Here is a 71,769-nt window from a genome sequence, read left to right as displayed (position 1 = left end):
TGGACTAGAACCTTTCATTACTGATTTCTGCTCGTAAATGCCTTCCTCCATCAGGACTGAATTCTATACAACTGCTTGGGGGAGGCATTTAGACTGGTTACAGATGGATATTGGAGGTGACAACAATCCTGTCTTCTCTGGGAGAAGCGGAACCCACAGTGAGGTTTTACAAAGGGTTTTTCCTTAGCAGATGCCTATCAGGAGAAGTGGGGTGCGGAATTCACCATGGATTGCGTGGAACATCAGAGTTGGGCTCTTCAGCTCTTTAGGAGTTTTCCACACTAGCCTCCTTCTCCCCAATTAGTCACTAAGGATTAGTCAGGCTCTGATGTTTAAGGGGGTGGCAGGAGCAGCTAATCAGCTAGTTTGCTGAGCACTCAAAGAGAATAAATAACATTTCTCCTGAATTGTCAGATAAGAACATCAATTATGCATCATTTTTCAAAGAACATTCAAAGGCTTTGGAAAAGCCAGCTTGACAAAATCATAGGTAGCTGTTGGTCTGTTGGAGGGGAAAACCACAATCCAGAGTGGGGTAATCACTTTAGGACCCACAGAAAAATAATATAGCATTGAACAGTAGGGTTTCAAATCCTATAGCAGCAACTGTTACCCTGCACATGCCCAATCTTGTCTGACCGCAGAAGCTAAGCAGGGACAGGCCTGGTTAGAACTTGGATGGGAGACCGCCTGGGAATACCGGATACTGTAGGCTTACACCATAGTCTTTCGAGACTGAAAGTTGCCAGCCAACCAAATCCTACAGAATTTTTCATCAGAGTAGATCAGGGGAATCCAAACTTTTTGGCCAGAGGGCTGCATCAAATGTCAAGCACAGTTTTGAGGGCCGGAAAAAAAATTTAAATATAAAATTTATATAAATAAATTAGAGTTGGAACTTAGATGTGTGAATAAATGAATGAATGGGCTCATTCATTCAACCTCTCTGGCCCTTAGAACACCCTCCAGATGCAACCAGAGCACAGTTCCAGTCATGTTCAGCAAAGTGGGCTAGGGGCTTTCAGGAGACAAGAGGCTGGCTGTGGGCTGCATCTGGCCCCCGGGCCAGGGTTTGGAAACCCCTGGAGTAGATGATAAACAAAAGGATGGGAGGGGGAGAAAAGGGGATATTTTGGAGGTGCCCCAACATTTGGCATTCTTTTACCTTTCCCCCTGCCCTTTGGCTTACCATACATCCTGATGAAGAGTTCTATAAAACTTGAAAGTGGGTGTTTTGCTTCTTTTTGTTTGGTCTTAATCAAAGCATGACCCTAGTCTAGATTGTGAATTTTCCAAAATGATCACTTTAGGGCAAGGGTGTCAAGCCTAAGGCCCGCGGGCTGGATGCAGCCACCAGAAGCAATTTATCCAGACTCTGTCATAATGGGCCTCTCCCAGCATAATTGGGCTCTATCATATCTTGAAATTATGAACAAGATTTGCACATTTTCTCTTCTGTCATTTGCAGCTAATGAGTTTTTATGTGAGAACGAAGTGCTTATTTCTGGCCATCATCTGCTTAATAATGTAAATTCCAGCTTAACTATGTCACTTTTGGTCCTCATCAGGCACCATGAATGCTATTAGGCCCACTACATGAAATGAGTTTGATACTGCTGGTCTAGACTATGTGGGCCAGTTCAGACTACCAGTGAAGACTCACATTGCTGAATGCTCCTCCTAGAAAAAGGTTCCCTGCACACAGAAAAGCAGGTATCAAGAAGGCTTTTCCTCAGATATCTAGTTTTCTACATACAGTCTTCTTGCAACCTACAAAGATAATAGTGCATAGCTATGCTGCACCAACATATCTCTAGAGATTTAGAAGTGATTCTATATCCTACCCAGCAAGCATATGCTGTAGAAGGGAATGTGCCGTTAAGACTGAAATCATATGAGTACCTACTTGAGTTCAAGGAAAATACAGAGGTGCCCCCTTCTCCATGGTGGTTCCATTCTGGAACCCGTGGATAGCTGAAACTACAGATATGGGCGAACGCCCGACACTGGCCTAGATCCTCCTACATTATCTTGCAGCCGAATCCAATAGGCTGTCCAACATTGGCAGGACCAAGCCCCACCATCATAAATTGCTTTAAAGGCAATACACACAGAGAACCTGCCAGAGAAGCAGTTGGCCCTCTGGATGGTGAGGGAGAAAAAGGGGAGATAAAAGGAGATTTAGAGATGGTAGAGAAATTAAATTAGTTCTTTGCATCTGTCTTCACGGCAGAAGACCTTGGGCAGATACCGCTGCCTGGACAGCCCCTCCTGACCAAGGAATTAAGTCAGATAGAGGTTGAAAGAGAAGATGTTTCAGACCTCATTGATAAATTAAAGATCAATAAGTCACCGGGCCCTGATGGCATCCACCCAAGAGATTAAGGAACTGAAGAATGAAGTTGCTGATCTCTTGACTAAAATATGCAACTTGTCCCTCAAAATGACCACGGTGCCAGAGGATTGGAGGATAGCAAATGTCACACCGATTTTTAAAAAGGGAAAGAGGGGGGAGCTACAGGCCGGTCAGCCTAACATCCATACCGGGTAAGATGGTGGAATGCCTCATCAAAGATAGGATCTCAAAACACATAGACGAACAGGCCTTGCTGAGAGAATCAGCATGGCTTCTGTAAGGGTAAGTCTTGCCTCACGAACCTTACAGAATTCTTTGAAAAGGTCAACAGGCATGCGGATGTGGGAGAACCCGTGGACATTATTTATCTGGACTTTCAGAAGGTGTTTGACACGGTCCCTCACCAAAGGCTACTGAAAAACTCCATAGTCAGGGAATTAGAGGGCACGTCCTCTTGTGGATAGAGAACTGGTTGAAGACCAGGAAACAGAGGGTGGGTGTCAATAGGCAATTTTCACAATGGAAAGAGATGAAAAGCGGTATGCCCCAAGGATCTGTCCTGGGACCAGTGCTCTTCAACCTCTTCATAAATGACTTGGAGACAGGGTTGAGCAGTGAGGTAGATAAGGTTGCAGATGACACCAAACCTTTCCGAGTGGTGAAGACCAGAAGTGATTGTGAGGAGCTCCAGAAGCATCTTTCCAAACTGACAGAATGGGCAGCAAAATGGCAGATGCGTTTCAATGTAAATAAGTGTAAAGTCATGCACATTGGGGCAAAAAATCAAAACTTCACATATAGGCTGATGGGTTCTGAGCTGTCTGTGACAGATCAGGAGAGAGATCTTGGGGTGGTGGTGGACAGGTCGATGAAAGTGTCGACCCAATGTGCGGCGGCAGTGAAGAAGGCCAATTCTATGCTTGGGATCATTAGAAAAGGTATTGAGAACAAAACAGCTAATATTGTAATGCCATTGTACAAATCGATGCTAAGGCCACACCTGGAGTATTGCATCCAGTTCTGGTCACCACATCTCGAAAAGGACATAGTGGAAATGGAAAAGGTGCAAAAGAGTGCGACTAAGATGTTTACTGGGCTGGGGCACCTTCCTTATGAGGAAAGGCTATGGCGTTTGGGCCTCTTCAGCCTAGAAAAGAGACGCCTGAGGGGGGACATGATTGAGACATACAAAATTATGCATGGGAAGGATAAAGTGGATAGAGAGATGCTCTTTACACTCTCACAAAACACCAGAACCAGGGGACATCCACTAAAATTGGGTGTTGGGAGCGTTACGACAGACAAAATAAAATATTTCTTTACTCAAGGTGTGGTTGGTCTGTGGAACTCCTTACCAAAGGATGTGGCGACGGTATCTGGCCTGGATGCCTTTAAAAGAGGATTGGACAAGTTTCTGGAGGAAAAATCCATTATGGTTTACAAGCCATGATCTGTATGTGCAACCTCCTGATTTTAGAAATGGGCTATGTCAGAAGTCCAGATGCAAGGGAGGGCACCAGGATGCATGTCTCTTGTTATCTGGTGTGCTCCCTGGGGCATTTGGTGGGCCGCTGTGAGATACAGGAAGCTGGACTAGATGGCCTGATCCAGCGAGGCTGTTCTTATGTTCTTACGTTCTTACATACAGCATGCCACCAGTGGCCATTTCTGAGCCACTGGCACAAAACATCAGCAACATCAAAGACTTACTGCTATGGCTAGGGGCCTGCAGCAGAGCAGGTAAGCCAAAGTAGTGGGGGGGGGGAATTCAAGGGTGAAGAGGGGGAGGGCAGGGGGAATAATAGGGTGTGTTGAAGGAGGAACTGGGGGATTGGGGAGTGAATAAGGTTGTAGCGACTTTCCCCAGATCCTATGTCCTCTTTCCCAAACTGCCCTACCCCTTTTGTCTCTTCAGACTTAGACCAGCAAAATGGCTGGCATATGTCCAAGGAGACCTATAGGTGATAAGACAACCTACCAGGGAGTTAGTAAAACTATTTTTTACTTACCGTCTGCAGGATGTCCCTCTTTTTAAAAATTAATTGTTGGCATCTGCATTGCTGTCTGACATTCCCCAAGCAATCATTTGGGCAGGTTGAGCCACTGGATGAACCAAAGAGTGCACTATCTAATGTACTATTGCCAGTAAACCAAGTTGTAGTGATAGTAATAATGCAATTATGCAGGTAATCCACTTAACAAAAGGTTAGCTAGGAGGATTAAAGCTGATGATCACAGAGTAATTAAGATAACCCTTAAAATTAGTTTGTTCCCAGAGCCTAAACAGGAGCTGTAGAAATTAAACAATAACCAAATCATAATGCCAAGATGTCCTCATGGTGACCAAGGCCTCCTCCTCCTTATCTGTAAAGTAACTCCCTAAGGCCTCCTCCACCAGCCCAACCCTACATGGAATCCTCATTTTTCCTATCTACTACCTTTCATCTTTGACACAACTCTGGATTTTTAAAGCCAATACTTCCTGCCCTGCCCTGTCATTCCCTTGCCTGGAGAAGGGCCTGGATCAGGTATTTCCATGTCCTAGAGATGGGGATGTTCCTGTTGATGATCTTGCAATACCTGGCATCTCCAACAGGGGTTGGTGCTTCCAGCTACTGTCCCCACAACATTTTCCCCTTATGGTGTTAGAAACAAGGCACTAAGGACCGGGTCACCAAAACGACTGTGGCAATCTCCGACATATACAAATACATTTCATTTTAATTCTGCCTTTCTCCAATGAGTTCAGGACAGTGTATCCGGTTCTCTGCTCACCACTCCCCATTTCATCATCACAACAACCCTGTGGAGTAGGTTCAGCTGAGTGACAGTGGTAGGCTCAAAGTCACCCTATGAGGCACAGTGGGAAGGTGATTATGGGTCTCCCTGGTCCTAGTCTGAAATTCAACTATTACAACACTTGCTTGGCAACACATTTAGTGCGCATGTCCTTTAGGAACCTTTTTTTAAAATTAGGAACTTTTAGGAACCTTTGACAGTTCCTTCTTCTTTCTGCATGTCATCCAATACTTGTAATCTTGTTCAAGCTGTTATACCTTTTTCAGGAAAATCCAAAATTTTAAACAGCTATCTTACAATCTATTTTTACAGAATGGGGATTCTCATTTCAACTGAAGAGAACAACTAACCTGAGCACTGTACTGTTATCCCAAAAGGCCAAAAATACAGCACAATCCTGTAATGTTTACTTGGAAGTAAGTGTCACTGTGTTCAGTGGCAACACAGTTCAATTATCAGTTCCAGTTGAATGTTAGTGAGAGGAGTCTTCTTGAGACAGAGTATCTGCACTGAGAAAACAAATACAAATAAAGTACCCTTCCCATATAATATATATATATATGGTACATATGTTTTGAGAGTAGCAGATTGCTTGTGCAAAGGGCACCCTTTGGATGCAAAATGCCTTTTCTTTGTTGTGTCCATCATCAAAGTTCACCTTTGTGTGCTCTAAGTGTGCAATACATGAGACTAGAGATGCACAGGTCCATGCTATCTATGTACCCTATCATCTGAGTTATGGTCTTACAGGAGGGGGCTTATGTATTGCAGTGAGATTGCTGTGATTGGCTGCGGAGTTTAGTCAATATCCTATCCTGTACCAGTGTTCGAGAGTGTACATCATTTTTTTTTCCATACAAAGTTTATTTATTTGTTACAGATACAGGTAAGGAAATGGGTTAGACATAGGGCTGGGACTGCACAGGTTACACATATATTGCAACATGCATATTCCAAAAAAAAAAAGAAATCATCAATGACTAAAAAGAAATATACTCATCAATACAAAAGTTATCATATTTCTCATTATTATAATTCTAAACAGTCAGTATTATTTAGCTAAAGTTATCTATCCAGTCATAAAAGGCTTCCAATATCGTCTTACTCTACCTAAATTTTCTTTTTAAAACATCTGTAGATTTCCACTTTTGCGCATACAATATTCTTACCGCTATACTGATATGTGCAATAAGGTATTTCTTATATTGATCTTTAATCTCTGAAAAAAGAGTGTACATCATATTCTGTGCTACCCATAGTGATTTTTTAAAAAGCATAGGATTGTCCAAAACACAGTAATTGCTAACTATTATCACTTTTTAGGTAGGCTAAGCAATGGGAACATTTAATCAGAAGCAGGAACACAAAGTCAATTTTTGGAGCCTCAAGCTCCAAACCCATACAAACCCAATCCAATCCATACAAACCCAATCCAGAATTCCACTGCCCACCCTCCCACCACTCCTCCCCCTGCAAGCACACTCACTGCCACTACTTCCACCACCAATGTGCACCAGCATAAACATACACCAATGTGCACCTCACTATCTTTGCCCTCCTGTGCCAAGCCTGCTGCCATTTTTAAAAACTGGTTTGGCAGACAGTAGGATCTTTTCAGTTCCAGGATTCTCTCTGCTTGCCACTTTACAACATACAGCAGCAGAGCTGGAGAAGGAAGAGGCAAAGCCTTGCATTATCTACTTGCATGCTCCAAGTGCGTGGACAGCTGGGTGGAGCTGCTGAAAAGATACTTTCAGTTCCTCCCCAGACAGCAGTCTGAAGTGAGGGGTTCAGCCAGCCTCATTATGGGGCTGCCCCGGTGCCAAATGTTAGCAAATATACTGATCTATGGGGTCAAGCATAAGTAGTGGCATAGCTAGAGGGGATGCAAAGCACTAAATTTTGCAGGGAGCCTCACTGCAGTGTGCAGGCGGTCACTCCATTTCAGAGCTATTCCAGGCAGTAGGAGCAAAATGTAGGCATACTGTGTATGTTCATGCTGGTTCATGTTGGTGGTGGAAGTGGTGGCAGTGAGAAGTGGAGGGTGGGCAGTGGAATTTGGGGTTGGGTTTGTATGGTGGATCAGGTTGGGTCATCAATGCATGAAACTCCAAAAATTGGCTTCATGTTTCTGCTTCTAACTAAACACCTCCATTTTGCTCCCACCACCCCAAAGGCTCTGAAGGGGAGGAGTCGCTTGCATGCTGTGGTGAAGCTCCTTGCAAAACTTACTGCTTTGCTACACTAAGTGCTCTAGCTACACCACTGAGCATAAGGAATTTCCATTTCTCTCTCCCCTCCCCAGCTCTTTATGGGAGATTCCATTTACTTATATTCCATTTTCATGTAATTTCACAGTTACCTAACCCACCATGCTTCCTCTGCTCATAGCCACTAGTCCTGATTGAACCCTTCAGACTGATTGAACAGCAAGCACGGTGAAACCACGGAGACACCCTGCACCGTGAAACCACCCACCATCTCCTGTTCAGCTGCTTCACTCAGATTCCCATGTGCTTGCAGAAAGCAAGTGAGGAGGATGGGGAGGCTCTCCTCCGCCTCCTCCAGCACTGCTGCCATGCTGCCTTTTCTTGTAAAGTGGCCCGTGGTGACTCATAACACTGTAAGAAAAGTACCACTGGATCAGGCCAAAGGTCCATCTAGTCTAGCTTCCTTTATCTCAAAGCGGCCCCACCAGATGCCTCAGGGAGCAGACACAAGAGACCTGGATCTTGGTGCCCTCCCTTGCATTTGGCATTCTGAGGTAGCCTACTTCTAAAATCAGAAGATTGCACGTACCCATCATGGCCTGTAACCTGTGATGGACTTTTCCTCCAGAAATCTGTCCAAACCCCTTCTAAAGGCATCCAGGCCAGATGCCATCACCACATCCTGTAGCAGGGAGTTCCACAGACTACTTCTAAAACCAGGAGATTGAAAACAGGAGGCTGTGCATCCCCATCACGGCCTGTAACCTGCGATGGACTTTTCCTCCAGAAATTTGCCCAACCCCCTTTTAAAGGCATCCAGGCCACATCCCTGTGGCAGGGAGTTCCACAGATTAATTACAATCTCAGGATTCTCCCAACCCAAGCCATTTTAGAAAAAGCAGCCATGGAGGAGGAGAAACTGTATGAACTGGTGCTGGAGGGTGGTGGTGTGGGCTAGCAAGAGTAGGGGAGAGGCAGAATACGAGGGTGGGTTTGGTTCCTAGCTGCACCAGCACTACGGCCACCTCTGCTCACACACACACCCGCCTTCCCCTCCCATAAGAACTTCCCACTGGATCAAGTAACATGAGCCTTCTGGGCAGAGATGCACGCCTTCCTCCCGTTGCTTAGCAACCGTCTCCTCTTTCTCTGGTGAGGACCCGCAGCGCCGCACCGCTCTCGCGCTGCAGTCGGCAGCGCCCTTCCGATTGGCCGCTGGGAGCTGACGTCATGAGCTCATTTGCCTACCTGTACCTCAACAGCGGTCCATTGGACGTCCTTCCTCTGGCCACGCGGCGTCATTTTCTCACACCATTCCCCCCACCTTTTCGCTTCCCCTCGCTGATTGGTCGGAAAGGGGAGAGGGGGTAGGCTTCAGCGCGAGGGCCTCTGATTGGGCGGCGAGACATGCCATTCACAGGTTTCAAGCAGCTGCCCAGGCGGCGGGGCTGGTTTAAAGGCACATCATCACTGGCTGCTGCGTTCTATCCAGAGTGGGAGATCAGAGGGAGCTTGTACTTTGCACCGGACCAGCCATCGCTGCACACAGGTGGGTGGGGAGCAGAGGAGGGGCCCTTGTGTTTCCTTCACTGCATGCTGCTCCCCTCTTTGCAATAAGAGGGGTGCAATGCCTTTAATGAGTTAATTTGAGTTTGCACTGGTGAGCCCCATCCTATGCATGTCTACTCAGAAGTAAGCCCCATTATAGTCAATGGGGCTAACTCCCAGGTAAGTGTGGACAAGACTGCAGCCTCGCTTTCCATATCAGGGGAAATTCTAGAAATGTGTCAATTTAAGGCTTACAACATCCATACTTTCCTGGGAGTAAGCCCCATTAACTATAATGGGACTTAACTTCTGAGTAGACATGCATGGATGGGGTGGGGAGAATTTATTTTTTTTAAGGTAGTATAAAGCTATATTAATATGTGAAAATTAGGAGGGGCTGAAGCAAGCCCCAATTGATCTCTGCCTCAACTGAGGGTCTGTCACAGACACAACCTTTCTAAGACTGACCCAAATGAATCCAGAATGATAGCATGCCCTAGACATCTTGCAGAGAAAGGCAAAACTTTCTGAAGGGCAATTTGGTGTGTGAGAATCCATTTTTAGCGTTTACACTACAGGAAAGGTAACTGGGCATAGGCTTAGCTTGTCCTCTGCCCCACCTTTCCCTAGTCACTAGTGTCTGCAGGAGGATGCCTTTCTGTGCATTTGATGAGTGCTGAAATAAGGAGGTGTCCATTCAAAACCAGACATTCTTAATACCTCGGCTCACCTGTAACTTTTAAGTGCTTTGCTCTAATATTCATCCTCACCTCTCCTTGCAATATTTGGAGCTGGAAGCCTTCAATGGATTCTGCCCATACTTCCAGAATGATTTTTAGTTTCCTTGTTTTCACTCCAGAGTACAAACCAGCTGCAGTTTTCTTCTTTTGCCTTTTGACAAGATCTTGATAGGAATCCTGCTTCTGAAAAGTCTTATTAAAAGACATGACTTTTCTCTTAAGAGATACCTGCTAACTCTATAACCTGATCAATGTGCCAATTAAGCCAGAGTACCTTAAACGCATCTTATCAATAAGATATAACATTTTATCATAGCAATATCTTAACATTAAAATAAAAATATGTTAGCTGGCTTGTGAATTACAGCTGAGAGTGACTGCTTATCAGGCAGGTTGATCTCACTGGAATTCTCTCCTAGGGTGAGTAGGTAAAGACTTGGATTTGATTTCTTATTTAATAATGTGGTTTTCCTTTAAGGCACTACTGTTTGTTTGGACTAGTTCCTTATCCCTAGATGACTAGTGCTAAAGCTCTAGGGTGGCCATCTTCCTTGGCAACCTTGAGGGGAGGTGAAAATGTAGTCTATGATTAGGCACAGACCTTTCCACAGGGAACTCCCTGATCTCTGAAGGAGGGATGCAATTCAATGCAGCTTGATTGGCTGAACTGAGTAGTTTTGTAAGAAACTGAATATATGTGATGCTTCCTTTTGTCTGCAATGTGTGGGGCCAGATTTTAATAGGATTGCCCTGCCAGGCAGTAGCAAGGTATGTATCATGAGATTCTATCTTTCAGGATTTCTGTTTCACTACTATATTAGGGTAAAAAATATTCTAGCAGGCAGAATATTTGGAAGGAATACCTGGCAAGTTTAAGGAAAGGGGGTGGTGTGTGAATGCTGAGAGAGGGATTTGCTTAATTGTGCTTTGACAGTGGGATGGGAGGCTGTTGGGCCAAATTTTGGTAGTTTTCTGAGTCTATGAAGCTGCCTTACATGGAGTTGGACCACTGGTCTGTCCAGTTCTATCTATGCTGACTGCTGGTGGGTCTCCAAGTATTTCTTAGATATGAGACTAAGAATTCTAACCTGTGCTGTGCCAATTCTAACCTGTGCTGGAACAGGCGCTGTATACAGCACAGGTTAGGAGGTGGAAGGAGCACAACTTGGAGTAAGTCCCCTTATCCCGAATAATGCCCCAATCACTGAATAATACCCCAATCACCGCAATGAAGCTATTTGGATCTGCACCAGCTAAATAGCTGGCGAAGATCCAAACAGCCCAGTGTAAAGTTTGACTGTTTGGGAGGCGATTTAGGATCCAGTCTAAGTGCCAGAGGCTGGTCCCACCGCCTCATAGGGGTCCCACCCCACACAACCTTACCTGAGTCAGGCACTGCAGAAGCTGGATTTGGCCTCTGTGGGCCAACACACATCCTTGCGCTGGCCTGTCCGACTTGAAAGAAGGTGCAAACATGCATTATGGCACACTTGTGACACTCCTAGGCAAGAGCAAGAGACTTGTGCCTACCGAAGATCAAGATTGGATGGCACTCTTAGTCTTTAACTTCGGCTGGATTATACAGCCTTTGGGTGCTGGGCCTTGCTGGGCAGCCAAGAGTTAAATGAATGATGTGGGTGGTGCCCTTGCCTCTTTCTCCCACATTCACCTGGTTCTACCTCCAGTACCTTTTGTACTTGCCAAAAGCTCCAATTCTCAGTACCCAGTTACTCATCTCCATGCTGCAGTGTATAGTTTGTTCTTTCAGCTGTTTGTATAACTTGTGATGGTATTTCATCACCCACATTTGTTATTGAGGCTTCCAAAGAGTAAATGACATGTTGTACCTGCCTCCCTATTTCGAACTGCATGTTGACAATAGTACCATAGTATGTCTTGAGAAATTCTCCAAAGAGGTGGCCATGTTAGTCTGTTGCAGATAAACAAACTCTAGAGCCCTGTGGCACCTTAAGACTAACAAAAGATTGTGGCACAGGCTTTCACAGTATAGAGCCCACTTTGTGAGATGCTGAAGACTTGATAGCTTTGACAGAAATACTTCTTTCTTGCTGTATAATCTCTTATTCAACTAAATGCTGTGTCTTCTATAATTAGTAACCTGGGAATAGAAAGTCTTTTTAATGTTAATGCATCCTCATTCTCCTTTCCCTGAAAGTACTATGAAGAAATTGGGACTGAACAGCATCCAGAATTTTCTCGCTTGATGGAAAACTACAGTATTTTGCTGCTGCCGCCTAAAAATGTGATCTACAAATACCCAGAAAAGTGTACTCATTTTGGTAGCGCTGAGGTTAAAAAAACTTAATTCTCTTAAAGTAGGATTTCCCAATGTGGGCTTTTGACACCTGCCACTGGGAATATGACAATCTGTAGGATGAGGGACTACAGTCATTAGGATTTAAGATGAAGAAAACTTTATCTATTTCTCCCGCAGCAATGGTAAACCAAGCTGAAAGCATGAGGAAAGCAGTTAATGACAACATAGAAGTGGAATACAGAAACCATTCAGGTTGTGGGTGGTGGCTGCTGCAGGCTGGGGTGCAGTACTTTAGGTCCAAAGAATGGGAGAGAAAATGGCATGAAGTTTGATCCTCCGAAGCTTGGGAGAAAGGCTGAGCAAATTTAGATAGGAGGAGGCTTAGTGAATGTAGATGGAGGTGTTGAAAGAACCTGATATTGGGAGAGAGTGACCTCTTGTGGCTTTTCCTAGTGCTTAATTTGAGCAGAGAAGTCTTTGAATTGCAAATACTGACATGGCAAGTGGAGCAACAGCAAGTTAATGAATGACCACTTGTGATAATTCACAGCTATAATACTGTAATGATATTGCCAACTATAATGGTATTGCCAACAAGAGTGAATGAATGAGCTTGCTGCCTGAAGACAAAGCAGGTTGTTGGTTTCCAATCTGTTCAGGTTATCAACAGCTTATTTGAAATTCAAATGACTGTCTGGACAGTTTCAACATACTCAGCAGTGTGCCAATTTGTGGTAAGCCAGTTGTGTGTTGCTGCCATGCTCAAAACTTGCTTTGCATCAGTGTGTCAAAAGCTGACTTGGTAGTTTGTTTTTTTTACCCCCTTCATCTTGCTGTTATGTTCTTGGCATCTGAAATGGCATGCAATGTGCTTTAGCACTTGCGGGCCATGAAAAAGCTGAATCCTATGTGTGACATAGAAGAGGAACACAGCCAGCATGCTGGGAGCAGAATATGTCCAGGCTTTTCTATGCACAGAAGAGAGCTTGGATGAGGAGACTTTTTAAACCTGTTAGGGGATTTCTCCTGAAGGGGTTGTAAATTGGGGGAACACATGCCTTGAGTTCCACTACATGGTGAAAGAGGGAGAGCCAAACTGGAAGTTATGTGTGTAGCTGAGAATGTAAGGATGAATCTGTAGTCTGGGGTGAGACCACAATTTAAGGACTCACCCTGCCCAAATACTCTTATTCATCAATATTTCCTTATAGAGTCTGGAGAAGTATGTGGGGATGTTGTCTGAGGTCCCACAGGACCAAAACTGACATAATATGGGCAACAGTTTTAATTTTAGAACAGTCGTGTGGAACTAGCTATTTTATTAGAGCAATAGCACTTGGGGAACTGGGTGTTGAACCCTTCCCCTCTGTCCCGATATTATTGTCCTGATCTGACTTTTCTTTATTTCCCCTACTCTAGCAGCTATTAACTCCTGGGGGCAAGGGAAAACAGGTAAACAGGAGCTGTTGCTCTAGGTGGAAGCAAACTACCCCCCCTCCATGGCTAGTTTAAAGTAGGAGGGCTGGACAGTTGAACTGGAAGGTGTGATCACATTTTCTGCATCACATTTGCTAAGTGGATAAGGACTGGAACATCACTTCTCTCTGGAAACACTGAGTTTTACTGTTTAGGAACAAAAGGGGTGTTTAAAAAGCACTAGAACTAGGCTGGTGTCCTGTTTCCCAGCAACAAGAAACCAACAGAATACTTTCACAAGCTCAAAAAAAAACCTGTCTCTTGAGTTGCATGTAAATGACTGACTTGCACATTTTTTTGCCCTAAAATTTATAAAGAAATTACTGTGGCTTGTAAATAAAATTAGTAGCTAGTGTATTAAATGGGACATTATGAAGACTATGTTCTTTTACATGTATATAACACCATACACATTTAGACTGGACTGCCAGTATTTGCCAGTGTGCAAGAGGTTCATAGCACAGTAGCAAAAAAAAGTTATATTCATGCTCATTTCAAAAGCATCTTTAGCTTCTAGACAGAAACTTGGCCACTTAGATGTCTTCAATATGAATGACTTTGTTCAACAGCTTCCTCCCACTTCAAAAATCAAGAGATGTTGCCAAACTGAATGAGTTTAAGGCCTGGTTCAGACCCTTGCCCATACAATGGGAATCTTCACATTGTGGAGGAACTAGCATGTCCCATTTTCCACACAGATAATGTGTGGTATAGGTCCTCCATGCAGATGTTTGCTTGTTCTCCCTCAAAAAAAAGGGGGGGGGAAATGTCAGTTGCAACTGGTGATTGATATCCATATGACATTTGTATTGTGACTTGTGTAATGGAGCGGGGGGGGGGGTTTACAGCTTTTCTTTCAACACATGAAGGCTTGGAAAACCTTGGTAGGTGTCTGAAAAGGTTTCCAGGAAAGAACAGTATTTCTCTTAAGTGGGGATTTATTTTTTTTTAAATAGAGCAACCCTTAAATATTAATCTTGCCAGGGAACCAAGGAGTTAAGTGAATTGTGTGGATTGTGTTACTGCTTTTCTGGACCTTGTTATTCTAATTTACCACTTTGGAAACAGGAGCTGGCAAGAATGAAACCATTGCCCAACAAAATGCGCTTGAGGGATCACAGTTGTCAAGCCCTCTCTGACATTATGAGCTGACCTGGCATCTCCTCATTCTACCAAACTGGCTTCCATGGTGGGCTTGCCTAGCTTCACTTCTTGAATACAGTACCTTATTTAAAAAAGTGTTCAGTAGAACACCTTTATAATTAGCCACCCACAGTAACTTGGGTGAGCTATTAGAATATGGGTAGAACACTCTTTCCCATAGAAGGGCTATTTCCATGGGTGTAGCTGGCTCAGTGAACAACATAGCTTAACTGCCTGTTGGAGAGTGGCTTATGTGATTGCAAAGCAGATAAGAGTGGGGTGCAAGATGGTGACAGGGAGCAACAGAAGTGTTTTCTGCAACACTCACTCACTTGACTGATAACATTAAGCTTCTGCCATGAAGCTCTGTCCTCAAAGTGTGCAAAAGGAAAAAGCTAACTTGCAAAGGGGCTCTTAAGCAGGTAATCAACACACTATGGCTTTTAAAAGAAACTTTGTATTGAACTGACCCTTTCTTGCTGGGAATTCAACTACAATTAACTTTTTAAGCAGATAGTAAGCTTTCTGAAGAATGTAGCCAAACTGCATTCAGAGGAACACTTTAGGGGGGAGTGATGCAATATGTATTTTACTATGTCTTACAGTATGTATTTTACTGGAACAAGTGAGCATTCAGACAATTGTTGCACTACTAGAAGACCCATAGTTGCTCTCCAAATTCACCTGCAATCAAATGCTAACTCCCTTGCTTTTATCAGCAAACACTTGCCTCTTAATTCTCTAGTGTTGTTCATTTAGAGACAAACATTCAAAGTCAAACAAAATTGTCCCAATGTCCTATGGAATGAAAATTTCAAGTTCCTTTAATTTTAAAACAAAACCATCCTATCATTATCTCTGTCATTCCTTACCATTTTCAACAACGACACATGTAAGAGGTGCCGACTGACCAGCAGATAAAGTTATACCCATAATGAATTTCCTGGAAGCAAAACATGTTGTCCAAACATCTCTTTTGATCGTTGTTCATATTCTTTGCATGAGTTCATTGTCATGCAATTTTTAGAATTGCATTTACTGTACCTACTCCACAAATTGGCTCTCTCAAGTACTGTACAGCAGTGTTTCTCAACCTGTGGTATGGGTACCACCATTGGCACTTGAGGCGGTGTCTGGTGGTACTCATGGGACCCCTGGACACTTGCCACCTAGCAGCAAGACCAGGAACGAGATACAACAAATAGCAGTAGGAGGCTCCAAAGCATGCTTTTCTGCACTCAAAAAAGCCCTCCCATCCACCCTATCTCTTAGGGTGCAATCCTAACCCCTTATGTCAGTGCTTTCCAGCACTGACATAAGGGCAATGCAGTACCGAGGTAAGGGAACAAACACTCCCTTACTTTGAGGAGGCCTCCATGAGTGACACCCAACTGCAGGATACAGCACATGTCCCATTGGCACCACTATGCCAGTGCTGGAAAGCACTGACATAAGGGGTTAGGATTGCACCCTTACTGGTGTTTGTCACTTTGCATCTGGCCTCCCAACTCAGAAGTAACCGGCAATTATGTCATCACCAGTTACTTCTGGTGGTACTTCAAAGAGGTGGACCGTGTGAAGTGGTGCAGCAGAGGACAAACACTGGGAGGCATGCACTTGGGAGGAAGCCGGGAGAGGGTGGCTGTACCGCATAACGTGTGAACAAGCTACTAAGGCAGGCAAAGGGTGCAAAGCCAGAAGCCCCCTGCAGTCCTGCTTGCACAACAGCGCAGAGCCACTCGCTGCCGCAGAAGCACCGCTCCGGGCCACAGATGTTCCATCTCCTTGTCCCAGCCCCGCCCAGCCCGCAGCGAGTAGGGCGGGACTGCGCCTGCGGGGGGAGGCGGCGGCGATTGGAGAGCTGCGAAACGTTTGTGCGCGCGTCAGAGGGGGCGGGGAGGGATGGTGCGCATGCGCACTCGCCGCTTCTCAAGGTGACAGCGGCGTCTCGGTGCGGGGAAGATGTGAGGCTGCGCACGCACAGTGGAGAGCCCGGTGCCTGCCGGGGCGGCCGGACCCAGGAATGGGATTCAACTCTGTGTGAGGCGGCGGGGCGGCGGGGCTTCTTCAGGCTGGGGGGGGGGCGTTGGGCCGGGGGCGGGTCGCCTGGAGGGAAGCCGAGACAGGCTGAAGAGCGCGCCCTGCCAGCGGTGAAGGGCCTCAGAGCCCTACCTATGCCTGTCTGCTCAGGAGTCAGTCCCACTGTGGTTAATGGGGCTTACTCCCAGGGGAGTGTGGATAGGATTGTGGCTCGAGCGTCAAGGACAACATAAGTTGCCATCCCCTTTTACCACCCCAGGGCAGTCCAGGCGTGTCGACTCTGAAATCAAGCACAGTAATGCATATGAATGGGTGTGTGTGTGTATAGCCAGGGGACATCCACTAAAATTGAATGTTGGGAGAATTAGGACAGACTAAAGAAAATATTTATTTACCCAGCATGTCATTAGCCTGTGGAATTCCCTGCCACAGGATGTGGTGACGGCATCTGGCCTGGATGCCTTCCAAAGGGGATTGCACAGATTTCTGGAGGAAACGCCATCACGGGTTACAAGCCATGATGGGTGTGTGCAACCTCCTGATTTTAGAAATGGGCTATATCAGAATGCCAATGCAAGGGAAGGCACCAAGATGCAGGTCTCTTGTTATCAGGTGTGCTCCCTGGGGCATTTGGTGGGCTGCTGTGAGATACAGGAAGCTAGACTAGATGGGCCTTTGGACTGATCCAGCAGGGCTCTTCTTATGTTTTTATATTTTTAACTAGACTAAATCATTAAACAATAGAAGGAACAGCTAAAGGATACAACCAAATCAGCTAAGATATATAAGTGTTTCTCAGATATCTTAGCACTGGGACCCACTTTTTAAAACAGCACTTGTATTGGGACCCACTGAGGCTTATCAGACTTTTTTTTTTTTAAGAAAAGGAAGCTCTAGAAAGAAATAATATTTATTTATTTATAATAACCAGAAGAAAGACCCTCAAAGATCTATCTTTCTGTATTTACACATGCTTGCAAACTGCAGGAGCTGAGCAAGTTTGCAGTGTAATTAGTAGCTACAGTATCTGATTTTTCAAGTAGCCTCAGGGCTTGAGACAATTGATTATCTTTCCATCACCCTTTGGTATCCTGCTCTGAGTGATACCATAGTCTTTCGAGACTGAAGGTTGCCAACTAACTAACTAACCCTTTGGTAACCCGCTAAAAATGAAAACCCAACCCACAGTTTGGGAACCACTGAAATATATACACATATGCGTACAAATGTCATGTAAGTACAGTATGGAGACTATAAATTCCATACCATCTACTCCATATATCAAGAAATATAATATACATCTCCGTCTGCACTTCTTATAGATTTCTTCTTCACTTCTCTGTTGTTTAAACTCTTCTCAGTAGTTAATTTTATTTCTAGGTAATTCTCAAATCCAGAAATCATATCTTTATTCTCCTCTAGTAGTATGCAGAAAGTCAGTGAGTGGTTTCCAATTGTGAATGTAATTACTGACTTTTCCAGTCAGACTTCCTTCTGTGCTAGCCTGTGTGTAACAAAAGCCTTGACAACTGCTTGAGTCTTTCTCTACTTTCCATGTGGCCGTCAGCCTTCCACAAAGACCCTTGATCTCTGAGCTGGGAGGATTTGTGTGACTCTTACATGAGCTGTCTAAGAGTTTCTGGTGAAGGTTTCCAAGGGTGGGAGGGGGGACTTCATCTGTGGAATGTCTGTCAGGCAGCTGTCTGAAAGGGTGCAGAAATCCTTCCAGAAACATATATGCTGAGGTGATGGCATCTCTTGCATTGCAAGTTATTGACATGGTTTTGCACTTTCTCGAAAAATTGTGGGATTCCTGAAAATGGCTGAGTCAGTGTGAACCTTGTTGTTTGGGCAGGTTTGCTCAGGCAAGGTTAGGAGGTGGATCTTTAATCTAGTTGGCAATGATGTTCTATGTTTGAGTGGTTTCAATATCTGCTTTTGTTTTCATGAAATAAAGTTTCATGCTGTGACCTGTAAAGATAGCATGGTCTATGCATGTAAACATTTTGGTTCAGTCTGAATCCTGATGTGTGGGATTTTTTTTTCCCCTCCACCATAGCTCTTGTATTTCTCCCAAAAGTAGTAGTAGTAACTTTATTGTCATTGTGCTACAGCACAACGAAATTTATGCACCTTTGAGATACAAGCATAAATATATACTACAGTTCCAACAATCACACTCTAGACACTCACCGACACATTCTATACAACATGCATCATAATATAAAAACAGTATAACAGACCATTCAGGAATCGTGTGGTGCGTGCTCTAATAGTTATGTATCGTCTATCCGAAGGCAACAGTTCAAAGAACTTATGAGCTGGATGGAAGGGGTCTCTCAGAATACTATGTGACTTCTGCAGACAGCAAGATGTATAGATGTCCTCCAAAGCTGGTAGATGAAGGTTGATGATGTGCTGCGCGATCTTAATAAGGGCAAAGAGGTTCTTATCAAAAAAAGGGCAAAGAGCCCTTGCTGTAGGTGTTTCTTGTGGTTGTACATGTATTTGTTGGCGAATGTGCTACTCTTCTTTTATCTGCAATAGAACTACTATCATACTTCCAATCAAAGCTCAGTTGTTTAAATGGGGCTTTGATAGTGAGGAAGATGCTGTGTTAAGTTCTGCATTGTGATTATCTTGATAGCTGCCACTTCCAACTCTTATCTTTGAGTCCTGAGTCTTTCAAACTTATGTTGTTTTTGAGTACTTCTTTAGTCAATAAACAACTGCTTGAGTTTTCCAAGTATAAATAGGGTTAAGGCCCATTTCTGCAATCTTTGACCTTGTCTGTGATTTCGAGCAAAGCAGCTTGAAAGGAATGGGGGGGACGGACTGGCCAGATAGAAACAAGGAAAAAAAAACTGTTGAAATTTAAGTAGGTTGGCATTCAGCCTCCTGTTCCAATGGAGTATCTCTGTGTGAGAGGTCTGGGTGCGGCATGTGCCTCCTTAGGACGTCTTGTCTCATGCTCTAAGAGGCATTGCAATAGGCTTTTCTGAGTATCCTCAGACTGGTGTTCAATTGAAAGCTGTAGCTAAAGGACAGTACTGGACAGCTTTGTTTACTGCCAGTCTCAGGTAAGCGACTGAATGGATGGTTGACATTGTTCTGGTGTGTTTTTGCTCTCCAGTATGTCAGTTGTAACTAAATTACATGTTAGTAAAAGAATGTGTGTGTGTCTATGAGAAAATGCTTGTGTGATGAGGATTCAGCCACCTTGTTAAATGGAGAAAGAAACTAGTTTTCTGTTCTGGTTTTTTTTTTCCTTTGGGTCATCTGCAGATGTAATATATCAAATATCAAGTTGTGGCAACTAGCTGAGGAACTGATTGTCTAATTTAAAAAAAAGTCTACTTAACTCACAAGTATATGTCTTTAATTGAGTTGTGGTCTGGCAAGCTGCTGGCCTAGAATAAAGTAATACGCTGAGCACAAAGACAAACCCCTATGCTGTTCGTTCAGGTGCTCAGTTCCATGACCTGCTTGTTATTTCTGTGTTTGACCATGGGTTTTCATGTCTGTTGTAACTTTGGTTCAAACTACTTCACATGAATTGTGACTGCATGGAATCTTGTTAAAGCTTAACGACTAATTTTTCCACAGTTGGGCCATGAAAGCCCTTTCCTGCTTTGACTGGCACTCCAAACTAGCAACTGTTCTTGTTTGTATACTTATTTTTATATCCCCTCCTTCTCTATATGATCCCGGGGCAGTCTCAACATCATAAGAACAATAAAAACAATCATAACAATTGATTGAATAAAATAATAATCTTATTAAGGATATTTATCTACAGTTCTGTGTCACTTAGGGATAGGGACGGAAATCTTTGTCATTATTTGGTTCCGTTGTTAAGCGCATGCAGGCATGCGATGGGCTCATTAAGCTCCTCAAGGATGTAATCCCCACCAGCTTTCCTGGGAGTAAGCCCCACTCATTGTAATAGGGCTTAATTCTTAGTAGGTTTTGCCAAGGCATTGCCTTTGTGTTTGTGAGCACACTCATGCCAGCAGCCCAATTGTCTCTGGAACTCATTAGGCTTTTAAATGGAGGTGCAGAAGCATGCGTTGGCAACAGGAGCCTCGATCTGAGCATCTGGAGGCTGCAATTCCCTGCCTACTTTTCTGGGAGAAAGCCCTACTCATTGTAATGGGGTTTACTTCTGAGTAGGCTTTACCTCTGTTTTTGCAAGGTGCATGGGGTGGTTTGGCACTAAAGTCTATTAGGCTTTGCTTTGTATTTGTATTGTTTTTCAACAGGAGTAGCTCACAAAGCAGTTTACTTAGTAAAATAAATCAATAATAGTTCCCTGTCTCCAAAGGGTCACAATTCTAAAAAAGAAAAATACAGAAGATGCACCAGCAACATAGGAAAAGATGCCATGCTGGGGTTAAGAGAACAGTTGCTCTCCCCCTGCTAAATATAAGAAGACACCACTTTGAAATGTGCCTCTTTGCCTAGTTAGCAGGAGTTCATTATTTATCAACATGATATAATGCAGCCTAATTAGTACATAGAGTAAGAAAGAGCAGCAGCCATCAAATTATGAACATAGTCCCTAAACCTAGCAGAACAAATGTGTTTTTAATACCTTCTAAAATGTGAAGTGGGAGCTTCCTGTACCTCTTGTGGTAGCACAGTCCAAGTTAAGGGCCTTGTGTGTCAGTTATAACTCTAAGCTGTGGCACACAGAGCAGATTTTTTCAGAATATCTTAATGGGTGGGTAGTCTTATATGACAGAAGATGGCATCTGAGGTAGTGAAGGCCCGTCCCGTGTAGGGCAGTGGTTCCCAAACCTTTTTCATTCTTTAAAATGATGCTCTATTTGGACCAACCTAGCTTTACAATAATTTTAAGAAGTTTCACTTTATCAGCTTCTAAAAACTATGTTTTTATCCTTTTTACTCTGGTGTGGGGGACTGCCTTCTGGAGCATTTGTTGAGCTCCATGTTCATCAGATTGGGGCTGTTCTGGTGTATTCCCTTTTGCCTAGCCTTCTGTAAGAGCCAAGGTAAGGCTGCCTACTTGTGAATAACTGCACATGTGCTGCTCTATTTCAGTTTCCATAGGGCTTAATATATTTTCCTTGCCAGTTTTGTGACCCACTGAAAATCAGGTCAAGACCCACAGTTTGAGAACCATTGGTGTAGAGCTTTAAAGGTGAGAACCATCACCTTGAATTGGACCTGGAAATCAATTGTAGTAATAAAGCTCCTGCAAGATAGGTGCTTCATGCTCCCCCTACAACCTCCAATAGCAAACTGGCCACAGCATTTTGCACCAGTTGCAGTTTCTGAATACTCTTCAAGGGACATCCCCACACAGAGTTCATTGCAGTAGTCTAAACAAGAAATGACCAAGGCAAGGATCACTAGCCAGAGCTGTATCACTGCTGGAACACCAGATGAAGATGGATAAAAGCACTCCTCAGTACTGCTGTTCCCTGTTCTCCCAGGAGTAGGGCAGATTCCAGAAACACCCCAAGCTATTCACCTGCTCTTTCAGAGGGAGTGTTACCCTATGAAGAACGGTTTGAATGTTCTTTTAAAACTAAGCCTTTGATCCTGGCCAGAACTTACATCAGTATTTTGTTTGAACCACTTCCTTTTGTCTGTCCAAAAACTTGTGGCAACAGCATGTGATTGTTCGATTAGATCACAAATGAGTTGCTATTATAATAATGTTATTAGTAGAGACAGTACTAGATTAGTTTTTGGGTATCCTGTCTCATGTTCTTTGTTTGTCAGGGTGTCTACTTCCCTAAATTAGACATTTACTGAACTGTACCCGAAATAAAGTTATTTCTGACACTATTGTTTGAGAAAGCCCCATTTTGAAGAACACATTCTATGTCCTATCCACATGGCAGTTCTTTCAAATATTATTTCCTACAGCGTACTCCACACTGGTAGACAAAAAGTATGCCCGGATTTGTCACTCAGATAGTCAAGCAGGCTTATTGGTACACATCTGTTCCACTTTTGAGAATCTTTTACTTTCTAGTGGAAATGGTTTTGCATGCTGAAGGCTTGATTTCTTGCCATCTCCACTTTCAGGTAGTGGGACTGAGAGAGATTCCAGAGACATTTTGGAAGTTATTCCAGTTAAAGCTGTACTAGGCTAGATGGGTACTCTGCCACTAAACTACAACTCCCCTCCCCATCTACTGCTTCTCCATAGCAGAGAGAGGCAGGAATGAAAGAGTTCTTTCTGTAGTGCAACAGGAAGAAGTTTGGTCAGGCCCCAGAAGTCAGAACAGTTTTTCATGACCAGACAGGCACAGCCTCTTGCTACAGAGTGGAAAGTCTATGTTATGAGGAAATCCTGTATCTTACCAGATGACTAACTTCTTATTGAAAATAGTTTGAGTGACTGACTTGGAAGACTTTCAAAACAGAATAGCTGTATTTTTGCTTGCCTGTGAAATGTCCTCTCAAGACAGATGTGAACAGACTTGTGATGTGAGTTGGGTTTTTTCCCCCAGTCTCTGAATAAATTTTTATTTCTTGCCATCATAAGAATAGCCCCCCTGGATCAGGCCATAGGCCTATAGTCCAGCTTCCAGTAGCCTACCAAATGCCCCAGGGAGCACACAAGACAACAAGAGACCTGCATCCTGGCGCCCTTGCCTGCCTGTAAAACCAGTCAAAGGCATAGGAAGGGTAGTGTCGTAGTTAGACTGCACTACAAGGCTGCACTACAAAGTCCCAACTCCAGCTCCATCCACACCTCAGCCTGCACTTTCTGCCCGGGCACCTTCAGTAGCTGTCTTGGTTTTGTCATGCCTGTGGCCCAATTGCATCAATCAGTGGTGTAGACAAAATGAGAGCCTCAGCTGTCATGGTGCAGTGTGTAGCTGTCAGATTTTGTGCTCCCCCCTCCCGCATTTATACTTTTAACAGTCAGACAAAGAGGCCTGTTGACAAGTAGGTGGTTGGGTTGTGTTTGTGTATTTTTGGATTTGTCATATCAACTGCTGAGTTGTCAACAGAGAGAAAATTTTGCCCAAAAAGGTTAGGGTAATACTTATGTGCATCTATTCTATTTTATTGGTTTTATATTATTGGCCTCCAAGGAACTTAGGGCAGCATACAGACTTCTATCACCACCCTGTTATCTGCACAACAACCCTGTGAAGTTGGTCAGACCAACTGTCTACCTTTTGACTGTCACAATGACTTCCAGTTAATTTCATAATTCAGTGGAGATTTTAACTTCGTTCTTCCCTCGTAATTCACATTATGCTGGCTAAGATACGGAAGTATGCCCATTGAATTTGGTAAGAATTGGTTCTGAATAAACTTGCATAGGATAGTGCGGCATACATTTTTCAACACTGCTCAGATAATTGGTGACCATTTTCCCCCCCTCTTTCAGCTATACCACCATGCCTGGATCTCTTCCTGTGAATGCTGAAGCCTGCTGGCCAAAAGATGTGGGAATAGTTGCTTTGGAGATCTATTTTCCTTCCCAGTATGTTGATCAGACAGAGTTGGAGAAATTTGATGGTGTGGATGCAGGAAAATATACCATTGGCTTGGGCCAGTCCAGGATGGGCTTCTGCTCAGACAGGGAGGATATCAATTCACTCTGTCTCACTGTGGTGCAGAAGCTTATGGAAAGGCACAGTCTCTCCTACAACTGCATTGGGAGACTTGAAGTTGGAACAGAGACAATCATCGACAAATCCAAATCTGTAAAGACTGTTCTGATGCAGCTGTTTGAAGAATCTGGCAACACCGATGTGGAAGGCATTGACACTACCAATGCATGCTATGGGGGCACTGCTGCACTCTTCAATGCTATCAACTGGGTGGAGTCCAGTTCCTGGGATGGTAAGTTTGAACAGGCACCAATCAATTTATGTTTCTGAGACTGCAAAATCCAACAGCAAGACTATATTGGAAATAGGCAACTGGTGGTCTAGCAGATCAGTCTGGCTCTGAAATGCAGCAATGTTTTGAACACTTTAGCACTATAGCACTGAACTCCCGACTGTAATTGGTACCTTTATCCTTCTAAGGCCTTCCCCTGTGCTTCTTTTAAACTAGTGCTACAAGTCCAGGGAATGTTACTGTCTAGAACAGGGGTGCTCACACTTTTTTGGCTCAAGAGCTACTTTGAAACCCAGCAAGGCCTGGAGATCTACCAGAATTTTTTTTTTACAATGTTCGCAAGATCATAACATATAACATTTATGTGTACAATGTATGTTGGTGTACCTTGAGCCCCACTGAGTATAACAGGACTTACTCCTGAGTAGACATGCCTAGGATTAGGCTGTGAGGCTGCAATCCTAGCCACACTTACCTGAGAGTAAGCCCCATTGAGTACAATGGGCCTTACTCCCGGCGTTTCCTCCCAGAGGCACCTGAAGGGGGGGTCGGCACTCCATGATCTACTCATTTTGCCTCGTGATCTACCAGTAGATCGCGATCCACCTATTGAGCACCCCTGGTCTAGAAACACCCTCAGTTTTGCTCCTCAATTATATTATTTGTCACACAGGAATTTTTATAAATGCAAACAAAATAATGTTGGAAATACGTTGTAAGCCTTAAGTGGGTGTGTGTGTTAATGTCTGTAGTTAATTGATCTGCATTCATCTTTACCAGTCAACATGCAATTTGTCTTATTCATATTTACTCCAAAATAAGTGTTGCAGAATTCAATGGTCCTGGCTTCCTAGCAAATGTGTGAGCATTGCAGTCCAAAATAGGAGGTAGTTGTCACAACTGAAACATTATCAGAGTGCTTAACGAAACCTTTTCACAACCTTTGTGCAAACTTTTTCTCTGCTTGTGGTCTGCAGGACGTTATGCTCTTGTTGTTGCTGGTGACATAGCTGTGTATGCTACGGGAAATGCCAGGCCGACTGGAGGAGCTGGTGCTGTTGCGATGCTTGTGGGTCCTAATGCACCTCTGATTTTTGAGAGAGGTTAGTTTTCAAATGTAAGCTGAATGCAGAACAAATGCTAAGTGACCAATTTCAGCACGATTGCAGCTGGCTTGCTCACTTGCTTGCCAAGATCATTTTGCATGAGCACTATATTTATATGAATGCTTTATAATGTAATAAATTAGTGCTACACTTGCTCCTTCCTTCTATCCAGAGGAAACTCCTAAGCTCACAGAAGAAGTGCCATGAACTCAAAGTGAGTTTACTGTTCTACTGCTCATGCAAATCGATTGCTAGTGATTTGTGCTAGCAAGTTCCCTGGAATAGTGTCCGAACTGGTTCGTAGATAGTACTGAAAATAGTTCTTTGTACTACTAGGTTGCAGTATTGTATCTCTTTTCTGCACTTGTAAAAAGTTGAGAAGTAAAGCATTTTCCCCTTCTTTGCCCCCCCCCATGCCCCTTCGGATGACTTTGTTCTGTGGGGAGCATGTCAAAACGAGAGCAACTTATTAATGGGTGTCAATCCAGTGTCTCCTTTAAGTCTGGCTTCTCTCTCTAGGATTGCGTGGAACCCACATGCAGCATGCCTATGACTTCTATAAACCTGATATGGTGTCTGAATATCCTGTGGTTGATGGAAAGCTGTCCATACAATGCTACCTCAGCGCATTAGATCACTGCTACAGTGTCTATCGCAAGAAAATCTGTGCTCAGTGGCAGAAAGGTATGTCTCAGAACATAGAAGTGTGCCTTTGTAATCTAATTTTAACAAACAAAAGCAGTGGGGCAAAGTGTTTATGCTCTGCAATGAACTAAGCATGAGTCAGAACACAAAAATATAGCTTCTGTGCAGAGATATCTCAGTATACCTGTTCTCTCTCTCTCTCTCTCTCTCTCACACACACAAACACACACACACACACACCATGTGAGATTCCCACCCAGATAGTCGAATTATTTATGTGCTACTACACGAAGCTACTGCCAGGTGTGGTATGAAAGTTATGGGTATTTACATTAGATGGACAAGAGATAAATGTTTTTCTCCTTCTTCAAGGGTGGATTTTTAAGGCATTTATAATGTGAATGAGGTAGAATGATAGCCATGTAGTGGTAAAACAGTAGGAGAGGCAGGGGTTAGAATGATTTTGAAAGAACTATAAGTAGTAGGTTTCAAGGAAAATATTTCATACTGAACATAGTTTTTGAGCTTTGTTTTAATATCAAGCTATTTCAAATAAATTGAAGGCTAACTAGGTGGTGCTGTAGGAGCACCTTGTCTTACAGAAAGGGAGAACAGCATGGTTGTAAGTAAAATAGAGCTGTCCCACATGCAAGGCTGCCATGGTGCCAGAATGGCTACTGTGGCAACCAACGTGCAATGGGCAGCCCGCGGCAGCTCCTGTAAGGGAAGTAGCCCTACAATGGGGCTGCTCAATTCTGTGGTGGCTTTTGAGCCAGCACAGAATCAAGGAGTCCTGTGTAGCTCTATGCGGCTGGACATGGGGCTCAGAATCCAGTGCATCTGAGCTCCGCTGGTCCCGCTCCCTCTTCCCCACCCTCCCCCACAGTCCCACTCACCTCTCCGCTGTCTGATGGTTTATGTACCAGGCTCTGGATTGGGCCCTTTGGCTGCAATCTTACAAATGCACGTGAACACACACACACCCTACCTCAAAATAAGCTTCATTGAATATACTGGGACTTATTTCTGAGTAAACACATATAGGTTTGCACGGTAATAGTTTGTGTACCTGATAGAATGATACTCAAATGATACTCTATGGGAGTTACAAGAATTGCCTTCATGTCATTAGCTTCAAAGTCTGCTTTCTTTTTCTAAAGAGGTCTAGTTTTCATTGATCATCTAGGATTCAAACCCAAACCTATGTATCTTTACTTGGAAGTAACCTCTACTGGGTGTAATAGATTTTATTCCCAATAAGTGTACTTTGATTACGGCCAAGATAGGATTACGGCCTTGTGCCTTGCCTCACTAACATCTTTTCTTTTTCTTTTCCAGAGGGAATTGACAAAGACTTTACTCTGAATGATTTTGGCTTCATAATCTTTCACTCGCCCTACTGCAAACTCGTACAGAAATCTGTAGCTCGTCTGTTGCTGAATGACTTTCTTAATGATCAGACACCCACAAAAGAAAATGGCATTTACAGCGGCCTGGAAGCTTTTTGGTATAAAAACAAAACAAAAACCTTTGTTGTAAGCAGAACTAGAAAGAAGGGAAGAAGCCAGTCTCTGGAAGTAACAGTAGCAAACTAGCATTAGTTTGCTTGGCTATATGAAGGCTGCTTAACAATGGCTGGCAAACAGAGGAAATAGAATGACTAGTATGTGAAACTTGTCTGAAAACACACTTGCACAAAAGCTTGACCCTTCAGAGACTTTCTGGTGGTCTGTTCTAGGTTAAGAGATAGGCAAATTCAGAACAGAAAACAAAGTTATGGCCTGGGAAAGGCAGGATATGAATCCTTCAAATAAATAAATCTGGTACAGTGAAAAAAAAAAACTGTTATGTGGCCCCAGTCAATATGTTGTGAACATTTAATTTGGGGAGTAAATGGTAATGAGTTAATGCATTTTTGTAGTTATGTGGCTTTTCAAATTAAAGCTGCCCAGGCTTTTTAAAAACTGTAATTAGCCATATTAAATTGAATGGACCTTATGTAAAGGAAAGGTGATCTGGACTACACAAGCAGGTAGTTGGCATATCTTCAAAAGTACCTGGGACATTTTTAGATATCTCATAGTGCAGATGCTAGATCAGGGGTGTCAAGCATAAGGCCCAGGGGCTGGGTTTGGCCCACAGAAGCTTTCTATCTGGCCCCCGGGCTCTTAGCACCACCACCAGCTGCTCTGAGATGCTCACCTGTGTTGAGGAGTCACTGCTGAAAGGGCAGCCTATGTGATAATTGGAAAAACTGCTTATTTCTGGTCATCACCTGCTTAAGGATGTAACTTCTGGCTTAATGACTTAACCACTGGCCCTCAGCAGGCTTAATGAAATGCCTATTTGGCCTGCTGTATACAATGAGTTTGACACCCCTGTGCTAGGTGGTCTAGAACTCTCTTGCAGTGTCTTTGTGTGTAGTATTTCTCATAAATTTTCCCTTGTGCTTCAGTGATGTAAAGCTAGAAGACACCTACTTTGACCGAGATGTGGAGAAAGCATTTATGAAGGCTAGTGCTGAGCTTTTCAACCAAAAAACCAAAGCCTCCTTGCTTGTATCCAATCAGAATGGAAATATGTACACCCCTTCTGTCTATGGCTGCCTTGCTTCTCTCCTATCTCAGTAAGTATGAAGTAACTCAGTAAGTATAACTCAGAATAACTCAGTAAGTTACAGCATTTTAAAATGATTGGGATGACTTCTTAATTTGAGACATAGCATCATAACTTACGTTTGAAGTAGTAATAAACTGAGTGCCTTCCCCTCTCCTTGGAATTTGCACACCAGATAGAGGGAATGAATCCCAAGCTCATTTGAAACCTTGGTGGTACTCAGAGTAGAACAAAACACTTTCTAAAAATGACAAATGATGGGGAACTATTGCCAGTGACAAATGTGTGTTTTGCTTGTATTCATGTTAATAACAAAATGACAGCATGAAGATAAGTAACTGTAGATTAAAACTTCACCAGGTATTTACACTGGATAGACAAGCCCTCCTCAGACACATGGGTTCACTGAGTAGGATCATGCCTTCTCGCCTTGTCTCCCCAATGCTGACATGCCCGCTGGCCAAACCTCTAGGCAACCATGCACTCAGCCATTATCTGGAAGGGACTAGAGTTCCAAATCATATGGACTGTTGTATGGGTACAGCTAACCCTTTTTAAAACTCTGAATGTACAGCCTGCATTGGGGCATGGTCAGCAGGTACATAGGGGAGCATAGTGAGCAGTTGCAATCCTGTCCCCTCCCACACATGTGTGGATTGGGGGGGTCTGAAGAGAACTATAGTGGTAGTACCTTATCTGTTTCTGTACCTGTGACTATTGTCTTACATTATCTATAAGCTTGTGACTACAGCAGTGCATGCTATATGAGCATGCTGTTCATAAAGCATACTGTTGCAGCAGCTTTGGAAGCCTCAGATAGACCAAGGATTGCACACCTATTCTATTAGGGGATGTTTTTTATGTGTATGTAAGCACACCTTGAAGCAAGGTACCTCTGTACCATCCATTTATTTTTTTACTACTTAAATAGAATTTGTCTCGAGACATTATTTCAAACTGTAGATGTATTTCATCTGTGCAAATGTAGGCTTTGAACTGTAGAGAGAATTTAATAACTTTTAAGATGGAACAAAACAAACTGTCTCCAGGTAAAGTCTTGCATGGTTGAACATGATTTCATTGCTCCTGCTAATCTTTATTGTGTAATAGGAAGAGGAGAAAGGACCTGCAGGCAATATAGGGTAGAAACAGCTCATTATCAAGAACTGTTAATACCAAGAATGGAAAAACAAAGCAAAAAGGGGCACCATGTGTTAATCCAATGTGAGCACTAGCCTAGAGGAGCCAATTAAGCCTTACAGACAAATGACCTACAAATAAAAACTTGTATTGGAGAAGACCAAACATGCTTTTTGCTAACATCTTGTCATTTGATGCACAGGTACTCTCCTCAGCAGCTAGCAGGACAGAGAATTGGGGTCTTTTCTTATGGTTCTGGGTTTGCTGCTACTCTCTACTCTATCAAGCTCAGCCAGGACGCAACCCCTGGTGAGTTAAACACTAAGCTGCATAGGCACAGCCATTTCTAACAATTACGTTGCCATCTCTGGAAGCATAAAGCCAGTGTTAATTCCTGCGTGGAAACATACAGGTTAAAGGACTGAAGGAACCCCTTAGCAGCAGTTGTGACCAGGACTTAGTGAGTCTGTGCAAGCACAGTGAGTGCAAAATTTAGCACTCAGAATCTTGGATTTTATTTTTTCTAACCCTCATTGCTGCAAAGATAGGGTTAAAAGTATGTGTACATTCACTGTTTGGTAAATTCCCCAAAACAAAGAGTTGGCTGAACAAGATTTTTATTGATCATAAGGCAGAATTCAGGAGCTTTTCTCCTTCCTCACAATGAGGAAACAGAGTAAGGGGGCAATCCTAACCAACTTTCCAGCACTGACCTAGCTGCAATGCAGCCCCAAGGTAAGGTAACAAACATGCCCTTACCTTGAGGAGGCCCCCTTGACTGCCTCCCCGCTGCAGGATGCTGTGCACGCTGCTTTGGCACTGCTATGTCAGTGCTGGAAAGTTGGTTAGGATTGCGCCCCAAGTTGTATAACAATTTTCTTAATTTATGCAGGTTGCAGAGCTTGGATTCCCTTGTTACTGGGGGGATAGGGGGACTAGCATTTATAATCTGTTACAGCAAAAATACGAACAGCTTTCTTTCTGGAAGTTGTTACCTTGGTGCAAGCTTTGATTTTTTTTCCTTACATACTACTTTCGACTACTGCAACACACTGAAGAGGGTTTCTTTGGTGAAAGGTGTTCATAGAAACACTGATGTAATTTCATAGTGTTGGTATTAACTTTTACCTGTGCAGGCAAAGATAATCAAGATAGGGAAATGCCACCATTATCCATTGGTTGTGTGCATGGTGCCAAGTGAATGGTCAGGTCCCATTTCTTTACCCTTGAGTGCATAACTAACCTCAGGGTTTCTAGATCATGCAAAGTTTTAAGAATCAAGGAAGTCCCCAGACAACAATGGCCCAAACCTATCCAGGCCTTAAGGGGGCAATCCCACCTCTGTAGGCCCAGAATGACTGTCCAAAAGTTGTTCTGTGGGCCTGGCCCACCAAGCACAAACAGCCTGAGGCCACATGTGGGCACCAGCTTTCTCAGTTTTCCACTGGACTGGTAAGTTGGCAGTGGGGGCAATTTGAGGCAGGATCTTGGGCAGTTTGGGGCAGAGATCGGGCTGGGCCAGGGCAGGAAGGAGAGGATCTTGGTGATAGTTGTACATGATGAGATCTTATCCCTCCCTTCCCAGCCTAAATCTGCCCCCAGGAGTCTTCTCAGACTTAAAAATTTACTCTGCCAATGGTGCTGTGGACTGGCAGGGAAAAGGACTGAGCCGTAACTTGCTGTGAGGCATATCACTGATGAAGAATTTACATGTAAATCTGAAATGTGTGTATAGGTTCCCTGGGATGCTGGTGTCGTGTTTCATTGCAACAGTAGCAGAACAGTGGGAACTATCATTTTTTGTGAGCTTAATAGATGCTTAGGGTTTGTTATCTCCTAGCAGCAATTTTTGAACTTTTGTCAGTGCAGCTAATGTCTTGGTTAGGGGCATCGCAGTGAGGTCATGATGGAAGAAGACACCTCCCATGCCTCCACCCACTTTCACAGTAGTAATAGAAAAACAGGATATTGCTTTTTAGTTTCCTAACCTCTTCCTCTATGTTTAATTGTATAATTATTCTTTGTGCAAGATAATAGGAGTGCTTTCTAGAAAACATAACTGCTGTCCTCTTGTTTTGCAGGCTCATCCCTGGATAAAGTGACTGCAAGTCTGTCTGATCTGAAAGCAAGGCTTGATTCAAGGAAGCGAATTTCACCAGAAGTGTTTGCAGAAAACATGATGCTTAGACAGGAAACTCATCACCTATGTGAGTGGGAGGGGTGTGATTTATGTTGTATTACTGGTATTAAGTTCAGCAGCCATCTGAACTTATAGACATGACATTTATTAAGCAAAAGAAGGTGACAAAGCAAACAGTGAAGCTTATTACTCTTACAAACAAAATTGGCTTATATTTGAACCTCCTGTTAAGCAGGAAAGATGATTTAGCAATCTAGTTCATTATAGCTTTGCATATTCTTGTCCACATTCTAGAAGCAAGTTCTTCTCAATTGGTGCCAATGAAAGACTTGTATATAAAAGATTTTGGTTTTACTGTCCCTTTAACTTTTTGGATCTTCAGTTGAACAGTGTCATGGTACTTTAGGATCTTTGTGGGTTGTGCAAACACTGAATTGGAAAGCACAAATGTGGTGGTGTCACACTTCCTGTTGGACACTCCCCCACTGGGAGAATTGCAAATTCATGGAACTCCCCATGGGTGACACAATAAGACTTTATATATCCCACTTTGTTCTACCCTGAAAGTGAGGGAATAGAAAGTATAACTTATTTCTGCGCTTGCATGTAACATGTGAAACCAACCCCTGCCTAGGCAGTTCATTTTAATTGTGGATGTTAAAAAGCAGTGTCACCGCCTTAAATGGTTCTATACATAAATTTTGGAGTATGGGGCAGCACACCAGTGATTAACTGTCTATGTGTTTTGGATTTTATCTGTTTGTAGCCAACTATATTCCAAAGAGTTCCGTGGATGATCTCTATGAAGGAACATGGTACTTGGTACGAGTGGATGAAAAACACAGAAGAACATATGCTCGTCGCCCTATAATGAGCGATGGGCCTCTAGAAGCAGGCGTTGATGTTCATCTGGGTCTTGCTCATGGAGTAAGTGTTGAGCCTTCCAATTCTTCTCTTTCACATCTAAGGGCAGATATGTGCATAACAGGGCTGATCTCTTAAACTGTAGGGTGGACGGTAAGATCACATGATCCCTTCCCCTCTCCCAAATACATCAGCATTGAAATTAACCATGGTCAAGAGTCGCTGAACCAGGAGACATCCACTAAAATTGAGAGCTGGGAGAGTTAGGATAGACAAAAGAAAATATTTATTTACCCAGCGTGTCATTAGTCTGTGGAGCTGCTTGCCACAGGATGTAGTGATTGCATCTGGCCTAGATGCCTTTAAAAGGGGATTGAAAAAATTTCTGGAGGAAAAGTCCATCACAGGTTACAAACCATGATGGGTATGTGTAACCTCTTGATTTTAGAAGTAGGCTACCTCAGAATGCCAGGTGCAAGGGAGGGTACCAGGATGCAGGTCTCATGTTGTCTTGTGTCCTCTATGAGGCATCTGGTGGGCCACTGTGAGATACAGGAAGCTGGACTTGATGGGCCTTTGGCATGACCCAGTGGGGCTCTTCTTATGTTCTTAAGATTTCATCAGGATTTTTAAGCGAGGTTTCAACTTTAAGTAGGGAAACTGCTAAACTTTTATGATGGTTAAAAGTTCATAAACCATCAGTATTGACGTATTCATTAACTGTGACTAAGGCACATGGAGGTGGAAGATTCGAGATTCGAAATCAGGCTTGGTGGGCGGATGTTCAAAGTTTTGTCTACCTAATCTTTTAACAATGGTTTGCAGTCTCATTAGGTGTGCACCAACTCCAAGGAAGCATGTTCTCTGCTACATTACCAAAAAACAGAAACAAAAAAACATGCAGAATTTTAAAGCATGTGTAGCAGAGAAGCATTATGTGTTTGTTCAAGTATGTTACAGTCTTCAAACAATAGTATGTAAAATCCTATTAAATTGTGACTTTCTTATGTAATATGGGTCTCTTTCCCACTTGCCAGTCTTTACCCCAGATCTTTCTCCACTCTTACACTATGTCTCAGTGCTAGTGCCTGGCATTCATAATTTTTCTGCAACAGACAAATTCATAAGTCCTTTTTTTTTTACATTACTATATTTTATCTGTACCAGCAAGATACAGATCCTTTTAAATCTAAAATTTCATACATAACCTTGATTATCCTGTCTGAATATCTAGAATAGCAGTGTTCAAAGTGCAATCCGCTGTGCTCTGGGAATGCGTTCCCTGGCATGGCCAGCACTTTGAGTTCTGGAGTGCCACGTCGCTCCATGTGATCAGGATGACACAATGCTGTGGGCAGTTGCGTCTGCCTGGAAATCCAGGAACAGTGTCCGCTGGGACACCATAGATGGACCGGCCAGAGCATTGCATTGTCCCAAATGGGGGTCATGGAGAGATGTGGCACTCTAGAATGAGGAGCGCTGGTCACAGAAGGGACTGGTTACACCAGATCCATCACCAGATCCATCCCTTGGGCTGGGGTTTGCCCAGTCCTGATGTAGAAGCTTCATGCAAACTGCACCATAGATTCAAAATATTGGCTTTAACAAAGGTACACTTCCACTGGTAAACAAAATTGTCCTATAAATCCTGTTCATTTTCTGTGGCCTTCTATAATCTTACACTGGTCAGACATCTAAATTTATATATAAACTTCCTGCATTTGCCATTCTTAATATTCATCTTCGTTCTACTCATTATAGAACCAGAGCTGGCTCATAAACCTCCTTATGCTAGATGCCGCCCTCCCCTATGTGCCAGCCTCTGCTCCTCCTGTGCCAGCACAGAGAGTGCCAGCACTCTCTTCCTCTCTGTCCCCCTCTTCCTTCTCAGTCCATTGAGTGGAAGGACAAGCTTGGAGACACTTCTGAAGTGTCTCCTGATGTGCTGGAAAGGACTGCAAAAGCACCCCATTTATTACTATAAGAAGACTCACATATTAATCTCTGTTCCCCCATCAGTATAAGAAGACCTGTGATGGGGTCCTACTAACCTACTCAGGCCAACTCAAAGGCAAACCTGGCATCAAGTTTTGCATTATCTGTTAGACTTGATGCTCTGGCTGGAGGATGCAGAGTTTGGAGATCTGTCCAAGGGATGATGGGGCTTAAACATGGGCCACTGAGATCTAAACTTGGATTGACCCTTGTGACGAGATTGACCCTTGTGACGAAAGGATAGCTTGTGACCATGAAAGGACTGATGTTATTTATATTTGGAATAGTTCTTTCGAAGCAAAGAACTCTCTCTGACCCCAGTTCTCAATGAGAATTGGATATTGTGCTCCCCAAAAGGCTTTATTCCCTTCAAAGGGGAGGACAACCAATCTGGCCTGGGAACCTGCGTCAACATCCCAGGGTCAGAGCTAGCCATCATTTCTTCTAGTCACCAAGGCAGAGACCATGGATCTTGCAGCAAACTGACAAGCATCAAGAGGGGCATCTGTAGAAAAGGCTACTTACAGAGCAGTTTTCCTCAGCACCTTCTTGACGTTCCTAGATAGGTTGTGGTCTTAAATGGCCAACTGCCCCCAAAAAGGTAGTTTTAGACATTACGAGGTTAGTGGCAGCTGCCTTGAAAGAATAAGAAGAGGTTCTAAGTCTCTCTTGAGAGCCACCTCTGTATCATAAGGGTCCCTCGGTTCCCCTTTGCCCTCTGACAGAATCACCACATGTGAAGACAAGGTAGCAATGGGAGCATTGACTTGGAGTTTGCAGAGTAATCTGAGGCAGAGAATAAAGCTTACCAAGCAATTTGGAAGTATGCTTCTTCTGAGATGGTGTCGCCCACTCTGCTTCCATGGTGGACTTAAATGCCTCTGGAAGGGAACCTCAGATGACTTGGTGGGACCCTGAGGAAAAATAGACACTTGGCCTCTGGCCTGGTTAGACTGGCAGAGGCAGAAGGTGACCCAGCCTCTGAGCCAAGATTGAGAGACCCAGTTGCCTTAGGTGACAGTTTAGGAAATAGGACACTGGTAAAGTCCTGTTCAGGTTATTCTGTGTTAGCGGCTTCTTCCCCCAAGAGTTGTCCTTCCTCCCTAGAGGATATGGAGTCTGTTGTGCTCATTTCAAAAACCAGTTACCTTTAGTAATTGGAGCCCTCTTATGTTGACTGCCCCTGTAGGAGCTTTGGGGTGGCAGGGAAGATGAAGATTGAGACTTGCACACCTTAGTGGAGTCCCCTCAGAGTTACAGAAAATAGAACCCAATGAAGATTGGGGGGGGGTGAACACTGGTGCTTGAAGCTATAGGACTTAAGGTCTCACCCCCTGCTGAGTCCTCATGAGCTGCCCCAGTTTGGCAGCCCGTCTGAGTCACAAGCCTTTCAACCCAGCTTTGCACTAAATTTTGTGCCTCCTGGGACACTGGCAGGCATCCTGTGCCTGGGGAATCCTGTCTTGGGGGAGAAACAGCTGCCCCAGGGTGCCCAAAATCCCCTCTCAGGCCTCTCCAGTCAAACCAGCACTTTCCCCAGTGCTCTGGAGAGAGGGAACTTGACCCTGCATACACCAAAGCCGAGGCTTCAGGCATCTTGTCGCGTCCCTGGAAGCCATGAGGGAACCATGACTCACAAAATGGAGTCCTTAAGGCACTCTGCAGCAAGCGCTGTGGAGAAAAGGCGAAGCTTGGAGTGTGGGACAGGCTGGGTGCTAGTTTGCTTTTAAGCCTGCCTGACCCTCAGTGCGCCAAGCACAGAGCATGGTCGTAAGGAGGTCTGCCAGCTCCTGAACCCTCCGCCTCGCTGCTTGAGACTCGAAGGGATATACAGTCCCAGCAGGATCCGGTGCCTCAGTCAGGGACGACAGTTGGCAGCCTCGTGATTTCTTAGGCGTGCAGCCTCCTCCATCATGGAGCAGGCTGAAAACCCCTCAGCTGAGATGCTGAAGAGAGGGATGTGCCAGGCATGAGCTAAACACTCCTCTACTGCAGCAGTGGCTACTGAGGTAAAAATTCTGAGGTAAAAATCCCCCCCGACACTGGGGGGGGGGGGAGGAGAAAGCTCAGGCTAGCTCAGGCTTAGAAGGGGTTGAAACCGCATTGGGCCTGCGATCTCTGAAGGGTCGCCACAGCTGTGGCCGAGCTGGAGGAAACAGCCTGAATCATGGCAGTCGGCAGAGACTGGACTCAAGACCTCTCTAGAGGGGCTTCCTCTTCCACAATCACCCCCTTATTGAATCAAAAAACGCCTCACCTGGCTTCTGAAGGGCTGTGCGCCACTGCTGTGCCCTCACAGGGACTTGGCAGCACCTTACCTGCTGAGTGGTGCTTTGCAGGAAACAGGCTTGCCTTGTCAGCACCGCTGTTTGAGCAGGAATCAGGAGAGTGGATCTGCCTTCTCCACACAGCTTCTGGGCAGCAGCCCGCTGCTGTGGCGCAGTTTTGGCAGGCAAAGGCTTGAGCTGTCATCCACCGCCAGGAATCGCCCTGCAGCCAGGCTCTGATGCTATCCCAAAACCAGAGGGGAGCATGAGCCCTACAGTTGTCCGGCTACTTGAGGGGCGAGAAGCAACCCCATTTTCTGCCCCAACAAGGACGGCAGTCAGGGGAGCTCAGGCAGGACGGCTGCAGTCCTTTTCCTCACAACTTGTGTAAAAGTAAAGAAGGGGCCAAAGCCCCAGAAAAAAACAGTCTTGAAGGTCAGGTAAGCTGACCAAGAAAAAACCCAACCTACGTGCCTAGAGGCAAGGTCAGTCCGGGGAATCGAGGAAGCCCTTCCCCTCAGGAAGACTTTGTAACTTGACCTGCCTGCCTGAGAGGGACGAGCTTCCCTGTTGTCAAGGACTGACCCTGCCATGGAGATTCCAGCAGAGAAAGCACACGTGTCACATTTCTCCAAATGCAGTCACATACCATGGTAGCATCAAGTCAAATATATTAAAAATAAAATATTGAAATGAATGGGGACCCCACCTGAAATTGGTTCCTGACCTACAGTTTGAGAAACGCAGCTTAGAGTAAATATTTGGTACTAAATTACTCTTTCACTAATTGTTGGGAGAGATATTGGGAAAACCTAAAGTAATTGGCAGCTGTGCTTTTCATTAATGGTTCTGATCTGTGGCTTTTCTTTCTTTTTTCCTTCCCCCTTTAGCACATCCCCAGCCCTGCCAAGAAAGTGCCAAGAATTCCTATGAAAACAGACTCTGAAGCAGTGGCTGTTTCTGTATCCAATGGGGAACATTAAGATACCTCTGTGAGGTGGGAGTTGAAAAGATCAAGGAGGGGTGGGGATGGATATGGGATGAACTATTACCCACATTCTGTTGTACAGTACTGCTTAGTTGGAGCATGAAAACTGTTAACTGTTAACCTTGAGGCTCTGTCTTTTTGATGCGGTTTGCTGACATGTGTCCTTTCACAACACTAAATATTCACAAACTTCTTGGAACAGAAATTACTAAGGGCTCTTTCTGAGAGTGACTTTTTAAAACCATAAGATTAAGGAATAGGCAAATTAGTTTAGATTTGGGAAAATATCAGCTGTGTGTTTCCTGCCCTACTCATTCTCTCCCTGCCCCCCCATAAGAGAGACAGTGGCAACTGATTTTTAAATTAGCTTTAACAAAGGAGGCAAGACTTTTTTAAAAACCATTTTTGAAAGAAGCTGATGCAACCTAAAACCACTTGTAAGTCATTTTTGTCTTAAACGTTAGGGTTCTATGTGCCTTAACAGTATAAGCACCCAGTCTCTTAAATGTAAGCCTTGCTCCACCCCTTAAAAACACCACATGGATTTGAAAGGGGTGTGGTTGACTTATTTTTCAAGGTGCTTTTAATTGAAGAAAACTTTTCCGATTACTGTATGCACCCTTTCCAGTAAGCTGGAGGTCTGTGATTCTTGATAATTCGGCTTTCAATTTTATGTTTGTATCATTTAAGAATGCCCCTTACTCCTGCACCCCCTCCACATTTTTCAGTACCAGCAGAGCTGAGAGGTACATAGCTTTGGGAGTGAACAGTAGCTTTAAGTGCTTATGGTAGAACAATGGAAAGGTGGCTGCTCCCTAGAAATATCTGGAAAACTAATCTCTTTGAACCTCTATCATGTAATCTTTTATAAAGGTTACTTGAGAGCAGGTGTTGCTTACTAAGCTTCTAAACAATGCAAAGAGCTTCTTGAAACTCTCAACCCAAGAAGCTGGATGGAGATCCTGAACATTTTGCTCCTTGATAATTTTTATATGTATGTGTGGGTTATTCTACACTAGCTGCAGCTCTGCACTCATGTATGTAGTATCCTCATTCAAGCTCCTTATTTAAAACTCCCATTTAGACTTCTGTAGAAAGGCTCAAAAGCTGCAGTCCTCAAAGCATGTGCTCTCCCGCAGATTTGCACAACTTGTGACCTACCAAGCTGCACACAGATCATAATCTGCAAGGGAACTGGGTGAAATGTCCTGTGTAGGCTTCCTGCCTAGGAGGATAAAACTAAGTTTGTTTATGTTAAGCGCCTGGCAGGACACAATGCATGATAAGCACCCCACAAATTGTGTACCTGCTCTAGAATGATACTATTTGACTGCCACAGCCCTACTTCAGATCAAGTGCATTGTGCAATTTTGAACTTCAAACATGGAATAAGTGTATCTACTGGATCTCCCAAGAGAGGCTGTTGACCAGGTTGGGTGAGACTGAATGAACTGGAACTAAAGGGAAAGAGAGCCCCTGGCTTGTAAAATACATTGCATTTTGCTAAACTTACACAGTTTGTCTTGTGTTTATTTTTCTGTGAAATGTGACAGAAAGCTTTGTCTAGTATGACTTGCAGTTAGAACCTGTTGTTACAAGTTGTTGGGCTTTGGTGCTTGTTTAACCAAAAAAAAGCACACTGGCAGTGACTAAAACTTGCTGGTCTGTACCATGTGTTGGATGAGTTGATGAAAACTAATGCTGTAGGTGCTGTGGCTAAGTGACAAAGGGTCAGGCACGATCTTGGTACTTGTTCACACTCTGTCAAAAGTATATCAAGTCCATTGCAGGCAATGGACAGGTTGGAAACCATGGCACAAAAATTAACCTTTATAAAACTCACAGACCATGAGGCCGATGCCTTGTAAAATAAACTTTGACTATTTGAACTACCCGTGTATGGTGTAGTTATGCTTTGTATTCTACATGCACATGAAACTTTGAAGAATTACCTTCAGGCATTCTGGATGGTGGAGCCCATTAAACAGATGAATCATTTCACCCAAATTGCAGCTTGATTTATGCATTTAAGCCCCACATTCCAGGAATTGGGGTAGGAGGCAGGAAGATGGTGCTCCTGTGCCAGATGAATCCCAACAGCTTCCTCCTTTAAACTTTGCCAGTAAAAATGTATTTTTACTTTTGATGAAGCTAAATCTGAGCCAAAGGCATTAGCTATCACTGCTCTCCTCATCTCTGTGTTTATGCCACTATACCCTATTAAGCTAGAGGGGACCATTTTCTTCACTCACTACCCCCTGGTTTTCATGTGTCATTTTAAGTCTGTATATCTTTCCTGTCTTCCAGTGGGAGGATACCCATACCATGTCTGTTACAAAGCTGAACAAGTCTTGCTGCAAGTACATCTCAGTACTATGTAAGCATCTTGCTGCATGGCAGCTGCTTTGCCTCTCCTACTGCAACCAGATTAGGTTGCAATGTAAAATGCAACCAATTGATGCTAACTCTTATGTCTGCCTGCTCCCTCCCCCAATTCATTTATCCATTTGCTACCTAACTTTGGCTCTCTAGTAGGTTAACACATTATTTTGGTGAGGCTTCACTGCCACAAGTGCAATACAATAGAACAGCAGTTCCCAGTATTCTTAGCGCTACAAACCATCTCAACATCCATGGTGGGTCATGACATGGGAATGACTTACTGGGAGGGTGGGGAGGCTGTTCCGGGTCACACTGGGCTGGCAACCCAGTCTTCTGTCCTCTGTGAGCCTCACAATGGCCCACAGAGTTTTTGGAAGCAAACCCAGAAGTGGCTTTCCAAGGCTGCTGAAGGCCATTCTGAGGCCTGCAGAGGCCAGTAGAGTGGGTTGCCAGCGTAGGATGACCCAGGAAAGGCATTCCTACCCTTCCCTGTGAGCAATTTGGCTTTCAGAATGGCTCTGATTTGGAGCCAAACTAGAACAAAGATAGGTGGGAGAACCCAGGTCATGACACAGTTTGGAAAACCCTGCATTATAATATTAAGGCCCACTTTATAAGCTTGACAGTGCCCATGTACTAGTTTGTGGGGCTGTCTTAGTTTTATGATACAGCTGCTCTTGCATGAAAATGCTGGGTGTAAGTAGCAAGGCCTCTACAAGAGGGCTATTACTAGAAGGGCTTGTTTCTGGTGAGCAAGATAGGTTTACAGCCCAAATCTTACTAAACACTATGGGCTTGCTTTGGACTAAAGTAAACAACACCATTTTCAAACACCTCTAGCTATTACACGTATAACCACCTGATTGAAAAAAAGGGGCTGCAGGCAGCCATGCCAGTTGCCACAATTTGCACATGGCTGCCATGATACATGTAAGTAGAGGATTCATACAACCGCTAATGCTGTGCAACTGTGCCTGGTTTACAAACCTATCAGTAGCTCTCTGGGCAGTTAGTCAACTTGCCAAATACTTGAACTGGGCCTCCCAAGTCAAAAGGGTGTGGACTGAAAGAGTGCTTCCGAAACCAAGTACTTCCAGCTGCCCTTTTGCAAGAATAAATAGACTGACAGAACTTCATCTTGTTCTTAGTATGTCTTCTCACCTGACAGGTTTAGTGCTTTCTAAAGGTGTGTGTTTTCCCTTCAAAGCAATAGAAAGCATTTTCCTTTTAAGCCATTTCTGCCCTGCATTGCAAATATGCAACAGGGACAAAATGTGTACACCTGTGGATCAGGCAAAAATGGGTTTAATGCTACTGTAGCACTGGCCCCAACATGGCTGTGGTAGATAATTATACACATATCATGAAGAGAGGAGATTTACATTCACTTCAAACATACGGACACATTTCCTGTTAAAATACAGGCACATGTTCCATTAAAATACATGTCCAACTATAACGCTATTGATAAAACAGCAAATGGAAAACAGCTAGAATGGTGAAACTGGTTAGACCAACTGTGAAGCAGTTTTTTGCCTAATCAACTTCAGTCCTCAGAAAAAACTTCCAAAAATATTTAAGAGCAGCTGTGTGTGTGTTTTGCTTTTTTTTTAGTGATACATTTGTATATAGCCTTCCATATACTCACTCTGAGAATTGCACCAGGCATAAGGGTGGGTAGTTTGCTACACCTTATGGGGCACTACTGAATAGGTGCCTGTGTCTGTCACCTGAAGTGCACAGATGCCTCTGTAAGCTCACCTCCCCTTTTCTCCAGGTTCTGCTTCAGACTACAGCAGGGGTGCCCAAACCCTGGCCCTGGGCCACTTGCAGCCCTCGCGGCCTCTCAGAGAGCCCCCAGGCTCCAATGCGCCTCTGCCTCTCTGGAGATTTGTTGTAGCCCGCACTGACCCGATGCAACTGCTGTCAGCGTAAGGGCAACTGTTTGACCTCTCGCGTGAGCTGTGGGATGAGGGCTTCCTCCACTGCTTGCTGTTTCACATCTGTGATGCAATAGTGGCAGCAAAGGAAAGGCTGGCCTTGCTTTGTGCAAGGCCCTTTATAGGCCTTGAGCTATTGTAAGACCTTCATCCATTCATATAAGTTCATCTTTAATATATTCATTTATGTAAATTTATTCAAGTTTAAAATGTAAATTAATTCTTTTTTTCCCCAGCCCCTGACACAGTGTCAGAGAGATGATGTGGCCCTCTTGCCAAAACTTTGGACACCCCTGGCCTACAGAAATCTTCATCAGTAGTTAAGACCAAAGGCTGTGCTAGGTCAATAAAAATGAATATACAAACCACATTCAGTGGCAGAGCTATACCACTTCACATCAGACTGACAAATGAATTTGTAATGTAGCCAAGAGTACAATCCTAAGATGTCTACTCAGAAGTAAGTCCCATGGTGTTCAGTGGGCCTTGCTCCCAGGAATGTTGTATAGGACTGCAACCTAAGAGGCCTCTGGATGATTTTCACTATCCTTGCTTCACTTGGGAGTGGGAATGGAGCAAAGCTCTATATGTTAAGCAACATAAAAGTTTTCCCCCATAAGTACATATAATCATTCCCAAATGAATAGTAGCCTAGCACTTCAAAGCATCTTCAGAAGTAAATCCCATGGGGTGCATTGATGCTTACACCCTAGGAACTGTGTTTAGGACTGCAGTCTTATATCATTTCTGATCACCCTGATTTCATGCCTGAGTTCTTGGCAGCAAGATATCGGCCTTCCAGAGTTCAAGAGATCTATAACTGGGAATCATGCATGAGAAGTCTTAAGGCATCACTTTTATTTCAAAATTACAAAAATGCTAAGAGCAGGAGTTGACATGTACCAACCAAAAGCCCCCAAAAAGTTTAAGTAATAAACATTTAAAGTTTATAAAATCAAACAGAGCTTAGAAGAGTGCTTGAGACCACGATACGTAGATGGCTCTTTCTTGGACTCTTGCTCTCCAGGCTGGCTGATAATAGGAACAGACTCCATGGCCCTTTTCTTTTGCACTCTGTGCAAAATAATTCTGTAGATCCCAGTTATTGAGCTGCGAGAATTGTTACTGTGGTTATTTTGAATGTGGTCCTCTGTGATCCCCAAACTGTACAAGATTTTTTTCACCTCTGCTTCTTCCTCTTTGAGCACTCCACTCTCTGTCAAATACTTAGGATTCAGTTTAAATGGTTCCAAGGGCTTTGGATGCTGTACTCCCTTCATCCATTCATTGTTCATAATGTGCTCGATAGAAGAGCGCTCCGTTGGTACTGGCTGAAGAACTCCTTGAATGAGCTTCTGGCAAGCTTCTGACAGGAATGGAGGCAACAGGTAAGTGCCCTCGAGAATACACTTCTTCAGTTTGGCCACTGTGTCTGCTCGAAATGGCATCATGCCTGTTGTCATAAAATACAGAAGAATCCCTAGAGCCCAGATGTCCACGTAAATCCCCACGTAGCTTTCATCCCTGAATAGCTCTGGGGCAGCATAAGGAGGAGAGCCACAGAAAGTGTTCAGCATTTCTTCTTTTTTACTTACTGTGCTGAATCCAAAATCACCCACTTTGACACAGGTGTTACTGGTGTAAAATACATTTTCAGCTTTCAGGTCCCGGTGAATGATGTTGCACGCATGCTACAGAGCCCAAAAAAGGCAAAATAGATTATTCACATTGGAATAGACTGCTTGTCTTACTGATATGCTTTTCTAGGGCACAATCTTATTTTACCAAGCCTCTCCCTTCCAGCTTATTACCCATCAGCCCCCACCTCTTTCTTGTGCTATTGTACTGTTCCCTAAACATAGCAGTTCCCAAACTTATCAGCATCACAGCTCCTTTATTCCATAGTTTCTTTTTCCCAAGTGCCATAATCTTGGATCACATGAGATCTCGTGAGTATTATGCGATCCAAGATGGTGGCACCCGAGAAGAGGATGCCGGGGACACCACAATGCCCCGTGAGTTCCCCATGGCTCCCTTTGGACCAATGCCTCACAGTTTGGGAACTACTGCATTTGCAATCAGCCCTTCTCTCTCCAGTTACAAGTTTGCCACCTCCTCTCAAGTCCCTGCTCAAAAGAGAGGCCTTACTCTTCCTCATAAAACTACATTTTCCAGTTTTCTTTGGGCAGGGGGCATGGCTGTTACACCAATTTAACATATGTCCTCAGGACTTTTGTACATAAGCGGCTGTTGGGTGCTAACACCCAAGCAATGCTGAGCCCTTGGGAAGTTTGCTGCTTTCATGCTTTCAACATGAAGGGGAAAAAATGCCAAACTCTTGAGGGCAAGAAGCTCAGCAACAAACCATAAGAAGCTGCCTTCTACTGTTAAGATAAGTGGTTCAACATCTCAAGATAAGTGGTTCAAGAGCTCAAGATCGTCTGCAGTAACTGGCTGCAAGATTTCAAGGCTTTCAGGCAGGACTCTTTCCCAACTACACTACCTAGACATGCTAGGGATCAAACCTGAAGCCTCCTGTACATGCTCTAATAGAGCTACCATCTCTTCTACAAGTCGGTTCTGACAGCCCAACTCTGATTCATGGCTCAACCAATCAGACAAGATTCTTTCCAGGGCAGAGAAGCTCACCACACCTTTTCCTTTGCTTGACACGTGTGTCCAAATTGCACATATTTCTCAGGCAGATTTTCTGGACATATGATGAGCAGGAGTGACACACCCTTTAACTTAGCTAGCCTTTAACTGCAGCCAACTTAAGAATGTGCATTCAAAACAGAATCGTGGAAACTGCACGGTTCTGCAATGTTGCAAAACAATTCATGTTTTATATCTTTGCTGAGTCTTAACTCAAAATTCCTCACATTTCTAATTTAGGGCGGCAGTGCTTAACTGATTAAGCAGGTTCACAGCCCAATCCTATCCACACTTTCCTGGGAGTAAGCCCCATTAACTCTAATGGAACTTACTTCTGAGTAGGCATGCATAGGATTGGGCAATAACTCATTTAAAAAGTGTATTTGACTAAAAAGGTGCTCCTGATTAATAATGGATTAGACTCAGAGAAACACAGACACTTGCACAAGGGGAATTTCTTCACTCTGTCCTCCTCACTGCTGCCTCCTCTGCCCCCTGGAAAAACATCTCTTATACATAGGAAAAAACACCTGTGATGGCTGTTACAGCCAGACATGCATCATCTAAAAATAAAGTATGACTTGTACTTCAAAAATATTGTTTTTACATATACAGGTGGTTGTCCTCGGTATCCACTGATTTGGTATCCACTGATTTGACTCACCACTAATAGCAAGGTCCACATTTAAATGCCTTGTAACAAGGGAAAAAAGCACAAAAATCTCATTTCCTACCTTAGAGCTGTTATAATTTCATTTTGTTAGATTCCATTATTCACCCCATCTAATAGCTGAATGTGATACAGTGTCTATACCAATGCATTCTGGGGTGACATAAAGCTTTTTTTCCACTAATTTGGTATCCACTGAATTTTCTATCCACTGGGGGTTCCTGAACAGAACCCTAGCAGATAACGAGGCAAGATCTGTACAGAAATGTAAATCAACTGGTTTTAATCGGGTAGTAAGTAACACTATGAATTATATTGCTTTTAGGGATAATGGGCACATGTTTATGAACTTTTACATACAAATCCCACTCTTGGGTAGCTCACCTCTTCATATGCAACATTAGGAGCTCTCTTCCTTGTGATGACATCCCATGTCCTGCAGTATAAACAGACCCTGAAAAAAATTATCTGAATGAACTTACCATGTGTTGAACAGCAGACACAATCTGGGAGAAGATGTATTTGCTCTCCACTTCTGATAACTTTCCCTCTGTAGTGATTTTAGCAAAGAGCTCCCCACCATTGGCATATTCCATCACCAGGTGTAGTTTGGACAGTGTCTCCATGACCTCATAAAGCCTGATGACATTTGGGTGATGCAGCTTTTCCATGCTGGAAACCTCGCGGGAAAGTAAACGTTGTGTCTTCTGGTCTAGTTTGGTCTTGTCCAGAATCTTGATAGCTACTTTTTCTGGAAATACAATTGTTATTTTCCTATTGTTGATGTACAACAGGTTTCAGTTGTTTCAAAAAGCAATCGAGACATATGAAGCACCTTATTATGCTAAGTTAGACCATTGCTCTACATAGCCCAGTACTGTCTTCTCCAACTGGTGGTGGAGGCTTTTCTCAGCACCCATTACACAGGATCCTTTAACTGCAGATGCCAAAAATCAAGCCTCCCTCTTTCTGCTTTAAAGCACATATTCTGCCCTTCAGCTATGTCCTTTCCATTCCACCTAAGGGTCCCTTCACTCTTAAAATAATAAATCAAAGACTACACAGCTGGCCTACCAGAGCCCACGAGTAAGTAACAGGCAAGTAACAGAAAGGCAAATAAAATCTTTTTCTCATCACAGATGTATATGCTTTCCCTTTGTTCAGCCATAACCAGGACACGACCTTCCAACTTACAGGGCAATTGAGTTACCTAGAACTGACCTCATAATTTGTTCTATGTGCCAAGAGTCTCATGTACTCCGCAATTTGACGATTCTACAGCATAAACATGGTTATTTTGTACGGGGAGCAGTATTCATTACGCTCAGAAACTCAACTTCGATTTTTATAAAAGAAAAAGAAAAGAAACAAGTCTCTAGTCCCCAAGGCAGCTAAAAAACAGACTTGAAGTAGTGTGTGGGCAATGTCTTGTGAAAGGTCGGGAAAATAAGAAGTCCAGCTGAAATCCTGGAGTGCCAGCACAGACAACACCAAGCAAAATGAACCAGTGGTCCATTCTCACACAGCTGTCCCCTAAGAGCCTATAAACATCAGCCCCACCATGGAGGGCTAAGCCCTCCATTGCTCCCCACCAAGGACAAAGGAGTTTCTCTATCTGCACCACAACACAAATAAAGCAAGAAGCAGCAAAAAAGGTCCAGCTGAACTTTTTTCTCTCTCTTCCCTGAACAGTATCCCAAATAAAGGAAACTCTGCCTCCAAGCAGGGAGCTCAGGTCTGGTGCACTCAGATCTCTCCATCAGCTCACATGAGCGCTCTTCTCTCTCGGCCAGCCCCAAAATAACTCCTTTGTATTTGTTCATCAGGCTCCATCCTCGTATGACTTTCTATATGCAGAAAGCACAAGAATGGAAGTTCTCTGATTTTCCATGTGCAAGGGGGAACCTATAGGACACAAGAGGAAGAGCTGGAGCAAGTTTGCTTTGGGTTGGAGCAAGTCGTTTGATGTTTTTTTGACTTCTGGCCTGTCACAACACACCGTTCAGTACATTATCCTAAGAACTGATGTGGCACTTCCCTTCAGGAACAGCCTGCCTCTGTGATTCTAGGAGGCTGGCCCAGCAGGTTTTGCCAAGGTCCAGTTAATGAGCAGCTCATCATTCATACAAGAGATTTACTCACAGATTATTATTATTATTTTGTTGTTGTTGTTAAATTAGAGTCTTGCCTGATGCCACAAGAATCATTCCTCCAGCAGGTAAAAGACTTAGCAGATGCCAAAACCTACATGAAACTTGACACGCACGAAAGTGAAAAAGGCTAAATAGCTTAAGTGAGCAGCACTAGATGTGGCTTCCAGGTTAGTTTTTTAAAGGGGGATCTGATTGGGGCAATCACACTTGGAGAGGGCTTTTTTCTTTTTAAACTCTTTTCCTCTATACCAGGGGTCTCCAAATCCCGGCCCGGGGGCCAGATGCAGCCCGCAGCAAGCCTCTTTCCAGCCCGCAGCCAACTTCTTGTCCCCTGAAAGCCTCTGGCCCACTCAACTGAACATGACCAGAACTGTTCTCTGATTGTGTCTGGAGGGTGTTCTGAGGGCCAGAGAGGTGGAATGAATAAGCTCATTCATTCATTTATTCACTCATCTAAGTTCTATCTCTTATTTATTTAAATTTTATATATAAATTTTTTTTCCAGCCCTCAACACCATGCCAGATATTTGATGCGGCCCTCTAGCCAAAACGTTTGGAGACCCCTGCTCTATACTATTTCCCAATGAAAATCCTGCATCCCCAATGGTGTTATTAGTACTCAGGGAAAGCATATAGGTGCCAGATAGCACCCATACTCTATCAAGCCACTTCCCCAGTTATGAAAAAATTGCTTTTTTCATAGACGTAGAAAATAGCAACTCTTGTAGCTACATAATACTAATTTAGAGCCCAATTCTGAGCTTGGCATGCCGGCTCACCGCCAGCACGCACTGTTGTAAACATGCCGTAAGGCAGGTTTGCGGGCCCTGGCACTGGTGCTCTGCCAGTGGTAGCCCAGTGCTGGCCAGTGCTGGGCTAGCACCAGGTGAGTGCCTGAGCTCCGCCGCTTGGCAATCATGCAGACTGCCGAGCAGTGGTGAGATAGGTGGAAGCATGGGGGGAGGCGGGGAGGACGTGTTCTGGGGCAGAGGGAGGGTGGGGAGGAGGCATGCCAGGGGGAGGGATTTGTCTCAATGCGAATGGGGTGGGGAGCCAAACGTCACAAACACCTTTGACTCCTTTGCCCTGTGCTGTCGTCTCAATCCATTTCCAGGCAGCCCAAAACACTGCAAAAAGGCTCTGACTTGACCAGGTAGGGAAATGGCCCTGGAGCCCTGGAAGAGGTTCCCCTTGCAAAGGAACAGTAACACTCCTGGAGCCCCTGAGCCAGCAGATAGGCTGAAGAGGGGAAGGGGGGCCAAAAATCTCTGTAGCCAGAACACATGCAGCAAGGTGGAGCTCTCTCACTCACTCACACAGGGGCAGGTGTGGTAGCAACAGAGGGGATTGCTTTAAAAAACCCAGGGAGTGTTTGCCAAATTCCCCCCCCCCAATGAGATGGTGCAGGCTGTCATGGACACAAGCAAGCCTTCCCACCAAGCAAAGCATGAGATATAGCCTTAAATCCTCTCCACACTTTCCTGGAAGTAAGCCCCATTGATTACAATGGGGCTTACTTCTGAGTAGAAACACATAGGGCTGGACTCTTAAAAGATCAGCATTCCAAATGTGAAAGTAGCTGGGCAGCTGGCAACAGAGAGGGCTGAGTATGGAGCGAAGGGGAGGGGATTGATAACAGCCGCCTTAGAGTCCTTCTATCCGGAAGTGTCAGGCTGCAGTGTATTTGCGTAACTCTATAGAATTTAGCACAACACGTTTTTTGTTAATCACTCCGAGTCACGGAACGGAACTAACGTGGATAAATAGGCTCCACCTGTAACTGATAAAAACAGTAATGAATTAAAAGTGGTCAATTAGTTGGATACTAAAATTATTATAATAAATAGCATCCGTATTCCGAATGTGGGATTACAAAATTTTTCATGAAGTAACAGCCAAAGACAGAGATTTAGAAAAAACTATGATTTTTGGAGGCAATTATAATTCTTACTTGGCCCTGTTATATTCAGATCTTGATTTTTCTCCCAAAAACACTACTGTCATAATCCAAAGGAACTTGGAAAAATGGGTAAAACAATGGAATCTTGCAAAATTTAAGGGGCTCTTAAAATTCAGTTAGAGATATTTAGGGCCCAGTCATGAACAGTGCACGCTGGTTTTCTGTCGGCAACACACAGTCACAAACATGCCGTAAGGCACATTTGCGGGCCCTACTACCGGGTGAGTGCTAGTGGTAACCCAGCATTGGCCAGTGCTGGGTTACTGCCAGGCAGCCACTGGAGCTGCACTACTTGGTGGTCAAGTGGAGGTAAATGGGGTGGCAGTGAAGTGGGGGCATGGTGGGAGGCGGGGAGGATGCGTTCCGGGGAGAGGGAGCGGGAGGAGAAGAAGGTGGGACCAGTGGAGCAAGGCTCCACCAGATCCAGACCCTCCATGTTGGGCTCACCTTTTGGTTGCTGACCTTTTGGTTGGCAGTCAATTGAGTAGCCTCATTGTGGGGCTACTTGCTTTACCCGTGGGAAGGGGATGAAAGTTCCCTTCTCCCAAGAAGCTACCGTGGCTACCCGTGCAGGATGTGGCAGGCAGCTATTTTCAGTGCCACTGAAGCCCCATGCCCTGGGCAGCTCTGGGTTGGGCTGTTAGGCTGCAATCCTGTTCACACACTCCTGTGAGTAGGAAAGCAGTTCACATGTGTAGAGGCCTAAGGCCAGGTCTAAAGCTCTCTTTACATGTGTATGCTTCAATAGTGTGCCTACAACTTCTGAGCTGCACAACTGGAATAGGGTTGTGCTGTAAGTTAGCAGTCTGTAACACTCTCTTTCTCAAGTGCTGTAACATTTATGCACCAGTAGGTATCATTAAGTATTATCTGGCCAAAAGAGGGCAAAATGTGAATGGGATTTCAAGGCTAGATCAAACCAGAGCAGTAACACGTCCTGTACAGACCTATGGCGCCAGTCATAGCTGACGCCTTACCTCTCCTCCCCCCATTTTGTTTTTCAAGTCCTGCCTTTTGCATTACTATTTCAAGAAGTTCAGGAGGAAAGAACAACTCATTCCTGAACTTCTTGAAATAATAATGCAGAAGGCAGGACCTGAAAAACAAAATGGGGGGAGGAGAAGTAAGGTGTCTCCTCAGCCAATCAGACTTTCAGAAGGAAAGATTGCACTAATCTTGCCTGTGGTGCCAAACAAACAGTCTAATCTCTGCTGCTGATGTAACTGCCTAAAACAAAACTTAGAATTGGCATGACAGGTAGCATCTCTCAGAAGACGAGCCAAATGCCGGGATACATCCTGCTGCAGTTTGCTTCAGTAATATATACTGTTCATGCATACACTTGTAAGGGGAGCTTTAGACCTGGCCTTGGGCTTCTACACCAGGAAGCTGCCATGTCCTGGGTCAGACCCAAAGGCCATCCAGCCATCTGCACTGACTGGCAGTAGCTCTCCAGGGTTTCAGGTAGGGGACTTTCCCAGCCCTACCTAGATATGCCAGGGATTGAATCAGGGATCTTTTTCATACATTAAAAAGCTACAACCCCTGAGCTACAACCCCTTCTGCAAAAAGAATTCAAGATTTTATTTTTTTTAACTTTTTCACAAAGTAAAACACTGAAAGGTAGCTAAAAACTCTGTTTGGTTAATATAGCACAACAACAGGCACTGTTGTAAGTGACCTTATAAAGCGAATAGTGTCTCCCTCCCTCCCTCCTGTCCCCCACCCCATGCTTGCTGAATCACTTATGAACATCACACTTGTTTGTTCACTTCCCAGCAGATGGAAGCAAGGAAACGTACAACATAATGACGTCAGAGTGTACATTCTGACGCATGACAGGGCACAACCCATGGGGAAGTCATTTTCAGTACTGTGTCCGTCCGTCCCCCCATGCAGGGTGTAACATTTGCTTCTGCTCTAGGTGAAGCCCATACCTTGGAGTGGAGGAAGGAGGGAGCAGGGTTGACTGTAGTAGCCAGGAACGTGCTTCCCAGGAACAGACAGGAGAACAGGATTCCCGCTAGCAGGCAGGTACATATTTGAAATTGGCATGTGTGTGTACATCTTCACACACTGGCAAAATGCAAGATGCATTTACCATTTCTAGCAACAGAAATAGCCGCCTGGAAGAGCTTTCCTACGATTCAAGATAAAAGCATTTATGCTTCTGTCATGGGTGCTTTAGTTATAGAATATTCCATACAAAGCCTTACAGAATCCCATCCCTGAGTCCCTGACACATTTTCGCCACATTTGCAGAATAGTTCTGCAATTCAGGATTTAAAGAAAGTGAATGCAATATTCAGTCACACACAATGGATGATGGGAAAGAAAGGATCCTGCTGCTGTTGTACCTCAGTTTAGAGAAGCCTAGATAATGAGTGCTCTAGTAGCACATGAGTGAGGGAAACAGTCTCCAAAGAGGAGGTCATGCACAAGAGCTTAAACTGATTTGTCTAATAAAAACAAAGTATGGAGATGTCTCCTTATCAGAGGTAATCTATATGGAATTGATGCTATGTTTGTTTTTCCAAAGAGCTTTGGACAAAGCCCTTCCTCAAACTCAAATAAAGCAGCCCTTTCTTTCCTCCACCTGTTCCAAAGAAGCAATAATATTTAATAATTACCAATTCTCCATACTGTTTGAAATTTTATAATAGAGCATCATATTCATGTGCTTTTCAATTGGAGCAAAAAGGCTAGAAAACTGAGTAGAAAATGAATCATGTTTTCCAAAAGAAACTCAAGTTCTCAATTTAAATTTACTCTGGAAATTCTAAATTTGAAAATATTGGCATTTCACATATACCTTGGGAAGCTGCCCATTTCTGGGTGTTTCAGGTTTTTGTAAACAAAAATATAAAAAGCACCTCTGAAAGATTTCAGGAAAATATAAATATTGTACCTTGAAATCTCTTGTTCTTTTTAAAAAAAAAACAACACAAGAGAGATCACAAGGAATTGCAGGGCAAAGAGAATGAGGCAGAGGACTCCTTATTCCTAAACACCTTTCTTTTCCCCTGCCAATTAATGAACTGTTAGAGAATTAACAGTTTATTAATATGTATTAACAGTATGTGAATATGGTGTTAGAAAGAAGCTCACATTTAGAAAATGCCCTCACATTTACTCCGATTGGTGTGGGAACATCCACAGAGGTAGTAGACCCATGGGTAAAACACACATTAAAGAGGCTTCAGTGTGGTTCGGTCAGTGGGTGAGAGTTGCAACCTACAGAGCCAAAAAGCTCTTTTTAGCTTGGGGTAAAAGAAAGTTGACTAGAAGGAGCATAAAAAAAATACTTTTAAGCACATGACCATCCAGTACAGTGACAATCAGATAAAGCTGTTTTATACCATCAGACCACTGGTTCATCTAGGTCAGTACAGTCTATGCTGATTGGTAGGGGCTGCCTAGGGTTTTAGAGAGAAAAGGGTCCTTCTCACTCCTACCTGGAGATGCCAGGGATTGAATCTGAGAACTTCTACAAGCAAAGCAGTCTTTCCCCAGTGAGGATTAGGGAAGGCATCTATCCCCAATCAAGTTTATCATGTGATATCATTATCATCAGCATAACCTCTCCACATTCTACAGTGCTTATGGTTTGGCATTCTATGGTGCTGTTGGGGTGTGCTATCCAGCAGCAATACTGTCCTTGCAGCCTTACTGTCCTTTCTAGGCATAGGGAAACACCTTGCATCTCCCTTCATATTACCTAACTCAGGAATTTTCAACCACTGTGCCATGGCACATTGGTGTGCCACAAATGGTCCCCAGGTGTGCCACAGGAGTCTGAGGGGGGGTCATTTATTAGTTAGGCTAGTGGGAGATGCGAGCCTCCAATCAGCACTGTGGTGTGCCTTGTCAATTGTCAACACACTGATGGTGTGTCTTGACAATTTTAGTGCCTTTTCAGTATGCCATGAGCAAAAAAAGTTTGAAAATCCCTGACCTAACCAAACGTTTATTTTCCCCCTGATTTATATTAAAAGAACTACACTACCTTCATGACAAAAATCATGATTTTTTCCATGATTTTATTCTTCTAAAACAGGGGTGTCCAAACCCCAGCCCGGGGGCCACTTGCGGCCGTCGGGGGCTCCCAATCCGGCCCACGGGGAGCACCCCGTCTCCAATGAACCTCTGACCCTCCAGAGACTTGCTGGAGCCCTTGCTGGCCTGACGCAACCTCTCTCAATGTGAGGACGACTATTCAACCTCTCACCTGACTATGGGATGAGGGCTCCCTCTACTACTTGCTGTTTCATGTCTGTGATGCAGCAGTGGCAGTGAAGGAAAGGCTGGCCTTGCTTTGTGCAAGGCCTTTTATAGGCCTTAAGCTACTGCAATACCTTCATTCATTCATATGTTCCATCTCAAAAATATTCACTAATGTAAATTTATTCAAATTTTAAATGTAAATTTATTCTTTTTTTTCCCTGGCCCCCGACACAGTGTCAGAGAGATGATGTGGCCCTCCTGCCAAAATGTTTGGACACCCCTGTTCTAAAAGAAAAGTTTTGAAGAAATACAGTACCACACACTCCCACCACAGTGAAAAAGCATACATGTTCAATCTTTTAGTTCCACTATTATATAGCAGTGCAAACAACAAGCACAGCACAAAAAAAGCTGCAATCTAAATAAAAAGTTTTTTGCCCTTGAAGGAAAAAGGACTGACAAACAGAGGTAGTGCAGAAAAGATAATGGTATAGATGGACTTGGTCCCACATGGCAACCAAGCCAGAGGTTAGCATTGGATTTACATCAATACAGCACTGCTGTATCAGTGCAATCATTCCAGGAACAAATTTGGCACACATTCCCAGATTTTTCCTCTTCCTCAGCTCCAGCTTTTGCATAATGTTGTCAGTCTCTCAATTGTCCTTTACCCTCCCATGAATACTATCTTGGCATTGCTGTTCTGGTTGCATTGCTAAAAATTCAGGGAGCAAATCTGCATACACCACCACATCTGAATGGAACTTTCTCAGGTTCATGCTCTGGTAACACAGCTTGGGCTCTGTGGTCACACTGACCAAACTAGCTGCAGTGGAGGAAAAGGAATCTGACCCCACAATGATTATAAGCAATTAGGACAGTGTTTCCCAAACTGAGGGTCAAGACCCACTAGGTGGGTCATGAGCCAATTTCAGGTGGGTCCCCATTCATTTCAATATTTTATTTTTAATATATTAGACTTGATGCTACCATGGTATGTGAATGCATTTGGGGAAATGTTACAGACCTATACTTTTAACAAGCAACTATGTATATTCTTTTAACAATGATAGTAAATGGAACTTAGTCCTGGGTAAGTGTGGATAGTACTGCAGCTAGGATGGTTAAAAATTTTCCTGCTTGATGATGTCAGTTTTGGTCATGACATCACATCATGATGATGTGGTGACAGATTCTCATTCTAAAAAGTGAGTCCCGGTGCTAAATGTGCGAGAAGCACTGAGCTAGGAAGTTGCTTAAAGACTACGTAAGAGTAGATGACTTGGGATGCACTGAGTGGAGAAAACACCAGACCAAGTCAGGAAATGCAAGACCTGTGAGACTGGAGCCCCAAGGAATACCAATACACTATCAAGCATAAGAAGTTGGTCAGGATTAAGGACCACAGGAAAAGAACTTGGGGCCAAACTGCGACGGAAGTCTAAAGATCCATACAGAGTGAGTAGCAGAGAATAGTTTTGCCCTGCACTGTAATGATCTTAAACTATAATAAAGCCTTGATCCAAATAGACAGGAAAGCAACATGCATCCACAAAAACCACAAGTGACCCAGAGAAATTCTTTCTACCGAAGTGCCATTCCCCAGAGTTGCAAACAGGTTCAGGCATCAGAGTCTCGGGCCCAAGCCCTGGCTTTGCAGAAGACACTGATTTGGAAGAGGACCCAGTATCTTCCAGAACTAGTCAGAACTATTGCATTCTTGGAGGGAGGGGGGCAAAACAATAAGTTTTTCCAGGCATCTGAATGCCAGTGTTAAGTGGTCCCTCCCCCTTGCCTGCAGAGCCATTTGGAGCAGCGAGAGTGAAGTGGGGGCATCTCCTCCCCTTTGCTCTCCCTATTCCAAACAGTTCTGAAGGAAAATGGCTGCTTTACACTGGCATTCAGATGCCTGTTATATTAAGATCCCCCCCCACCTTTTCAGGAATGCCAGTGGCTATTTGTTCCAGCAAATGAGGATTCTGCTGCATGTGATATGGGAAACGCTGTGCAGAGTTTCAGAGCAACTCAGAATCAGGACCCTGAATCAGGGTCACCTGAATCAGGACCCTGAAACTTTTGGTTCAAATGGAACTGGACAGCCACAAAAAGAATGCCGCACTCTCTGCTAGTTGGTAATTATCAAGTTTATCTTTTTTGGGGGTGGGGGAGATGAAATGGACTCTATTTTTCAACAGCCCTTGATGTCGGCAGGAAAAGATGGAGGAGGCCGTGATGGAGGGAGGGGAGGTTGCTACAGAAAAGGAACTTATGGGGCAGAGGAGAGGCCAAGAGTGACAGCCTAGGAGCAGGCCTGTGGAGGGCTGGTGAATGGCCAGTGAAGCATGGAGTAGACGGCCCTTGGTTGAAGAGAAGGAGCAAAGGTAGCCCTGAGTCTGTTGCTGCACAGGCTGTACTAGGGAAGCCCTGAAGAACAAGGTCTTGCTATGATACTGCACCTATGCTGCTAAACTGGCAGCCACAGAGGTCCGGCTGAAGACTTTGTCTACCACACTTTTCAGCTCCTGCTGTTATATACCACTCCAGGAGACTGCAAGGGTCCCTGATCTACCTTCCCTGTTAAACCCTCTGTTATTACAAGCTAGGTTTCAGTGAGGTTGCGGAAACCCACCAGTTAGGACAGAGGCTACTAATCCTGAAGGGCAATCAGCACTTGCCTCCAGTCCTAACAGCAGAGAACATGACTAATTATCCCTCATGCTTCAGCAGGAACAAACTTGTTACATGTTCCCAGCCTCCCTGAACATTAAGTTCCAGGGGCAGCACTTCCTGGATTTGGCCTCCCTTGAGGGAGAGAGATCACTGAAGTGTTATGGTGTCCCAGGAATACTTGCTTTATTTACAAATATCCAAGTAGACCATAAGAAAGAGTAAGCATAAAGTCTCCTACTAGATAGGAGAACTGCTACCTTGTGTCAGACCCCAGAGAAAAGCCCTTCTCAGATATGCCTTCAGCTCTGTCTCCCAAAATGCTAACTGCATTTACATAAGCCTCTCGACTTAGTTTGGAGTGGGGTCCACTCCTCCTCTGGTGTCTTTTCCCATTCCCGAGTGATGTCTTTACCCAGAGACTCCCACAAAGAAACATCCAATGACCATTACGGAGCCTTAAAGTTCTTCCCCTGGGCCTTGATCATAGTTTGGGCAGAGCTGATGGATAGGTATGTCCTCAGGAAACAGATGGTGCCACTGGAATGCTCACCATAACTCTTGACCAGGAAGTGGTGGTCTCTTTTCATTCTGCCACTTTGCCTAGGGGCATATGCTCTTTTCATTCTGCCACTGGAAAATTTGCCTAGGGGCATATGCTAATATCTAGTTCATGATCTTTCCCATGGAGAAACAGTATTTAGCTCATGTTACACTAAAGCTAAAATTCTATACAAATTTAACTGACAGTGAGTCCTAAGTACATATGCATACATTGGAGACTAGCATTGCAATATATCTATTAAATTTTACTGGAATTTTTTTCCAATTTTTACACATTAGTTTTAAAACAATGGTTCCCAAACTTTTTAGCACTTTTTAAAATGACACACTACTGGGATCCACCTAGTTTTGTAAGACTTAAAAAAAAGTTTCACCTTATCAGCTCAAGCCTCTGTTTTTAACATTTTTACTATGGGGCTCCTTCTGGAACATTTGTTGAGTTCCACCAAGCCCAACACTGAATACTTACAAAGCACCGAATACCTGCAAAGAGCTGGAACAGAAGGTGAATGAAGAAGACGGAAGGTGGGAGGGACAGATCAGCAAATGAGGCAGGGGGTATACTGGAGGCACTTCTGGTGTGCTCATGGAGCCCCCTGAAGAGTCTTACAGTCCAATCCTACCCTGGCACCACTACCGGCTGCAGTGGTACCAAAATGGCTACAGCTCAATCTAGTGGCACTGACAGGGCTGCTGCAGGCTTCCTTGCGGGAAGAGGACTTTCATTCCCTTCCCTTGAGGAAAGCCCAAAGCCCCACAATGGGGCTTCTCAAGCCTGCGCTAGCTATTTTGCCAGCACAAACTTCAGAGCCTCGGTTTCAAGCTTTGTAGCCCAACATGAGGGGGGGAGGGAGGATAGGATATGACTCCACCGATCCCTCCCCCCCAACCGCAGTTCCTCTCCTGCTCCTAAAGCTCTCCCACAAGCACCAGCAACTCCTACATGGGATACTCCTCGGCGGGAGGGGGGTCGGGGGCTTCTTGTAGTGGGGGATTCGATTATTAGAAACATAGAGAGGGGGGTTTGCGACGGATGTGAGGACCGCATGGTGACTTGCCTGCCTGGTGCGAAGGTTGCGGACATCACTTCTCGTGTAGACAGGCTAGTAGACAGTGCTGGGGGAGAGGTAGCGGCTGTGGTGCATGTCGGCACCAACGACGTGGGCAAGTGTAGCTGGGAGGTCCTGGAGGCCAAATTTAGGCTTTTAGGCAGGAAGCTGAAAGCCAGGACCTCAAAGGTAGCGTTCTCTGAAGTGCTACCTGTTCCACGCGCAGGGCCAGCTAGGCAGGCGGAGATCAGGGGTCTCAATGCGTGGATGAGACGGTGGTGTAGGGAGGAGGGGTTTAGATTCGTTAGGCACTGGGGAACGTTTTGGGACAAGCGGGGCCTATACAAGAGGGACGGGCTCCATTTGAACCAGAATGGAACCAGACTGCTGGCGCATAACATTAAAAAGGTGGCAGAGCAGCTTTTAAACTGATCCCTGGGGGAAGGCCGACAGGAGCCGAGGGGCATCCGGTTTGGGACTCCTCATCCCTATGGGATGAGGATGGGGAGGTTAGAGAACAACAAGACAAAGGCAGGGTAGGAGAAGAAATTGGGAAAGGTAGGGTGATGGGATGTGATAGATGGTTTGGCACAATGAGAGGATGCGGGGACAAAGGAGCAAATAAGCAGCCCATCCTGGGGCATTCCGTGTATAAATGCTTTTATGCGAATGCCCGAAGTCTACGAGCAAAGGTGGGAGAACTGGAATGTCTGGTGACAAGGGAAAATATTGACATAGTGGGCATAACGGAAACCTGGTGGAATGTGGAGAATCAGTGGGATACCGCAATCCCAGGCTATAAACTCTGCAGGAGGGACAGGCAGGGGCGTGTTGGAGGTGGGGTGGCCCTTTATGTTAAGGAAGGGATAGAATCCAGCAAAGTAGAGATTGAAGGTGGGTCCGACTCCACCGTAGAATCTCTGTGGGTTAAATTACCAGGCCTGAGGAGCGATGTAATACTGGGGGCGTGCTATCATCCTCCAGACCAGAAATCTGATGGGGACCTTGAAATGAGGAAACAGATCAGGGAGGTGACAAGGAGGGACAGGGTTGTGATCATGGGGGACTTCAATTATCCTCATATTGACTGGGTCAATTTGTGTTCTGGTCACAGTAAGGAAACCGGATTTCTTGACGTGCTAAATGACTGTGGCTTAGATCAGCTAGTCACGGAGCCCACCAGAGGACAGGTGACTCTGGATTTAATATTGTGCAGTACGCAGGACCTGGTTAGAGATGTAAACGTTACTGAGCCATTGGGGAACAGTGATCATGCTGTGATCCGTTTTGACGTGCACGTTGGGGGAAGAATACCAGGCAAATCTCTAACAAAAACCCTTGACTTCTGACGGGCGGACTTCCCTCAAATGAGGAGGCTGGTTAGAAGGAGGTTGAAAGGGAGGGTAAAAAGAGTCCAATCTCTCCAGAGTGCATGGAGGCTGCTTAAAACAACAGTAATAGAGGCCCAGCAGAGGTGTATACTGCAAAGAAAGAAGGGTTCCACTAAATCCAGGAGGGTGCCCGCATGGCTAACCAGCCAAGTTAGAGAGGCTGTGAAGGGCAAGGAAGCTTTCTTCCGTAAATGGAAGTCTTGCCCTAATGAGGAGAATAAAAAGGAACATATACTGTGGCAAAAGAAATGTAAGAAGGTGATATGGGAGGCCAAGAGAGACTATGAGGAATGCATGGCCAGCAACATTAAGGGGAATAATAAAAGCTTCTTCAAATATGTTAGAAGCAGGAAACCCGCCAGAGAAGCGGTTGGCCCTCTGGATGGTGAGGGAGGGAAAGGGGAGATAAAAGGAGACTTAGAGATGGCAGAGAAATGAGTTCTTTGCATCTGTCTTCACGGCAGAAGACCTTGGGCAGATACCGCTGCCCGAACGGCCCCTCCTGACCGAGGAGTTAAGTCAGATAGAGGTTAAAAGAGAAGATGTTTCAGACCTCATTGATAAATTAAAGATCAATAAGTCACCGGGCCCTGATGGCATCCATCCAAGGGTTATTAAGGAATTGAAGAATGAAGTTGCAGATCTCTTGACTAAGGTATGCAACTTGTCCCTCAAAACGGCCACGGTGCCAGAAGATTGGAGGATAGCAAATGTCACACCTATTTTTAAAAAGGGAAAGAGGGGGGACCCGGGAAACTATAGGCCAGTCAGCCTAACATCCATACCGGGTAAGATGGTGGAATGCCTCATCAAATATAGGATCTCAAAACACATAGACGAACAGGCCTTGCTGAGGGAGAGTCAGCATGGCTTCTGTAAGGGTAAGTCTTGCCTCACGAACCTTATAGAATTCTTTGAAAAGGTCAACAGGCATGTGGATGCGGGAGAACCTGTGGACATTATATATCTGGACTTTCAGAAGGCGTTTGACACGGTCCCTCACCAAAGGCTACTGAAAAAACTCCACAGTCAGGGAATTAGAGGACAGGTCCTCTCGTGGATTGAGAACTGGTTGGAGGCCAGGAAGCAGAGAGTGGGTGTCAATGGGCAATTTTCACATTGGAGAGAGGTGAAAAGCGGTGTGCCCCAAGGATCTGTCCTGGGACCGGTGCTTTTCAACCTCTTCATAAATGACCTGGAGACAGGGTTGAGCAGTGAAGTGGCTAAGTTTGCAGACAACACCAAACTTTTCCGAGTGGTAAAGACCAGAAGTGATTGTGAGGAGCTCCAGAAGGATCTCTCCAGACTGGCAGAATGGGCAGCAAAATGGCAGATGCGCTTCAATGTCAGTAAGTGTAAAGTCATGCACATTGGGGCAAAAAATCAAAATTTTAGATATAGGCTGATGGGTTCTGAGCTGTCTGTGACAGATCAGGAGAGAGATCTTGGGGTGGTGGTGGACAGGTCGATGAAAGTGTCGACCCAATGTGCGGCGGCAGTAAAGAAGGCCAATTCTATGCTTGGGATCATTAGGAAGGGTATTGAGAACAAAACGGCTAGTATTATAATGCCGTTGTACAAATCAATGGTAAGGCCACACCTGGAGTATTGTGTCCAGTTCTGTTCGCCGCATCTCAAAAAAGACACAGTGGAAATGGAAAAGGTGCAAAAGAGAGCGACTAAGATGAATATGGGACTGGGGCACCTTCCTTATGAGGAAAGGCTACGGCGTTTGGGCCTCTTCAGCCTAGAAAAGAGACGCTTGAGGGGGGACATGATTGAGACATACAAAATTATGCAGGGAATGGACAGAGTGGATAGGGAGATGCTCTTTACACTCTCACATAATACCAGAACCAGGGGACATCCACTAAAATTGAGTGTTGGGCGGGTTAGGACAGAGAAAAGAAAATATTTCTTTACTCAGCGTGTGGTCGGTCTGTGGAACTCCTTGCCACAGGATGTGGTGCTGGCGTCTAGCCTAGACGCCTTTAAAACGGGATTGGACGAGTTTCTGGAAGAAAAATCCATTATGGGGTACAAGCCATGATGTGTATGCGCAACCTCCTGATTTTAGAAATGGGTTAAGTCAGAATGCCAGATGTAGGGGAGGGCACCAGGATGAGGTCTCTTGTTATCTGGTGTGCTCCCTGGGGCATTTGGTGGGCCGCTGTGAGATACAGGAAGCTGGACTAGATGGGCCTATGGCCTGATCCAGTGGGGCTGTTCTTACGTTCTTATGTTCTTATGAGGGTGCCGTAAACATGCTTTACAGCATGTTTACAACACCCAGGGCTGGCGCTGGAGCTCAGCACCGACCCTGGCCTATGATAGGATTGGGTCCTCTGAGAGGCCCAGGGCTCCTAGTAACACACTTTGAGAAATGCTGCTACACACTACTTTATTGCTACAGTCATCATTCAACACCTCTCTGGCTTCACCACCCAACCCCACATTAACACTTGTGCAGCACATTGCATGGCCTACCTTTGGTTAGAGAATGGATTCCAAGCTTCACTTGTGAGAAATTCCCACTCCCTATTTCCCCTCTGATACGATAAAACCCAATCCTCTTCCCCAGGGTCAATTCTTTCACCACCTTTTCATCCTGAGTCATATCCAGAGTGAATTTCTCAAAAGGAGTCAGCCGGTGCTGCCTGCCCTGTTCATCTTCTGCGTAGACCTCGCTCTTCGTATAGTCCTCTCCACTGTCTTCCCGATTCCACCTAACATATCGATGGTTCCCTAGAACTCCATTTATATATCCTGTGGTCATAGTCCAGGGGCAATCAGGTATCTATTTGCATTAGCTGTTCCATAGGAAGATCTCAGAAATACTGGCCCAGACATATAAGAACCTGCGACAGCTTAAGCAGAAGTGACTGGGAGTTCAAAGTATCTGTTAGCACTAAGTTTACTCAAATCATAACTGCAGGTAAATGCATCACTGGTTCCTTCCAGATAAAAATTAGAGAAGGAACAGAAAGTCACTGGTATCTATTTCATCTAACCATTTTAATTTGAATGCTGAGGGATTAACGAGGTTGTTGCAATTAAAGCTGTAGACAGTACATCCCAAAAGCATGGACCACACAAATGTCCAATTTCAGTGGACATTTCTTTCACTTTCAGATTTTTGTATAATGTGGCCATGAACACAAGCAAACCACTTGACTCAGCAACTGCTTTGATTATCTCCAGGGGTCTTCAGGTCCCTTTGAACAGCTGACCTCATCAGGTAGAAGACGATACAATCCTTCCTCCTTGATGCAGGTCCCAGTTCAAGAGTTGAAATCTGGAATATCTGCTGCTACATTCTTTAGCCTGTGATGCTTACACTTCAATTTGGAAAGCCTCAAGCTCTCCTTTGAAGCCCTATTGCAAAACGCTGGCCTGGGCTTCTTTTTGTTGCCATTGTTGGTTCAGCATAAAACTGCTGCTAAAAGGAGGATGCTAAGATATGCAAAAAGGAGGGGGACAGAAATCCGTTTTTCAGTGCCACTGGAGCCACGTGCAAGGGCAGGGAAGGACTAAATAACCACAATGTCACTTTAGCCCTACTTCGTTCAGGTGAGTCTTCTTTACAGCCTCAGGCCCTCTCAAAATTGTTCCAGGTTCAATGGATCCCTAAAAGAAGAAAGATGCAGAAAAGTTGGTTAGAGCCTTTGCATAACAGAACTCTCAAAGCAGAGTGACCGATTGTAGATTCAGTTTCAGGAAGGATAATAACTGCATCCTGCACTAAGATGGACTTAAGGCACCCAGTCAATGGCACTCAGGAGCATTCATATAATTCACAAGGGTTTTGAAATCAAAGCTGTGGATCATCAGCTTCTCTGACCAGGAAACAGCCTGCTTGACAAATGGTTGATGAAGAAACAGTTCCCTCTGTGCTCCAGTCTCTTTTACAAGGGCAGAGCTGCATTCTTACATAACCTCTTAAATAAGCATTTCATTAGCCCAAGAACTTCACCATGTGGTCCAGTGACGTCCAGTAGTTAGTTCTTTATCTTCCAACTGTATCAATGCAAAATTTGGTAACAATACCAAATTCTGGATCATGCCTGCCAGGTGAGCTCTCTGAGTCCTTGCAGCACCTCAACCTTGTACCTTTATTTCTCAATATGCTCTGGTCCATGACCTTGACTTAGCCAGCTTTACTGCCATCACCCATCCAAAGTTTTCTTGCTTTCTTAAGGGACTTCAACCATTTTCCCTGCTGTCCCTAGCCCTGGAATTCCGCCCAGGGCATCTATGAGTGTATCATTGAACTCATCTTTTCAATTCAGCTGATAGAGCATCCCTCTGTCTTCTTCCCCACACTGAAAGAGGATGATTTTCCCTTGTCTCCCTCCCCAAATTAAAACAAAGCCTGAGCATAAATGCTCAGCTGGTACAACATTCTCTATTTGTCTGGATCACACAGTTTTGCTAGTTCACAGCAGATGCTGAAAGCAAAAATTGTGACAATTTCATAATAGTGTATTACAGTTGCTGGACACCCCAGAAAGTATATAGATTTCTAGTATATAAATGGAAATTTATATACTGGAAATTTTATATACTGGAAATTATAAATGGAAATTTATATAAATATATACTATATTTTGGACTGATTTTGGACTGAAGATCAGCCTGAAGAAAACACAGGTCATGGTTCAGGATGTGGACTCACCTCCCTGCATTACAATCTCTGCGCATGAACTGGAGGTTGTCCATGACTTTGTGTACCTTGGCTCAACGATCTCCGACACTCTTTCTTTCGATACCGAGCTAAACAAACGCATTGGTAAAGCAGCTACCACGTTTTCCAGACTCACAAAGAGAGTCTGGTCCAACAAGAAGCTGACGGAACATACCAAGATCCAGGTCTACAGAGCTTGCGTCCTGAGTACACTTCTGTACTGCAGCGAGTCATGGACTCTTCGCTCACAACAGGAGAGAGAGGAAACTGAACGCTTTCCACATGCGCTGCCTCCGACGCATTCTCGGCATCACCTGGCAGGACAAAGTTCCTAACAACACAGTCCTGGAACGTGCTGGAATCCCTAGCATGTATGCACTGCTGAAACAGAGACGCCTGCGTTGGCTCGGTCATGTCGTGAGAATGGATGATGGCCGGATCCCAAAGGATCTCCTCTATGGAGAACTCGTGCAAGGAAAGCGCCCTACAGGTAGACCACAGCTGCGATACAAGGACATCTGCAAGAGCGATCTGAAAGCCTTAGGAGTGGACCTCAACAATTGGGAAACCCTGGCCTCTGAGCAGCCCACTTGGAGGCAGGCTGTGCAGCATAGCCTTTCCCAGTTTGAAGAGACACTTGGCCAACAGTCTGAGGCAAAGAAGGAAGGCCCATAGCCAGGGAGACAGACCAGGGACAGACTGCACTTGCTCCCAGTGTGGAAGGGATTGTCACTCCCGAAATAGCCTTTTCAGCCACACTAGACACTGTTCCAGAACCACCATTCAGAGCGCGATACCATAGTCTTTCGAGACTGAAGGTTGCCAACAACAAATGGAAACGGGCCCATGTCATTATGGTTTTATAACTAGTGATAGAACAAGGTACATCTCTTCTATCATTAGTCTAGACGCAGTGGCATCACTAGGGGGTGCAGACAGAACTTGATGATGCAGTGGGGGTGTGTGTGAAACGACTGTTCAAGGCCCCCCAAGCCATCCACTGGGTTCTAAGCCACCTTCTGCGCCACCCGATATCAGCAGTTGCAGTGTGCCCAGCTACCTCGCTGGATAGCGCCCCAGCATGCCTTGTGCTATGACAGGTTTTTTTAGGGCAAGCACAATATCTTGAGAGAAGCATGATGATTCTTTAATTTCCATCACCCAGGTTCCGTCAACCTGTCTCATAAGAATAGCACAAGTGTGCACTCATTCCCTTACCTTCAAACAAGTGTGCATATTCTGCTGTTTGCCTGATATCCTGAAGAGCTCTATCGATTCTACATAGTCTGTAGTTTACAAAACTTTCCACCCGGAGACCACAGGAGGGGCCTCATATCCACAGGGGTTCCTTACCCCCCACCCCACCCTGCATATATAGAAACAGCAAATACAGGGGAATCCTATTCAATCAGCAGCCCCTACACTCACCGTATGCCCATTAAGCTTAGTGTTTGTTTAGTAGCTCTGGAAAAGGCTTCAGGAGTCAACCTCGAGGCAAAATCTGGAGCCGGAGTCCCTGTGGCAGTTCATGGCTGAACACAGTCATGTTCTGGCAACTCCTGCGACGTCGCTGGAACCAACCGTATTGGCTTCTGCCTTTCCATTGGACCATTTCAGCGACGTGGAGAGGGGGGATTTGCTGCATGGGTAACAGTCTATCCTCCATATCTACTTTACTCAGGCTTCGCACACTGGAGAGGACATTCTGTTCCAGAACACTATTCAGAGTGCGATACCATAGTCTTCCGGGACTGAAGGATGCCAACAAGTAGCTCTGGAAGCACTGGTATTTCTTCCTTAAACAAAGTGACATTCTTGCTGAACTGAAGGGTGATGTGCAGGCAACAAGTCTGCTTGCTACAGGCCAGAGACTAGCAGCTCAATTCTGGCACACAAAATGGCACACATCCTGAGTGTGCCGGGCAGCCAGTGGCAGCTCCTCAGGAGAAGGGGGCATTTATCCCCTTCACCCGGGTAAGGGAAGTGGCCCCGCTTGCACTGGGCTGGTTGTAATAGTCGCAGATATGCCTTACGGCACATTTGTGACAGTGTGCGCCAGTGGTGAGCTGGCGTGAAGCGCTCTGGATTGGATCTTAACTGAACATTAACATCATGTGATCCATGAGGCCTGGTGGTCCTTGGAGAGGCCTGCAGCTCCCCATTCTCCCTAGACTGGTGCTGCATGCCTGCCCCACTCCAGCGGGTGAGCATGAAGGCATTCCTTTGCACTCATCCACTGGAGTGGGGCAGGCATGCAGTGCCAGAATGGGGGCTGTGTGCCACCCTAAGGGCCACCCAAACAGGCTTCCTGGGTCACATATGGCCTACGGGCTGCTGTTGGACCACCCATGTCTAGAGAATAGAGGCACAAGTGTTGTCCTTGTCATTTAGCAGGGAGAAAGCAACGGTCCCTCTTAACCCCAGTATGGCATCTTTTCTCATGGCTGTTGCTGTGTCTTCTCTATGCGTGTGTGTGGGTGCATGTAATTTAAGGTTATGAGCCCTCTGGGGACACGAAACCATTTATTGATTTATTTTACTATGTAAAACACTTTGTGAACTACTCCTGTTGAAAAGTGGTATAAATATTTCTAATAAAAATGCTAATTACTTTTTCAAAGGAGCATTTTGGCACTGCTGTGAATGGGGAAGAACATTTCAAGCCTGTCCCATAGAGTCACACCCCTGATGCCATCCCTGCTCCCAAACAGAAAACCTGGAACCCAATCCAAAACAGACAGGATGACTGCATGGGTATCACCACACACAAGCAGCTTATGTTAGGCTTCAACACACATGAACACACACGATTGTGATATTTTAGACCCTTGACCTGATTAGGTGTCCTACCACATCACAGTCCCATGTTACAGCTTTTTATTTATTTATACTTCTACTGCATCACTGAGATAAGTGCTGAGGTCCTGAGACTTCTGACAAAGCAAAAGCAGAGATTTTGCACTGGCTTTATATAAATGTAAAGGGGGATATAAATAGCAGGCCAGCTTAAGGACAGTGCAGCTTAGGACAACTGTGACAGATGGATACAGCAGAAAAGGAGACAGCAGCCTGCCCGTTCTGGCACATTTATGATTCAGAATCTATTTTTTGCATTTTCTGTTTCATTTCTGACATTAGTCTCAGTGCACATGCCACATTCAATTGTAATAAATGCACATCATGGATTTGTTCTCCTGTTACATAATTAAAACACTAGTCTGAGCACCTAACAAAAGACTGTGAATCACTTTGCTGGCAATAGTAGTTATACAACTATTAGTTATGCTGTGGCAAGTTTTTCAGACAGGGATGTTTCCTAGGGCAGTGTTTCTCAAACTGTGGGTCACAACTCAGTAGGTGGGTCACAAGCCAATTTCAGATGGGTCGCCATTCATTTTAATGTAAATTTTATTTTTAATAGACTTGATGCTACCACAGTATGAGATTGCGTTTGCGGAAATGTAACAGATATGTACTTTTAATAAGCTACTATATATATGCTTTTAAAAATGATAGTCAATGGGGCCTACTCCCATCTAAGTGTGGATAGGATTTCAGCCTTTAGGATGTTTGGGAAAATTATTTTAAAACTGCTTGGAAGGGTTAGGAGGGCTCTTATTTTAAATGAATTTTAAACTTATTGAAAACTTTTAATTTACCTACTTAATTAGATTTGATTTGGTCATATGGGGTGCTAAACATTTTCCTGCTTGATGATGTCACTTCCAGTATGACATCACTTCTGGGTTAAAGATGTCAGTTCCAGTGGGTCCGGACAGCTTGTTGTTCTAAAAAGTGGGTCCTGGTGCTAAATTTGAGAACCACTGTCCTAGGGCTTTCTACTCTGCATTAGTTAAGTCTGAAGCACCCTTAACTGGATCACTAAGCTTGATGCAGCTTGCAGCTCTGTGGTAGAATATGTTTCCATGTGCAAAAAAGTCCCAGATTAAATTCCTGCCCTCTGTAGGTAGGGCCAAGAAAGCCGCAGCCTTGGAGAGCTGGTGCCAGTCAGTGCAGACAATGCTGGGAAAGACAGACCAATGGTCAGACTCGGTAGACAGCAGCTTCATTGGTCATATGACCACATGTTCAGCTTACCATGTGCCCTTCGACTTCTTGCACTTGTGCTAGATGTTACCACGATATTGCGGTCAAATATATGTTCATTTATTTTTCCTTTCCTATTCAGCCTTAAATGCCCACAAGGCAACTTACAAAACAGGAGCACAAAACTCAACAATAGCTAAAAATGAAAGTAATCTAGCACAGCCCAATAGATATCCCAACAGAGAAGGCACACATAAGATTACAATATATGTTGCACCTTTCTTCGTCCTAAAAATAAGTGCAGGTTCTGAGCTGGTGTTTGTATAGAAATACCAGCTTCACTGTATGATCCCCAATCTCTAGATTCTAGAATATGAGAGAATGAGAAAAAGAGACTCCCCTCTCTTCACACTGCGTTTCATTTTAATAACTGCGATCATGCTTCCACTTTTCATCTTTTTTTTTTTTTTTGAGGCAACATAGCCTTTTCATTAAGAACATAAGAACAGCCCCACTGGATCAGGCCATAGGCCCATCTAGTCCAGCTTCCTGTATCTCACAGCGGCCCACCAAATGCCCCAGGGAGCACACCAGATAACAAGAGACCTCATCCTGGTGCTCTCCCCTACATCTGGCATTCTGACTTAACCCATTCCTAAAATCAGGAGGTTGCGCATACACATCATGGCTTGTACCCCATAATGGATTTTTCCTCCAGAAACTTGTCCAATCCCCTTTTAAAGGCGTGTAGGCTAGACGCCAGCACCACATCCTGTGGCAAGGAGTTCCACAGACCGACCACGCGCTGAGTAAAGAAATATTTTCTTTTGTCTGTCCTAACCCGCCCAACACTCAATTTTAGTGGATGTCCCCTGGTTCTGGTATTATGTGAGAGTGTAAAGAGCATCTCCCTATCCACTCTGTCCATCCCCTGCATAATTTTGTATGTCTCAATCATGTCCCCCCTCAAGCGTCTCTTTTCTAGGCTGAAGAGGCCCAAACGCCGTAGCCTTTCCTCATAAGGAAGGTGCCCCAGCCCCGTAATCATCTTAGTCGCTCTCTTTTGCACCTTTTCCATTTCCACTATGTCTTTTTTGAGATGCGGCGACCAGAACTGGACACAATACTCCAGGTGTGGCCTTACCATCGATTTGTACAACGGCATTATAATATTAACCGTTTTGTTCTCAATACCCTTCCTAATGATCCCAAGCATAGAATTGGCCTTCTTCACTGCCGCCGCACATTGGGTTGACACTTTCATCGACCTGTCCACCACCACCCCAAGATCTCTCTCCTGATCTGTCACAGACAGCTCAGAACCCATCAGCCTATATCGAAAGTTTTGATTTTTTGCCCCAATGTGCATGACTTTACACTTACTGACATTGAAGCGCATCTGCCATTTTGCTGCCCATTCTGCCAGTCTGGAGAGATCCTTCTGGAGCTCCTCACAATCACTTCTGGTCTTTACCACTCGGAAAAGTTTGGTGTCGTCTGCAAACTTAGCCACTTCACTGCTCAACCCTGTCTCCAGGTCATTTATGAAGCGGTTGAAAAGCACCGGTCCCAGGACAGATCCTTGGGGCACACCGCTTTTCACCTCTCTCCATTGTGAAAATTGCCCATTGACACCCACTCTCTGTTTCCTGGCCTCCAACCAGTTCTCAATCCACGAGAGGAACTGTCCTCTAATTCCCTGACTGTGGAGTTTTTTCAGTAGCCTTTGGTGAGGGACCGTGTCAAACGCCTTCTGAAAGTCCAGATATATAATGTCCACGGGTTCTCCCGCATCCACATGCCTGTTGACCTTTTCAAAGGATTCTATAAGGTTTGTGAGGCAAGACTTACCCTTACAGAAGCCATGCTGACTCTCCCTCAGCAAGGCCTGTTCGTCTATGTGTTTTGAGATCCTATCTTTGATGAGGCATTCCACCATCTTACCCGGTATGGATGTTAGGCTGACCGGCCTATAGTTTCCCGGGTCCCCCCTCTTTCCCTTTTTAAAAATAGGCGTGACATTTGCTATCCTCCAATCTTCTGGTACCGTGGCCGTTTTGAGGGACAAGTTGCATACCTTAGTCAAGAGATCTGCAACTTCATTCTTCAATTCCTTAATAACCCTTGGGTGGATGCCATCAGGGCCCGGTGACTTATTGATCTTTAATTTATCAATGAGGTCTGAAACATCTTCTCTTTTAACCTCTATCTGACTTAACTCCTCGGTCAGGAGGGGCCGTTCGGGCAGCGGTATCTGCCCGAGGTCTTCTGCCGTGAAGACAGATGCAAAGAACTCATTTAATTTCTCTGCCATCTCTAAGTCTCCTTTTATCTCCCCTTTCCCTCCCTCACCATCCAGAGGGCCAACCGCTTCTCTGGCGGGTTTCCTGCTTCTAACATATTTGAAGAAGCTTTTATTATTCCCCTTAATGTTGCTGGCCATGCGTTCCTCATAGTCTCGCTTGGCCTCCCCTATCACCTTCTTACATTTCTTTTGCCACAGTTTATGTTCCTTTTTATTCTCTTCATTAGGGCAAGACTTCCATTTACGGAAGGAAGCTTCCTTGCCCTTCACAGCCTCTCTAACTTGGCTGGTTAGCCATGCGGGCACCCTCCTGGATTTAGTGGAACCCTTCTTTCTTTGCGGTATACACCTCTGCTGGGCCTCTATTACTGTTGTTTTAAGCAGCCTCCATGCTCTCTGGAGAGATTGGACTCTTTTTACCCTCCCTTTCAACCTCCTTCTAACCAGCCTCCTCATTTGAGGGAAGTCCGCCCGTCGGAAGTCAAGGGTTTTTGTTAGAGATTTGCCTGGTATTCTTCCCCCAACGTGCACGTCAAAACGGATCGCAGCATGATCACTGTTTCCCAATGGCTCAGTAACGTTTACATCTCTAACCAGGTCCTGCGTACCGCACAAAATTAAATCCAGAGTCACCTGTCCTCTGGTGGGCTCCGTGACTAGCTGATCTAAGCCACAGTCATTTAGCACATCAAGAAATCCGGTTTCCTTATCGTGACCAGAACACAAATTGACCCAGTCAATATGAGGATAATTGAAGTCCCCCATGATTACAACCCTGTCCTTCCTTGTCACCTCTCTGATCTGTTTCCTCATTTCAAGGTCCCCATCAGATTTCTGGTCTGGAGGACGATAGCACGCCCCCAGTATTACATCGCTGCACAAGCCTGG

The 71,769-nt window shown here is 44.6% G+C and overlaps 2 protein-coding genes across 3 annotated transcripts; one reads left to right on the top strand and one right to left on the bottom strand.

Annotated features, from left to right (window-relative positions):
* The first annotated feature begins 16,476 nt into the window (after positions 1-16,476).
* On the top strand, positions 16,477-39,702 carry HMGCS1 (3-hydroxy-3-methylglutaryl-CoA synthase 1). Of its 2 annotated transcripts, none has more exons than XM_066614571.1 (10): positions 16,477-16,590; positions 23,972-24,429; positions 25,407-25,532; positions 26,055-26,219; positions 27,519-27,687; positions 28,636-28,806; positions 30,139-30,245; positions 32,018-32,143; positions 32,843-33,003; positions 38,093-39,702. In XM_066614571.1, the coding sequence occupies exons 1-10, from the start codon at positions 16,574-16,576 to the stop codon at positions 38,183-38,185; spliced, it is 1,593 nt and encodes a 530-aa protein (XP_066470668.1). In that variant the 5' UTR covers positions 16,477-16,573; the 3' UTR covers positions 38,186-39,702. The 2 variants fall into 2 exon arrangements, with proteins under 2 accessions (XP_066470668.1, XP_066470669.1); XM_066614572.1 differs by lacking the exon at positions 16,477-16,590 and adding an exon at positions 23,676-23,873.
* A 3,757-nt stretch (positions 39,703-43,459) lies between these two features.
* NIM1K (NIM1 serine/threonine protein kinase) lies at positions 43,460-62,621 on the bottom strand. The gene is made up of 3 exons (XM_066618427.1): positions 62,333-62,621; positions 46,320-46,588; positions 43,460-44,203 (listed from the first exon to the last, which is right to left on the bottom strand). Exons 1-3 carry the CDS (start codon positions 62,619-62,621, stop codon positions 43,460-43,462), a joined length of 1,302 nt encoding a protein of 433 aa, XP_066474524.1.
* Between the last annotated feature and the right edge of the window lie 9,148 nt (positions 62,622-71,769).

This window comes from Tiliqua scincoides, chromosome 2 (assembly GCF_035046505.1).
Source record: "Tiliqua scincoides isolate rTilSci1 chromosome 2, rTilSci1.hap2, whole genome shotgun sequence".
Taxonomy (NCBI): Eukaryota; Metazoa; Chordata; class Lepidosauria; order Squamata; family Scincidae; genus Tiliqua; species Tiliqua scincoides.
Note: the sequence above shows the minus strand (reverse complement) of the source record. Positions and strands in the feature narration are given on the sequence as shown.

Coding starts and splice junctions, on each gene's coding strand:
- NIM1K (XM_066618427.1), bottom strand. CDS start 62,621: ATGACCACAGGATATATAAATGGAGTTCTAGGGAACCATCGATATGTT. Junction 46,589..62,332: donor AATCCATTCTCTAACCAAAG/GTAGGCCATGCA, acceptor TTGTATTTCCAG/AAAAAGTAGCTATCAAGATT. Junction 44,204..46,319: donor TGTCTGCTGTTCAACACATG/GTAAGTTCATTC, acceptor TGGGCTCTGTAG/CATGCGTGCAACATCATTCA.
- HMGCS1 (XM_066614571.1), top strand. Junction 25,533..26,054: donor ACCTCTGATTTTTGAGAGAG/GTTAGTTTTCAA, acceptor TTCTCTCTCTAG/GATTGCGTGGAACCCACATG. Junction 26,220..27,518: donor CTGTGCTCAGTGGCAGAAAG/GTATGTCTCAGA, acceptor TTTCTTTTCCAG/AGGGAATTGACAAAGACTTT.